The 72,089-nt window shown below is 32.8% G+C and overlaps 2 protein-coding genes across 2 annotated transcripts; one reads left to right on the top strand and one right to left on the bottom strand.

The window, feature by feature from the left end:
* Window positions 1-5,061: 5,061 nt before the first annotated feature.
* On the bottom strand, window positions 5,062-34,207 carry LOC129951494 (uncharacterized). Its single transcript, XM_056063683.1, has 4 exons — window positions 34,007-34,207; window positions 32,109-32,299; window positions 18,235-22,081; window positions 5,062-5,079 (listed from the first exon to the last, which is right to left on the bottom strand). The coding sequence occupies exons 1-4, from the start codon at window positions 34,205-34,207 to the stop codon at window positions 5,062-5,064; spliced, it is 4,257 nt and encodes a 1,418-aa protein (XP_055919658.1).
* A 23,519-nt stretch (window positions 34,208-57,726) lies between these two features.
* Window positions 57,727-58,512, top strand: LOC129951503 (uncharacterized). The gene has a single exon (XM_056063694.1). The coding sequence runs from the start codon at window positions 57,727-57,729 to the stop codon at window positions 58,510-58,512; it is 786 nt and encodes a 261-aa protein (XP_055919669.1).
* The last annotated feature ends 13,577 nt before the right edge of the window (window positions 58,513-72,089 follow it).

Raw genomic sequence — 72,089 nt, forward strand, 5'->3', positions numbered from 1 at the left:
TTGGTTTTAACACTACGGGCACTACGTGCAACACAACCGAAGCTACACTCGATGTTTTGCGCCATGTTAAAAAAAGAAGTTATTTGGCAGACCCTTTATACAAAATGTAATTCAAGTCGCTAGCGGTATTGGTTCGTAAGATATTTCGGGTTATCCAAAATGTTCACTTTTTGAAATTCCTATACTAAAAAAACACCTACTCAATTATTATGAGAGTCCTTTTTGCATTATTATCTACTTCACAAAATTTCCTTGGAGTCGATATGGACGACGAAAAAAGCTTCCAGAAAGTACGGACGAACAAAACACAGTGTGAGCACCAAAAAAAAACTAGCGATTGTTTGAAAGGAAATGTGGTTGCACATTGGTTTTGAAGTACTCAGTAATGCAATGACTAGGAAAGGCAGAGTGTGGTAAGACACTCCACATTCACGCAGTATGGTTAAAGAACGAATCTCTGTATGTGACAGTACGAGCAAAGTTCGTCTCGCGGGTATACTGATGACCATTCCAAGAAGAGCTTCTATTACGATTGAACTGTTTTAGGGGAGTAATGCAGCTGGCTATTTTACTTGGGCATAAACCATTGAAATAATGGTAAAAGAGGGTGAGATAAGAAACTTTTCAATGATATTTAAACAACGTAAATCATCCAGTGATGGTATTATCACCAATCAATTTAAATGTTCTACGTTCAATACTGTCCAAGAGGCTTAAGTCAGTTGCAGGAGCACCTGCCCAAAGATGGGAGTTATACTCAAGCTTTGGAAATAAGTCTTGCAGATAACCAGTCAGATAAGGAGGGTTGAAACATTTCTTGCATTATCTAAGGAAACCCAAACACCTTGCGGAATTTTTGACGATATCGCGATATGATCGTTTCACAAGACGTGGTTAGTGATACATAAATAAATAAATTGATAAGGGCCTAGTGACTTGCAACTCTCAACCATCCCTGTGTTTGTATACTGCTTTCAGAGATGAGGGGGACCTACAGTTTTAAGCCGAATCTGAGCGGATAATTTGAGAAAGCACTAAAACTAAACCCTTAAACTTAAACAAGTAGGTATGTACGACGGTCAGAGTGGAAACCCCATCCCGACTACCCACTATCCAGTGCCGATTGAAGCCACCAAAACTGGTTCTCCTGCTTCACCCTATTAGTTCAATCCTGTTTGGACACAGCCCTACTGAACCGAAGGAGCTCTGCTCCGCCTTGTGCCATAACGTCCCGATTGTACAGGAGTCGCCTCTCTACGGTTCGTCGTCTGACGTGGTAGATTAACGGAACTGCCAATCTATCCTGTACCAGACCGCATCTATCTAAAAAAAGGAATGCCTCTGGGGGAATGAAGCCGCTCAAGCGTGCACTCTCAAAATACTCGTCGTTCGGATAGAACGCGCCGAAAATTAAATTGTTAGTCGAAGACATAGCTCTTGCAATGTGACCTCCAACGAGTTTTATCACGAAATTTTCAATACTGTTGATTCGAGCCCCGTTGTATAGGACCTCGTTGGAATAGTAATGCACATAAAAAGATTCGGCTGTTCGATATAAGCCGGTACAGCGTCCTAAACACTGCCGCTCAAACACCCGAAACTTCTCCATCTTGGAAGGGGCAACGTTGAACCACACAGGACAACCATATACGATCATTGGCCGCTTGAGGGCCATGTAGCAAATTACCTTCACTCTGGAGCCAAGTCGACTGCTAAAATACAGCCGTTTCATCAGAGCGAAGGCTCCTCTGGCCCTGGTCAGAGGAGCATTTATATGTCTGTCGAAAAATTCACTACACTTTTGCTCGATAATGACTGACCGTGAAGATAAACGATGACCATCTTGTGCCAATTCACAGAATTGCCTCCGACTTCTGGACATTTATTTTCAGTTTCCAGTTGTCGCAATATCGCTGAATCTTGTCGAAATCACGCTGCTAAAGAATTCTAATAACCTCAACCTTTCGGGCCGTTCTGTATGCAATTAGATCGTCGGCGTACGCAATTGCTGAAGAGAATCGGCGAATTCACCGCTCCCTGTTGAAGACCATTTTTAATTGAAAATGTTGTGGTAGAAAACATGACAAGGGCTCTGGTTTGTGACAAACATAATGTTCAAGATGTTCAGTCACATTGATGCATCTATAAATAATAGTATGGGGGGTATATCTCTCTTTAACGAAACAAGACAGCATTGGGTTTTCGAAGTATTGAATTCCATGCGGAAAACGAATATGAAAAACTAAGTAATAAGTACTATCTTCAGCGAAACAATGTATTGGATTAGAAGTAGCAGACAGGAGATCTTTAATAAAAATGAGAAAGAGTGTTGGAGATAGAACAGAGCCCTGGGGCACACCATCATTTATTTGTGGTTTTTAGGTATTGAACTATTCAAAAATAATTACAAATCCAATAAAGTAGGGATTAATGAAAACTGAATGCACACATTTTCGATAAGAGAACCTGATTTCGAACCCTATCAAATGCTTCTGAAATATGAAGTGCAATAATCTAACTTTCTCCAAAGCGATGCAAGGATTTGCCCCACTGTTCTGTGAGATGAACCTTAAGATCACCAGTGGATCTATTGCTGTGAAAACCGTATTGTTAGTCATTAAGAAGCTTTCGATCTTCGAGATATTTCATGAGCTGATAATTAAGAAAGAAGGGACGTAAGTAAAATTGGTCGGTAATTAGAAAGGGGGAGGTTTTTTCCAATTATAGGTTTTATTTTTATATTTACAGATAAACATTATCATTTTTTAAGAGAACTTAATAGATTTTTACTTTATTCTTAGGCAGAAGACATACGACTAACAATACAAATAAATACGAACCAAAAAGCCGTCACGGATGCAATGGCAGTAACATATTTTTTTCATGAAATTTTAGATGACCACATCTCACATTTCCTGCTGTATATTCTTGAAAATCTTAGGAAACCAGTTTTTAGAGTCTTGAGTAGATTGTTGCTCAAGACCTTACATACCTTATCGATCACATGGCTTCAAAGAGAAAGAAATTGTCAGGAATTTTATTTTTAAATTGATTGTTCAATTGAGCCTTCAATTACAACAGCCTTATTTTAAGAAAATGAAAGCTCCCATTACACTTAAATTCCAGCCCTAAAATTGCACCAGACAAGGATTTAGTATTCAGAAACATTTTAATAGTCGTTCTTTTGTTTTTTCGACTGCTAAGTGCGACAATTCTGCATATTAACGAAGCCTCCGAAGTGGAAATTTGCACTGGAAGATAATTTTTCGATAAAAACCCAGATTATTTTGTATGCATTTCAAGGTCTGAATTAGTGAAAATACACAGTTGCTTTAATGATTTACCGGCTTGAATTCTTATTTTTACTGGCTTACGCTCTAAGTCTTTATCCAAAATATGACGTAAAGTGCTGTGAAGTACAGATATTCGTTTTTTTAAAACGTTTCGTCAACGCTACGGGGTACAACAGCAATATTTTCAGCTCTACTTGAGTGATGCTCACGATTTCAAATCTTCACATCCCAAAAGCTCAACTTATTTCATAATTTTCAATATTTTTCTCTGAGATGGCCAACAAGTGCTTGAATTTGAAAATTTGAAAAATTGTATTGTATTATAAAAGTGTGTTTCATTTTTAAACATGGTGTAGTCAAATGTCAAAATACGACAACTTCAAAAGTGACTGTGGCATAAGACAGAGGGATAAACTTATTTAATTTTTAGTAGATTCTTATTTTGTAATTAAAAAAAAATGTCTGTTTTATTCTTTTGAAAAAAAATCAGCAAATGTTAAAAAAAGTATTTGTTTTAAAAGATAAAATAAATTTGTCTTTAATTTTTGCAAAGATATTCGAGTCGAAAATCAATCAATTTTCCAACTTTTGTTAGCGTTTTGTTTTAGGTTTTTAATTTTTTGTAAAAACAAATTGTTACCTTTATTTTTTTTTCCAGAACTTTAGCAGATGTCAAACACGTTATTTTTGTATACATAAACTTATTTTGAATCTCGTACGTTCCCAAGCACACGCAGGCATTTCGATAAAAGCCTTTGATTTATTTTCTAGGGAGGCAACAGCCTAGTCACTGATAAAGCTTCAGTACCCATCAATCACCGAAATCAAGCATCAGTGATGCTGGTTCTCTACTCTCTACATTTATGTGCTGAGTAGTGTGTAATGTAATGTATTTTCTTGTAATTTGTTAAGTTAATAAAACCAATCACAATAACATCCTAAATATAATGTGTTAAAAGTTGATGGTCGATCAAATTGTCTCTTTTAAAGAATCAAAAATTCAAAAAACTTTCCTAAAAGCACATCACCAAATTTGTTTACAAATAGCTAATTTTTTGCCATCAGAACTCACTTCCAAATACCTCACAAAATCTACACAAATTCCGTACTCAAAGCGCTAATTACTTACCGTAAACAAATTACCTCTTGTTTTGAAATATGATGTACATGATTTCCACTTTTTTCAAAGCATATGATTCTTTGAACAAACAATTTCTACAAAATAAACTTTGACACACGTTTTCCAACTTTCCAGCTGAATTCCTTCAATTGGAATCGGAAAACGAAGTAAAAAAATCCATTTCATATACTGGCTCACCCTTTCCGCCCACATTGGGTTGGTTATCCACATCAGTTTAAAAAAAAAGGATACCAAAAAACATTTGTCACGTGTTGCCCGGAAGTATGCAATTCGCTCCCAAAAAAAACATCACTTCCTTTAAAAATGTTTCGTTTTGATAGTTTCACTCAATCTAAACAAAAATGAAATCCATACGGAATGCATCACGTATTCGAATCCAATGAACCAACAAGAGCAAGGATTGACTTTTGGGTGGACGTGAGTGGAAATTTAACAATAACAAAAAAAGAAAAACATCAAACTGTGTGTCCTTGACGGAATGTGGAAAAAAATAAGGGCACATAAAAATAAATTTTCCAAAAACAAAACAACTCACATAGAAAAAAATAAAAAAATCTATTTTAAAGAAAAAGGAAACAAAAGAAAACTAATTTAAAAATTGTATACAAAAGTTGATGCCATTGTTAATTAATCCTCGGAAAAATCCTTAAATAGAAATCAAACAAAAAAAAAAGAACAAACAAAATTTGTATCTATAGATTTTTGCAGATACCTTTTCGTCCTTAATTGATGAAAAGTCGGTTGATTTTGATTGATTGATGACATTATTTAATTTAAAAATAAAAAGTAAAGGAAAAGAACCATAACCCAGGTAAACCGGATATTGATTCTTCTTTTGCTATTCCTTCTTCGACTTTTGCACAGACTCCCCCCGCCCCCCTTTCTTCTTTCTTTGAGTATACATTTTATTCCACTTCAAAAGCTGCACAAACAAAATTTCAACCTTACCATCAACACGAGTTGTGTTGATCCTGCGAAAAGGTACGTTCAAAAATATGGGTTCGTGTACCTGTTGGATGCAGGCAGGAGGAGTGAGATTTTAAAAGGAATAACGAAGAAAATGGAGGATTTATGAGGCTTATCCTTTATACCGAACATATTTTTTCTTTTTATTTCACGCGACTTAAAGAATTCGTGTAAAATGGCAACAAATCCTTGAACAGAAAAAAGTAATAAAAAACAGAAACAAAATTTAATCCTAAGAGGAGGGGTAGTGGATTGTGGGTTATATTTTCATTGTTTGGAATGGAAGCACCCACTTGACCACAGAAAGTGAGAATGGCATTAGTTGGAGGACCTTACACTCGCAAACCCGACCCGCATGCACTTTATATCCTATCCTGGAACTCGATAGAGATCCCCATCAGCACCATGAATGAAATCGTGATTTATTAACGCCTAATTAAGAACAAATGTTTGCATGCCTCTATGTATAACATGCAAGGCTCAACAACTCACCCTCTCCCTGACCGTCAGACCTAGAGACCGACAGACCTTCAGGCTTACGATGACGACGACGACGCACAGTGAATCTAACTGCGATAAGGATATTCCAGGACATATGCATGCGGGCGGCCAGCGGCAGCGTTTGACTGTTGGCGTTGTGGTTGGTTAGTTATACATATATAAGTTATATTGAGTTGTTTAAATATTCCAGAGCGTTGATGGTAAAAAGAAGTTCGTTTGTGCAATAAATTTACTGAAATGGAACGAAAGCGAATCGTGATGTTTCGAAGTAGCTTTAAAATTACCTACAACACACATAAAGCTGGTGAACATTTTGGATTAGACAAATGAGTCTGTTGGCAATAATTATACAGCAGCAGGAGCAGCAGCTTCGTGATGTCTGGTGCTAAATGGCAAAAAAGGTTAAACCTCTGTCTTCGTATAGTTCTATACATAATGTTCATGGGATGGACACATAGACAGGACACAAAGTGACATCGGGGTGTGAAAATTAAAGGACGACAATTCGTTTTTGACATTCAAGAGGTGATTCATGATGATTGTTTCAATTGTGTTTTTAATTAGAAAAAGGATAAGAGGGCGTATCATTCTTAATTCTCAAAAAAGGAGAGTTCTTTGTTTTAAAATTTCGAGTTAGAAACTACGATAAAAATCTGATTTTTTTAATTCAAAAATATTTCAACAAACATTTGTTTATACATAAATGGAACACTATACGAAATTTTTAATTAATAATCATAATCATCATTAAGATTAAGATGAAAACCTTATTATTTGTGAAGGCTTTATGAAGTATGTTAGAGCTTTTGAGAATTTTAAATTTAGTAAATAATAAAAATAAAATTTTAAAATTAAAGTTTAAAATATTTAACTTTTTATTTTTTTTTGCTTCTAACATGTTAATAGAGATTGGTATTCAGGAACGGAAGCAGCTCTACGGAATGGTTTTACTTATTCAGAATATTTTGAAACTGATAATTGAGTACAACAAGGTTGCCTTCTAAATTCACTCCTGTTTTCACAATGTTAAAACATCAATAATTTTCCAATGAATTCCGAAGAATTAGCGGAGGCCCCAGACTGCTATAAAGCAGACATCACCGCTATCCCGGAAATACGATTTGCTATGGTGACTGCTACCGAGAAAACCAACAGCGCTTATTTGGATGCAGCTTTGTCATTGGACCCAGACTTATCAAGATAACCATTCGCATCAAGACTTGGTTCGTCAACATAAGACTCATATGAGAAGGATGAGCAATGTAATATCTACCTCTACCTCTACCTCTGACGTGTTGAGTTTCAAGCAGCCACCAACAATTAACCCCTGGTGTGATGAGGAATGTCAGCAGGCAAAAACAGTAGAACAAAATGTGCAGTTGAACCTAAATTCACAAGTTCATAAACCTCGAACCGAAGGATACAAAGACGAAAACGGAACCATCATAGTGCAACAGCAGTCAATTCTGAATATTTGGAAGAACCACTTCTGTATAACGGCGTCGACGAACCGAATTCCGCTGTCAGGCAGGATGATCCAGTCAACATAGATGACGAAAGCCAACAACAGCTAACAAAGCCGCTGGAGCGGATGGCTAGAATGCCGAGCTCTTTAAAGCAACTGCAGATAAGTTAGTTAGGAGCATGCACCAAGTTATTTTTAAGATATGGTCGGGTGGAACCTCAGTGTTGTTTTTCAATCCTGAAAAAAGGAGACCCTCTAAACTGTACCAACTATAGGAATCAGGCTACTTAACATCGCCTACAAAATCTTCTCTTCCGTAATATGTGAACGTCGAAAGCCCATCGTCAACAACCTGATAGGTCCTTATCAGTGTGGTTTTAGACCAGGAAAGTCCACAGTTTTCAAATATTCACATTACGGCAGATCCTGGAAAAAACTCAAGAACACCAAATCGACACCCACCATTTTTTCATCGATTTCAAGGCCGCATATGACAGTATCTTTAGGGACGAGCTGTATAGAGCCATGTCAAGTTTTGGCATCCCCGCCAAACTTGTCCGTTGGTGTAGGATGACCATGGAGAATTCACGCTGTTCCATAAAGGTTGGAAACAACTTAACAGAACCTTTCGATGTAAAAAAGGTTTTAGACAAGGTAATGCACTGTCATGTGATTTTTTTAACATCGTGCTTAAAAGAATAGTGCAGAGCTCACACGTCAACATTAGAGGCACTATCTTTCAAAAGTCTCTACAATTAATCTTAAATAACCGCAAGAACTCAGCGTGATGTCAAGGGAGCTTTTGTCAGTATTGTGGCAAATATGGGTTAAACAATTAATGAGGGCAAAACAAAGTACTTTGGGCCTTCGAGAGGGCCTACAACACCGATGTCTCGGTAAAAACGTCACCATCGACAGTCATTACTTTAAGGCAGTCAAGGACTTTGTCTCCCTAAGCTCCGCTATTAACGCAGAAAACAACACCATTGCTAAGATCAAACGAAAATAACTCTTTTTAACCGCTGTTTCTTTGGGCTAAGAAAGCAATTGAGTGGCAAAGCACTCTCTTGAAGGACCAAAGTGTCCCTATATAAGACCCTCATCATCCTCGTACTGCTTTACGGTACAGAAGGATGGACTATGACAAAAACGGATAAAAGCACCTTGGGTCGTTTCGAGAGAAAAGTTCTTGTTGTGATCTACGGTCCCGTATACATAGAAGCGGAGTGAAGGAGACGATGGAATGACGAGTTGTACGGGCTGTACAGTGACCTAGACTTAGCCAGAAGGGTAAAAGACCAACGAATAAGATGGCTGGGTCACGTAGAGCGTATGGAAACCAATGCTCTAGCCCGAAAAGTCTTCGAATCCACACTTTGAGGACAGTGCCACCTTAAAAGAAGACTGCGTATCAGGTGGCACAATTGGAAAGTCACCTCACCCAACTTGGAGCGTGAAACTGAAGACATGTAGCTAAGAACCGACATGGATGTAGAATTTTGTTGGGTGAGGCCCTAGTTCACACAGGTAAGAAACGATCTTATCGTACTTACAGAATTTCCAGAAAGCCCCCAACTTATAATAAATAAGCTAAGTACTGTGATCAATGAGGCCTTGCAAGAAACTTCAACAAATCGAAAGTAATGGTCTATAGTAGATATACAAGGAGCCAAAACATATACAATTGGGCGTTCAATGGTGTTAATTTGGAGATTGTAGATGAGTATAAATATTTAAGTTTGCTTTTAAAATCTTGAAGCAGGACTTCCTAAATTATAAACTATATACATACAAACTCAAGTTGCAGATCGATGACATCGTGAAGGTGCTACTTCATCAAAATGGTTTTGTATGAATTGAGAAATACGGTGACGCTGGGTAGGTGTCAAAGTGGAAACGTCTAGAAATCGGTAGTGAAAAAATTGTTTCTACCGATAAATGTAATCCAAACTGGGTTACATATTATGGTAACAGAATTTATGTTAATATTTTATGAATACTATTCTATATAAAAGTTAACGACAGAGACATAAATTTAAATGTCGAAGAATGAAGAATTTGAAAATTATTGAATTTTATTATCAAAATGCGTGCTCAGTTAAAAAAGTTAATCGCGCGCTTCTTCCATTTAATTGTGTTCAGCGCAGCGTCGAAGCTCATTTTTGGCTCAATGGGTACGTAAATATGCAGAATTGTTTTGAAGTGAATATCAGCCAAAAGCATTGGAAGAGCAACCAATGCATCCAGAGAAAATAACATTTTGGTGCGGTTTATGGGCTGGTAAAATCATTGGACCGTACTTCTTCAAAGATGAAATCGCAACGTAACTTGACTTGCATGACATGTAGTTTCAACAAGACGGTGCTACCTATATGCCACACAACACACGCAACATTGGACTTATTGAGAGGCGAGTTCAGTGAAAATTTTATTTCACGTTCCGTACCGGTCAATTAGCCGCCTAGATCGTTTTTATCAGGCTATGTTAAAGGAAGATAACATTGAAGCATTTATTCGTGAGATACCGGGAAATGTTGGAAAGAGCATGCCAAAATTGGACAAAGCGGTTGGGCCATTTCCGTCGCAGTCAACGTCAACATTTCCATGAAATAATCTTCCAAAATTAAATTATATGGACCGTACTATCGATTCAAATAAAGATTTCATTTTTTGAATTGTATGTGTTTTTTTAAACTTTCCTAAAGCTTTTAAAAAATCACCCTCTATTATAAGAAATATTGTTGCTAACATTAGATAAAACTTTTAGAAAAAACCCGGCTGATAGTTTCAAAATAAAAAAGAGGCTGGGATGCGACCCACGCTGATAACTTCCCATCCCGTCTGTCGATTTGTCTTGCTTTTGAAAAGCTATTTGAGTCGAAAGTACGAAGTTTTAGTATAGTTTTTTTAAGAGTTTTATTTTTTGTAAAAAAACAGTCAATTCGATTTTTTTCAAACTTGAACTAAATGTTGACAACAAGATTTCTTGAAAGATAAAAGTAAATTAAAACCAATATCTCAAAGTTTTGAAAAGATATTTGAGTCGAAAATCAATTTGTACCAACTTTGAGTAATGTTTTTTTTAGATTTTTATTTTTTGTAAAAAAAACTGTCAATTTGATTTTTTTCAAACTTTAACTTAATGTTAAAAACAAGATTTTTTGAAAGATAAAAGTAAATTAAAGCCAATATCTCAAAGTTTTGAAAAGATATTTGAGTCGAAAATCAATTTTTACCAACTTTTGTACATTTTTTTTTAGGTTTTTATTTTTTGTAAAAAAACTGTCAATTCGATGTTTCTCAACACTTTTCAAAATGTTGAAAACAATATTTCTTATAAGATAAAATAAGCTTTAAGTCTAAATTTCAAGTTTTTTAAAAGATATTTGAATCGATATTCAATTTTTACGAACTTTGAGTAATGTTTTTTTTTAGGTTTTTATTTAAAAAAAAAAAAACTGTCAATTCGATTTTTCTCAAAATCTTAGCAGATGTCAAAAACATTATTGTTCGTCGCACAAAATTGTTTTAGAGATGAAATCATATTTCAGTCGTAAAATTTTGGAGGTGACAAATTTTTTTTCAGTTTTATTGATTTTACAATTACAATATATTATATAAAATTTAATTCAAGTCTCTAGCGTTTTTGGTTCGTAAGATATTTAGGGTTAACCAAAATTTTCACCTTTTTTTCAAACTGCTATGGTAAAAAAACCACCCACGCAATTTTCTTGAGAGCCCTTTCTGCATCTTTCTGCCTTATTGTCTGTATAACAAAATTTATTTGAAGTCGATATCTCTCTTGGTTCTTGAGCTATGGACGACGAAAAAAACGTCGCGAACGTACGGACGTACAAACGTACGTACACACGCACGCACAGACATCTTTCTTAAAATCTTTTATTTCGACTCTAGGGACCTTGAAACGTCGAGAAATGTCAAAATTTTCAATTTGACAAATCGGACCCATTACAATAACTTCCTATGGGAAGTTAAAAATAAAATGAAAAAGGACGGAGTTTTTTATACAACTCTTTTTTTGGATCTTGTCTTTTCGACAGCCGTCATTTGATTGATATAGAATTTAGTTTGTCTCATTTTAGTAAAAAAGACTTATTACAAAAATAATTGGTTAATTCACGTGACTTAAACGAAACAATCAAATTATTGTAAAAAACTTTTATTGAACGTATTATCTCGAGTAGTGTCGTAAACATGTAGCGGAAAAGGTCTTAGGATTTAACCCCATTTGATTACTTTTTGTGGGGACATGTGAAATCGCTTTCAAAACGCAAATGAGCCCGTAGACAATTTCCGGCTTGGAAGAGGATATTCGATTTGTTATTGCTGACGTGTTCGGATTTTTTTCGCTCCAGCACTTGCCAGAAATCATTTTTAAAACATATAATAAATCTAAATTCTTGGTCATAACATTAATTAAAAAATACCATAAGCAAATGTTTAATAGAATTAATGAAACATTAAACTCTTTGAAAAATTACGATTTGTTCCTGCTGCATAAACAAAAAAATAATTTCTAAAAGATTTTGATGCCCTGAATTCAAATCTCGCCATTAAATATTCTTATGTCACGAATTTTCATATGTACATGTCTCAAAAAGACGTTTGTACGTTTTTTTTCTTATAAAAGGTTGTATCAATAGAACTTGACGCGAAAGATTGATTTTAAAGTAAAATTCGAACTTATGCCATCGAAAACCTACGTAAAAGTATAATTTGATTGTCACTACATTCCCTTGTTGAATTGAATTTGTTTCTATAAAGAAATGATTCATAAAATCCTTTAAGGACAAATATAAACTTAATTAGCTTTTATTGTATAACACTAAAACCTAATGGTTAAAAAACCAAATTTTAAAAATATCCTTAACTCTCATTTTAGAGTATGACGAAAACCATAATTTATTCCTCTTATTCTTGCTATCATGGTACAAAAAAAAACCTTAAAACTGTTTGCACTCAAAAATATTCACCCTTCCGCTCTCAAGACCATATGAAAAAATGCTGCGAAAATATTCATATGCATATTAAAGCTTCCAAAATAAACCGTTTTGTGACCATCATTACACAGACCTTTCACGGAAAACAAAACCACCCCAAAAACTTAATGTTTATTTTAACTCAGTCTCATTAAAAAAGGATAATTTTAAAGGTTAACCTACTGCGCTACCACTGATGCTACTGCAGGTACAAATCGATAACATCCTGCTGGTGTCCAACCCATAAAATCTTTTAATGAATGCACCATCGTATCATCACAAAAACAACAGCAACAACGACGCTGACGACGACAACGACCGATTATTTTTTTTCATCACATTTTTTCCCTCAGGACATCGAGGATGGATGCATCAGTAACAAGGAGTTCGTGTGTTGGCGGCGGCAGTGGTGTCATACTTTATGGCCCGGACGATAAAAAATAAATCACCTCGCCTTTGCAGAGACAGGCCAGAGACCAGACCAGACGAGGCCAGGAGCAAGATAGAAACACAGCATCCTTTAACGCTCTTTTTCACGGTAAGCGATTCTGCAACGAATCTTCATTGCCAGGACGTATACTCTTGCATGTCCTTTATGTATATTTTTTTTTATATGGAATCCTATCCGACGAAGAAATAAAAACGTGGATAGAAGAATATACAACGCTTCAATTCAAATTGAGCATCCGACGTTATTCATTTTAATTACCCTAGAAGATTCACAGTGCAGTCACGTATCAGACTTCGGCAAAACAAACTCCAATTAAGCCTCATTTTCATTTTTTGTCTTGTAACCAACGAGCAGCGATAAATAGGGTAGAGGCTTGAACTACTTTAAGTAAAATAAATTGGTTACAAGACATCAAGCGAAACTTAAGTTCGCGTACAAAATCATCAACATTTTGAAACTTGCTACAGTTTTATTTCTTACCAAAAAATCTTACATTCTGTCTGTTATCATCTGAAGGACTATTTATTAACTGTTCATTGTAATGAAAGTTTTGAGATAGCAAAGCTTTCTAAAAATTTATTGACATGCGCACTCTGAAAATGAACTCAAATGAGAATTTGAATTCTGTATCTCAAAAAAAGGCTCTTGTACTTTAAGATGTTGCCCATAATAGAAGCGTATTAGAAGCACTTTAAAATTATAGCATTGGAATATTAGCTCTTCTAAGTTAAACAATATAAAGTCAGAACTTTGTTATCTAAGATATCTGAATCAACAAGTGGCTAGTTCAGTTTAAGACAACAAGAAATCAGAACAAATGTTTTGATTTTTTATTATGGCTACGTCCATTTCATAAAATTTGTTTCGTGTTTCTTAAGTTCTCAAAATTTTACTATTTTTAAAGGTTTTTATTAAAAAAGTTTTTGAATTAATGCTGGAGCGATAAACTATTTCTGAAAAACGGCTTTCGTTGATCCAAAAATGTAATTATAGTTTGTATGTTTTTAGTATAATAAGTTAGAAGCTAAATTTTAGAATTAGATATCTTGATCGATGAGGGTTGTAATTTCAAAATCATTTGTTATAAATTCCTTTTCATATTTACAGTAAAACTCCTTTGTTATGGTTCCAAAAACTTTGAAATACTTAAATTGTTATTTCGGGAAAAAATTGAGAACTTGTATTATAAAGAAGGAAACCAAAATATTTGTGTTTATTTATTTGTTTGACAGTAAGAACAAGTTTTTTGTGAGAGTTTAAAAATTATAAGATATTAAATAATGGCAAAAAGAATTTAGCTTCCCATAAGAAGTTATTGTAATGGGTCAAACTATGGGCCTTGAAAATTGCAACATTTCTCGACGTCCATACATTTGTACGTTCGCTAAGTTTTTTTCATCGTCCATAGCTCAAAGAGATTTCGACTTCAAATACATTTTGTTTTACAGAGAAAAATGCAATTGGGTAGTTGGTTTTTGACCACATTAATTCAAAAAAAGGTGACGATTTTGGTAAACCCTTAATTTCTTACGAATCAATAACGCTAGAAGCTTGAATTAAATTTTATATTATTATATTATAACGTGATACCATGATTATATTTTTGGAAAAAATATCAATAAATGTTTTTTTTTAAATCAAAAAAACTGAAAAAAAATATTAGTCACCAAGAATATTTTACCAAAAATAATGATTTCAGCACCAAAATAAATGCGTGTGACGAAAAATATAGTTTCTGACATAATTCGAATTTTGAGCCTAAAAAACAACATTACTTAAATTTGGTAAAAATTAAATTTCACCTTAAATATCATTTCAAAAATTTAAGATTATGGCTTTAAAGTATTTTTTTCTAAGAAAAATTGTTTTTAATATTCAATCAATTTTTGAGAAACATCGAATTTACAATTTTTGCTAACAAAAAATAAAGACCTAAAAAGTAAAACAATACTAAAACTTGGTCAAAATTTACTCCCAGGAAATGTTGCTTTCAAAATTCGGTAATTTTTTTTATAAAAATCCAACATTCAGCTTCAATTCATAAAAAATTAAAATCTACAGAAAACAGTACGCAAAATTGTAAAAAAAAATGATGTTCGGTAGATTTTGAAATCTAACTATTTCATCATTATGGGGAATATTGTTGGTAATCATTTTTCATAATTCAACTGACTTTTTTCACAAAAGACGAAAGTCTACAAACATTTTAATCAAGACAAATAAACAGATGGGATGAGAAGTTATCAGTGTGGGTCGCATTCTATCATCTTTTTAACTTCCCACAGAAAGTTATTGTAATAGGTCCGATTTGTCAAATTGAAAATGTTGACATTTCTCGACGTTTCAAGATCCCTAGAGTAGAAATAAAAGATTTTTAGAAAGATGTCTGTACGTGCGTGTGTACGTACGTTTGTACGTCCGTACGTCCGTACGTTCGCGACGTTTTTTTCGTCCTCCATAGCTCAAGAACCAGAAGACTTCAAATAAATTTTGTTATACAGATAATAATGCCGAAAGATGCAGAAAGGACTCTCAACAAAATTGCGTGGGTGGTTTTTTTACCAAAGCAGTTTAAAAAAAAGGTGAACATTTTGGTTAACCCTAAATATCTTACGAACGAAAAACGCTAGAGACTTGAATTAAATTTTATATAATACATTGTAGATATCAAACAAATATATTTTTTGAAAAAAATCCATTTAACGGTTTTTTTATAAATCAAAAAAATTTGTCACCTCCAAAATTTTAGGACTAAAATATGATTTTGTCTCCAAAACAATTTTGTGCAACGAAGAATAATGTTTTTAACATCTCATTAAATTTTGAGAAAAATCGAACTGTTGACTTCAAACTAACTTTATCTTATCAGAAATATTGTTTACAACATTCGATAAAATTTAAAAAAAAAAATCGAATTGACAGTTTTTTTACAAAAAATAAAACTCTAAAAAAACAATACTAAAACTTGGTAAAAATTTACTTTCGGCTCAAATAGCTTTTCAAAAATTAAAAATATTGTCTTCAAACTTATTTTATTTCACAGAAAATATTGTTTTCGATAGTCGGTAATTTTTATATAAAAATCCAGCAGTCGGTCTTTTCATAAAAATAAAATCAACAAAAAATAGTACGCAAATTTGGTAAAAATTGATACGAGTACATATAGACAAACTTTGAAGCAAGGCAAATCGACAGACGGGATGGCAAGTTATCAGTGTGGGTCGCATCCCAGCCTCTTTTTTCATAATTAAATCAGAGAGCTCTGATCATACTCCGCTCAGAACTATGAACTAAAAACGAAAAACGTCGTATATTTGTTTGGTCATCTTCCGAGGTTACAGTTTAAACCGAGTTCCAAGGAATAGAAGCGAATTGGTTTTCAGGCAAAATAGTTCATATTTTTTTTAATTCCGGAAGGTTTTTGTTGTGTCCGTAATAAATTTATTTATTCATTTTTTCATCAAGATAATATTTAAAAATCTACAATTAGACTACTAGATAAATATTTACATGTGTACAATTTATTAAATACTCTTAAGTTAAATATAAATACTTAAAATATAATAAACATGAAAGATATATCTAAATAAAATAAAAATAATTATATATAATTAATTTGTTCATACATAATCAAAATATAAAACTAATTGAAATGAAAATACAGTAATAGTTTATTTTTCATAGAAGATCTACTTAATTGAAAATTTAAAATCAATACAATTTAAAATTAGGTTCGTTTCTGTGACAAAGCGGGTTATGGGTTCATTTTTCGCGTAATATACTCTGTGTATATCTTCTCGAATCAAACAACGAAGTGCATTTGATATAATATGATAAAATATCACTTATAAACATCACAGAAAACATTGTGCGTCTGTTTTTAAGCGATTGAATAGCTAAAACTTGGCATTTAGTTTTGTATGATGTATTTTCGATGTTCAATTCTCTTAGATTGAATGTTATAAAAAGGGTTCCAGATTACACAACAGTATTCCAAGATTGGTCTAATATATGAGGTAAAAAGTGCTTTGAGAGTAAAAGGGTCTTTAAAGTCTATGCTATTGCGTTTGATAAAACCGAGCATGGAATTTGCTTTGGATACACTAAATTCAATGTGCTTAACAAAGTTAAGTTTATGATCAAAAACTACACCAAGATCTTTCTTCTCCCTTACTCTTTCCAGAACTTGATTCTCAATTTTGTATTCGAAGATGATTTCAGAAAAGTTGCCGCAAAAAGAAAAAACTTTGACATTTAGCGACATTTAAATATAATTGGTTTTTCGTGCACCCTTGGGATTACTTCGAAATATCGTCTTGTAAGAGATGACAGTCATTGAAAGATTTTATGCAACGAAAAAACTTTGAGCCATTGGCGAAACGAAGTTGACTAGAATTAAGGAAAATACTTGGTAAATGATTTATACAAATTAGGGAAAAAGGGGTCCAAGATGGCTACCTTGGGGCACACCAGATAAAACCAAAATTGGTTCTGAGAGAACTTCGTCAAAGCAAACAAATTGAACCCTTAAGATAAGATTCCAAGCGTTTCAAAAACTTAGAATGAAAACCAAAGCTTTTTAATTGCTTCATTAAAATAGAGGGACTTACTCTATCAAATGTCTTTGAAAAATCGGTATAAATTACATCAATTTGATGTCCTTTTTCGAGATTATCTAAAACTAGCGGCCCGTCCCGGCCTCGCACGGGTAGACATAAATAAGTACAGATATTTAAGTTATACTTATAAGCATGCTAATTAAAACGACAATGAAAAAAATTGTATGCTTATCTTAAAGCCTCCCTGTACACTACGTTGGCTGTAGTATTTGTAGGTGGCAACAAAACGTATTGATTTTCAGGAGATCCTACTCGAGAAAGCGCCACATACAATTGCCCGTGGGAAAAGCACTCTTTCCTTAAGTCTATACCAACTATGGAAAAAGTTTGTCCCTGGGATTTGTTTATTGTAAGGGCAAAGGATATTTTTAAAGGGAACTGTAACCGTTTAAAAGATATGGGCAAATCAGTTGGTATCATCGGGATCCGTGGAACATGTGCGAGCTGACCGGCCGCGGGACCCGTAATGATTGTTGCTACAATTACATTATCTCTTAATTCTTTGATCAAAAGTCTTGTACCATTACACATATTGGGAGGGCTTAAATTTCTTAAAAGCATAACAGGCGTACCTATTTTTAATTTTAGTTCATGGGGTGGCAAGCCAGCAGGATTGAGGAAATTTAAAAATTCCTGTGGGTAGTGCACTGTATCTTCGATGTTGCACACGGTGTCAACAGATTTGTAACATTTAAAATCATTTGGTACTTTTTGAATAATAATTTTGTTTATCTCATTTACTGAGTCGTTTCTGGGTGACAATATCGCTCTCGAACAGAGCCAATGGAAATTTCTTACTGTAAGATTGTTGATGTCGGGATAGATTTTGTCTATAAGAATTTCTAGACTGTGAACAGTTTGGGCCAATCCAATATCCAAAAGTACTTGGGAGCTGTTTGCAATTGGAGTAGTAAATTTTCCGTCTCCTAATTTAAGTATATTTTCTGAGAAATTACCACCGCGGTTATTGCATAAATGTGCTCTCATATTCGTGCGCAAATTGAGAGTTTTAATTGATAGCCACAAAGGTGATGATTTAAGGCACGCTTTAATAACGTCGGCACGTGTACCTTTTGTTACAACTGGTAGAGTTTGGCGAAAGTCTCCAGCGAAAACAAAAGTAACGCCACCCATCATTTTGCATGAGTTTCTTATATCTTTTAATGTGCGGTCCACTGCTTCTACATGAGCTCTATGGCTCATGGTGCACTCATCCCAAATAATCAGCGACGTGTCCTGTAAGAGCTTTCCCAGTGGACCATTTTTACGGATTGAACATACAGACTGTTGATCTAAAGAAACAGTCAACGGTAATTTAAACGTAGAGTGAGCCGTTTTCCCATCATATAATAGGGTTGCAGCAATTCCTGACGATGCCACAGCCAGTGCTTTTCTTCCGGATAATCGTACTTTTGACAATACTAAATTGGCAAGAAAGGTTTTACCCGTGCCACCGGACGCGTCCAAAAAAAAAAGTTGACCACTGTTATTTTCCACACTTTCAATTATAGCATCGTACGCTATTTTTTGATCTGCCACTAACTTGGGTACATTTGAATTGACAAATTCTGACAACTCGTTAACATCATATATACGGCACGGTATGGCATCAACTACATTTTGTGAGCGATTCGGAGAAGGTAATCCAAAGTCTCTTAAACTTTTGTCATTTAATTCTAAAAGTTTGTTTTCGATTTGTATCAAACCTTTGTTATATACATCATAATCGGAACCTTGTTCTTGGGCTATATGACTGATGTCTTCACACAAATCATCTTTAAACGTGTCCCATAATTTGAGAGGTTCCGAGGGAAAACAAAATAATAATATTACCACAAACAACTCTCTCAGCCTTAACGGACATTGAGAAATCGAAGCTTCTCTCAAAGTAGTTTCCCATTGGTTATCATCTTCTAGCAAACCCCTTTCTCGGCAAGCGGCTTGGTAAGTTTCTTTAACAACTCCGTCAACGGTTTTTAAATCTTGGAACGATGTTGGGCCACGTACATGATGAAGCAGTATCCTGAGATAAAAACACTCTGACTGGGAAGGATGAACGCTGTATACTCTTCCCAGTGCCGCATCTTTTTTTATACCGGGATGTCCAACTACTTCTTGGCCACGTTTCCTTCTAGAAAATTTATTGTTAGCCCATGTATAATAATGAGGAACTTCGTGATAGAGTAGTGTTTTAGCAAAACCATCAATGTGGCATAGGTCAAAAAACGCCGTAAGTGTCGTTTTTGGTGCATTTTGCGCTATATTTTGCATATTTTCCGCTGAGAAGTACACTCGTTGTCCATTCTCTAGGTGTACTGCTAGGTGTACTACGGTAGGGTGTCTGTCATGTATAGGAAACTCTAATATCCTCCACACTGCTTCAGATGTACTTATGTACCGGCCGTTCAAATAATTTTCAACTTCATCGTGAGCATTTCTGACACTGAAAGTTGCTTGATCCGATCCTTTGTTAATGTATTTACATATGTATTTTATGGCTTGTACGGAATGACAATATTCAACATTAATATGAGCATTAAAAGATCGACATAGTATTGGGGAATATGGAACGATCCATCTGTTGTCTATATTAACCGTACGCCCTCGGACATTCAATGCAGCAATCTGCCCTCCGTTGTCGATATCGCGTCGTCGATAAACGGGGTACCCATCCTCACCGGTCTGGGTTTCAGTCACGAAACGTCGTGGATATTTTTTTGTACATATCCCATTTTTCATGCACGGAGAAGTCAAATTTTCTTGTCCACATGGTCCATGTACCATATTCTTTGTGACTATCTCAAATAATACTGGGTCTTCGTCTTTATTAGGTAGTTCGGCAACTATTATTTTATCAATTTCATCGGGTTGTACTTTTGAGTTCAACCAAAGCAACATATGACAATGCGGCAATCCTCTTTTTTGCCACTCAACAGTAAGCATATAACATTTAACCGGCCCAAAAATCGCGTCTTTTGTTAATATTTTTATCATTTTCTTCATTTTTAAGTGAAACACTCGAGCTATGATGTCATGCCGGTCGAAAGACCGTTGACCGGGAAAAAGTTCCTGTTTTATTTCTTGCCAATCTGGATTACAGGTGAAAGTTATGAAAAGATCCGGCCTTCCATAATTGCGCACGTATGTCATTGCATCTTGTGTCTTTTCGTGGAGATACCTTGGAGACCCAGTAAATGATGACGGCAAGATGACATGCTGTCCGATATTAGCTGCAATTACCCTTGCATCTTGGTTTAAAGCATCCCTTAAATGAATATAGTCATCCGCTCTAAGCTTTTGTTGGTTTCGGTAAACAAAATTTAACCTTTCGGAAATCATCTTCGCCATCATATATACACAATATTGATTAAACAAATCTTTGTAATAATGGAGTGCATTAAAACAGTTGGCCCTAATCATTAAACGGTATGCATAATATTGCATACATGACACAGTCTTATTTCTTGAGGAATTCTGCTGAGGAATAGTTAAATAATATCCATCGTCTCCTGATGCAAACATCAACGGATATTGTAGCGGATCATATGCTCGATGTAATTTCGACACTCGTTTTAGTTGTCCGTCTCTACCGTGCAGTACTATATCCCTGGGTCCTTTGTCTTCATCGACCAAGAGAACGGCCACTTCATTTATTGAAGGGGCGTTATATCTTCCTCTGTGTTCTGTATGGGGTGTGCGATCAGAGTAAATGATCAATTTCAAACTGTCGGGGGTATTGAGTTCAATACTATGTTTAAAACTTCGTATGTAAACATTGTGGCTATTCAACATGGTCTGCAATTCGTTTATCAAATTTAGTTTTAGCATGGGAGCCGTGTTTGATCGCAATGATAGTTGATCAGCATCGGAAATAAAATATATCTGCAAAAATTGGGGAATTTGTCCTGATGGCGGTAAAAGGCTACCTATGAGATGATAAACTTGTCCTTCCACCTTAAAGGTAGGCATAAAATGACCCTCCTTAATTTCTTTTGCCCCAAAGGAAGTCATTTGAAAAAGGCTATTGTATCTACGTACGTTATTCAAAAAATGCGCGGATAGTATATGATTATTTGTCAAAAGACTTTTAATTGGTTCTGGTGGCTCATCAATGTTAGGGAGAACAACCTTTCCAGATGCACAGCACATACCTTTCGCTTCCTCAGCCCATTTTTTAGCGAAACATATCGGACACATCTTATTCATTGCTCCGATTTGGATGCTGTTTTGATGAGCATATTCAATTTGAGGATCGTAACTAAATGCCGACCTATTACTATGCGCTAAAATTCTATTGCGCGTCCTAGCTCTTAACGACAGTTGTCTATCTCGCTGTGTCAAAAGCCACTGCGAGCGTTCAGTGCTAGATTCCCGTGCACGCGTTCGCGAGTTCCTAGCTCTATTTTCTTCAAGTCGCTGAGAGCGCTCAGCACTTGACTGTCGTTCGTATCTTGCATTTTGTTCTGCAAGACGAATTGAACGTTCGACGCTTAATTCTCTGGCTCGCGATTGGGAAGCGTACACTCTCATAATTTCCAGACGATCTGCATTTTCAGAAGAAGACTCTCCAATACGACGAACTTTTACTAATCTCGCTTGGGAACTATTCTTAGATAGCTGCGACCTTCTTCTTCTAGGCATATTGCTATGAAGGATATTTATTTTAAATAATAATAACAAAGAAATTATTCAAGTTCAAAGAGATATTTCTGAAAAGAACTTTGAGAAATATGAAAAAGTGTGATAAATACTAAAATTAAGTAACTCTGAAAAGAACTTTTGAAGTGAAGCATACAAATGTGTTTAAAAAACTCTAAATCTTCAATGTCGCTTGCGTCCACTGCGTAAGGAGCCGGCAGCGCAAATGAGAGTATATTTAATAATGAGCAGAGACACTCTCCACGTTTTCCTTCTGAGTTCATGTTTTAAATTACCCCTATGTCACACAAACACGAGAAATAGATGGTAGTAAGAATAGTTACAGTGTAAAAGAGAAGGAAGAAAAAGAGTTACAATTCCTATTCCAGCCCTAATTGCATTTTAGTGTTACCAGCTGTTTTAAATAGGTACGCAAGAAGTAAAAAGTACTGTTTCTTATACTACGCTAAACATAACTTTTTTATGTTTTTAGAAGAACAAAATAAAGATGAAGTTGCAATTTTCATATTTCAAAACAATACATTTATTTAAAAAATACATAAGAGGTATTTTAATTTATAAAATAAAAAAATGACACAAAAAATAAAAGAAGAGCAGAGGCTGGTCACATTCAATCAATGAACAGCACGGAAAAAACCATACACACACATGCGATCACATTGGATCGCCTTTATAAAAAATCCATTATGAAAAAAGACCTCATTTATGTATCATACTATCGAAGGTATATGAGCTGGTGTTGGGAAAACCGATTGTGTATCTTTCTAACATTAGCTATGTCAGGTAAGGATTAAAATGGATATATTTGACCTGTTTTCACTTATAATAACTTTTTGTTTTGTTTTATTGTTCATAGCGTATGCGATGAAAGACATTTTATGGCTAATTTTTTTTACACCTTCGGTTGGTTTTAATAGGAATTTGTAAAGATTTCTATAGTAATCTAGTACTAAATATAGCCTATGTTACTCAGTGATAATGTAGCTTTCTAATGAAAAAAGAATTATTAAAATCGGTCCAGTACTTTTTGAGTTTATTCGTAACATACAAAATACAAATCTTTCCTCTTTATAATATTATATTATTATTATTATATTATATTATTATATTATATATATTATATTAGTAGATTAACATGGAGAAAATAGAAAGATTCGCCGTTGTTGATCTTCCTGCAACGAAACGATGTTGGAGCATTTCACTGCTCCAACATGGTTTCGTTGCGCGTTCGTTAACTGCAAATTTCAGTTTTTTATATATCAACTTTTCAAAGACAATTTACAAATCGGACGATAGTTGGATATTTGCTGCTTAGACCCTGATTTGCGAATAGAGTTTAAAATGATTTCTTCCATTCTTAAAGGAATTCGCAGTTCTTGATGAATTCGCAGTTCTTGAGAGAATTCTTAAAAACTTGTAAAAGCGGTTCAGCAAGAGAAATAGCACATTTCTTAAGAACAATAGGTTGAACTTCGTCTGAACCTGTCTTATTGCCGTCATTTAAACTCAAGACAGCATCTTCAATTTCTGAAATATTTGATTCTTAGCAACTGATATCTATGTACCTCACATTCAAGAGACAAACACTCTGTAAGTCATCATTATCGTAATTAGAACCCTACCCAGGGTGTTGTATCACCCTGTGTTTTATTTGATTGATAATATTTGCTTAGTTCATCAAATTAAAACGTGTGCCAATTGGGTTAAATAGACGTTTTAATAAAATGTTTGATTTTTTTTTTTAAATATTAATACAAGTAAAAATAAAATACAAAATTTAAAATGTAAAAAGGCTTTTATTTAATAATATCTTAAAATAATAAACAACCCGGCACCCAGGGTAGGAAAAATCTACTCTCAATATGGGAAATGTTCTAGGAATAAATTTGAAAATGTTGAACCAAGGTAATTCACTTGTTTTTTTTTTTTGATGTAAGAATAAAAGGACTATTTTTTTACGTTAGATTCATATGATAAAATATAATTTTAAAATAAATTTTTGTTAAGAACATCGTATTTTTGTTCCATTTGCATATAAATATTTCTTAGTTCTTCGTAATTTTCGGCTATGTGTAAACGTTTATAAGCCTTGTTTTTTCTATTAATTCCATTGTTACTTTTGTTGGACTATGGACGCATGGAATTTGTTTTAATTAAAACTTGAGAAATTTGCAAATCATTTGCCAATTTCATATTATTAATAAAAAAAAATCATAAGAATGTAATAAATCCAAAGAACAAAAACACTCACGTTACGGAATATACACCACTATTCCTTCGAAATTAGTTTATTTGTTATTAAAAATTAAATTAAATGCTGCTAGAAGTTCGCTTTTCCAATTATAATATATTTCACAAAAGACCGCTCTAATATCTATCTAATAATATAATTTTCAGCTAAAAAGATTCTTGTTAATAAAGGTTAAAATTTTTGAAAATACATCTAAGGTATTTATGCAGAGGGAAAAAAGAAGCGGGCTTAAAATCGATTCCTGAGGAACTTCATTTACTGGAAGAAAAAATTCTGATTTTTTTAAACACGAAGCGCTATGAGGTAAGACGAAATTAATTTTGAAACTGCAAGTGACAACATGTTTCAATGTTGAAGAAGTCCATTAAAATGAATAAAATGATTTACCTTATCGCATGCCTTTGAAAATTCTAGAGGGACAAGAAAAAAGGCGTGATTTGCAGCTTATTCTGGCATGATATCTTCTACAATACTCCACAGTGATGTAATACAATCATGCTTGGCCCAGATTCAGATTGATCTGGAAATATGGAATTATGCATTTAATGTATTTTTCCTAATTCGTTTGCAAGTTTTTAGACAAATAAAGAAGAATTGATATTTGACTAAAATCGTTACATGTTAAGTTCTTTGGAGTTGGTATTATTTTGGCCTGTTTCAATTAAGGTACTCGCAAAAATTAAATGTTATTTTTGTCAACGTTAGAACAGATAGAGACAATTTTTGACATTGTACAAGAAGTTTACATCTAAATTACACACAAATGTACGATTAAGTTCGTAATTAAATTATCAATGTCTTTTAAAAAATTTAACTTCTGTTTACTCATTCCAAATTGTCGTATATTATTTCAAAGTTTACGGCTTCAACATTTGTACAGATCTTATGTGAGTTTCTTAGCGAATCTCATTTCGTGAACAACATCATTTATTTTGAACTTCCCATAGGAATTTATTGTAATCGGTCCGATTTTTCGAATTTAAAGTTTTGACATTTCTCTACGTTTCATGGTCCCTAGAGCCGAAATAAAAGATTTTTAGAAAAATGTCTGTGCGTTCGTGTGTACGTTCTTTCGGGAAGTTTTTTTTGTCGTCCATAGCTTAAGAACCAGTAGAGATATCGACTTCAGAAGGGAAAACAAAATTGAGTGGATTGTTTTTTATCATAGCAATTTTAAAAGGAGTCAAACATGTTGGTTAACTCAGAATACCTCACAAACCAATTAAGTAAGAGACTTGAGTTAAATTTTATATTATATATTGTAACGTGATAACAACTGACGTGTTTTTATAAATCAAAAAACTGAAAAAATATATTTATCACCTAGAATATTTTACGAACAAAATCTGATTTTATCTCCAAAATAGTTTTGTGCAACGGAGAATAACGTTTTAAATATCTCGTAAAATTTGAATGAGACTTTTTCATCGTATGCAGAATATTGTTGGTGATACACACAAAGTTATCATTGTCGTAGGGTCGCTTCCCAGCCTCTTTTTAACTTCCCATAGGAAGTTATTGTAATGGGTCCGATTTGTCAAATTGAAAATTTTGACATTTCTCGACGTTTCAAGGTCCCTAGAGTCGAAATAAAAGATTTTTAGAAAGATGTCTGCGCGTGCGTGTGTACGTACGTTTGAACGTTTTTTTCGTCGTCCATAGCTCAAGAACCAAGAGAGATATCGACTTCAAATAAATTTTGTTATACAGATAATAAGGCAGAAAGATGCAGAAAGGGCTCTCAAGAAAATTGCATGGGTGGTTTTTTTACCATAGCAGTTTGAAAAAAAGATGAACATTTTGGTTAACCTTAAATATCTTACGAACCAAAAACGCTAGAGACTTGAATTAAATTTTATATAATATATTGTAACATGATACCAAACAGGTATATTTTTTGAAAAAAAATCAATATAACGGTTTTTTAAAAATCAATAAAACTGAAAAAAAAAATTTGTCACCTCCAAAATTTTACGACTGAAATATAATTTCATCTCTAAAACAATTTTGTGCAACGAAGAGTAATGTTTTTGACATCTGATAAAATTTTGAGAAAAATCTAATTGACAGTTTTCTTATAAAAAATAAAAATCTAAAAAAAAACATTACTCAAAGTTGGTAAAAATTGAATATCGATTCAAATATCTTTTCAAAAACTTGAAATTTAGGCTTCAAGCTTATCTTATCTTATAAGAAATATTGTTTTTAACATTTTGAAGAATGTTGAGAAAAATCTAATTGACAGTTTTTTTACAAAAAATAAAAACCTAAAAAAAAATTTATAAAAGTTGGTAAAAATTGATTTTCGACTCAAATATCTTTTCAAAACTTTGAGATATTGGCTTTAATTTACTTTTATCTTTCAAAAAATCTTGTGGTCAACATTCAGTTAAAGTTTGAAAAAAATCGAATTGACAGTTTTTTTACAAAAAATAAAAACCTAAAAAAAATGTATAAAAGGTGGTAAAAATTGATTTTCGACTCAAATATCTTTTAAAAAATTTTAAATATTGGCTTCAAAGTAATTTTATCTCATAAGAAATATTGTTTTCAACATTTGGTAAAATTTTTAAAAAATCGAATTGACAGTTTTTTTTACAAAAAATAAAACTCTAAAAAAAACAATACTAAAACTTGGTAAAAATTTACTTTTGACTCAAATAGCTTTTCAAAACTTAAAAATATTGGCTTGAAACTTATTTTATTTCACAGAAAATATTGTTTTCCATATTCAGTAATTTTTATATAAAAATCCAACAGTCCGTTTTTTTCATAAAAAATAAAATCTACAAAAAATAGTACGCAAATTTGGTAAAAATTGATACGAGTACATATAGACAAACTTTTAAGCAAGACAAATCGACAGACGGGATGGGAAGTTATCAGTGTGGGTCGCATCCCATCCCTCTTTTTACTTGCGACATATAGGAACTATATGGCAAGTTTTGCATTCGTGCAAAATTTCGAACTCGAGATTTTAATCAAACATGATATTACGATGGTAGAGAAGTCGAAAAAAGTGGGTCCCGCGATTCCGTCCGGTCGGTTTTGTCTGTCTGTCCACGCTCCTACAGCCTAAACCATTATGTCGATTGAGTTCAAACTTGGAAGTTAAGGTTTTGAGCAGATTCGCGTTAGGCGTTTTTTTTCATTTTTTTTAAGGTCAAAACTAACAGTGGCCCCCATACAATTTTTTTGGTCAAAAACCGAAAATTCGAATTTCCTCAAAAACAAACCGATAGATTTTTTTTAAATTTTCACTTAAATTTTATTTTTTAACTTGGCTTCTTTTTAGAAGAAAACCATATTTTTGTATTGCTCAGGAAAGGTACCGCTCATAGAACCGTTATTTTGTTTTTTAATTTTCTCAGCAACTTATAAACTGATTTTAATAATTTTTTTTCTGAATAAGCTTCTATATTGCCTTAACAATATTTGATTAACAAAAATGCAATTTTTAATTGTTTGGATTTTTTAAAAAATATTGAATTTTTATTTTTCTAAACTCTATATCTCAAAAACGGGTCAACAATTTTTTACGAAATTCAAACGTAAGATGTATATTTACAATCACTAAACAACTGCATTCCAAAAATATTTTTAGAACAAAATTGGAAAATTTTATATATAAAAAATTAATTTAAAAAAAAACCGCTCTAACGATTTTCAAAATAAAAATTTAAAAAATCAACGGTTTTTTATCTATAAAATGGCATTTAAATTTTTAAAGACAAACTTATTTTTCAGATAAAATTTTGAATCTTAAAATATTATTTTTTTAATTATTTTTAGTGTGCATGAGCCCGAAAGAGCCCATTATTTTGACAAAATTGTAATTACATTCCTAGCTTTCATCCAAATTAGTGCATTTGGTACACATTTATATGATATATTTAATCAACAATCTATTTTAAAGAGTCTATCAAGAAGTATTATCTTGGTAACTTTGTATATAACGATTTTAAAATATTATTCTTTACGAATAAGGTTGTTTCACACATGATTTACTGGCCTTTGCCTATATAAAAAAATAAATACTTAGTACCTACAAGTTAAAGAAACTGGCCAGAGAGAGTATATGTATATTTTCTATTAGAATCACTTTTTCAACGCATACACATTGTACCTATTTATAAAGGTATTACGTACAACTTCTACAACTACTGCTTACGTGTCACTTCTTAACTAAAATCTAAAACGCACAAGAGCCTGACTGTAAACAACACATGAACAGCAATTTCTTGTACTTGTTCGTATGCTTGTTTTTTAAAACGTTAGTGAAAAAAATAGACTGAACGTAATAACTCCATGTTTGCGCTGAAAACTTAAGAAGGAATGTAGTATGTACCTTCTAGCCACCAATAACATTCCTTCATTATCATCATAAACATGTCCTTATCTATCTATCTGCATAAAGCTAAGCACGCCAAGTGAACTATTCTATGGTCGTTTTGGACATCTACCTGCTACCTAACTACACAACCAATAGGCGATCGCCTTGCAATTTAAACATTCATGGTCTGCCTCCTTCTTATCTTATTTATTTTCCATCCTGGTTCTTCTAATATGAAATTACAATAAAGCTATCTAAAGGAAAAAAGCTTTTAAGGAACAAGTTGAATCTATATGAATCGCATTGTAGCTTTATAGGAATAGAAACCATTTTTCATATACAAAGATCGTACACAAGTAAAACAAGACTTACGAATGTAAATAAAAACAAATATCGGTAAAAGATCCTAAACAGCTGACTTATTCTACAAAAGTTTGTTTCATCCCCTTATTAGATACAATATTAAGCCATTTTGTTTGTTATATAAAGTGCGTTGATATAAATAAAACAAAAACAAATTTAACTACCTTCATATGGAAGCTCTTTATGTGAAAACATATACGAGGTTAGACTCAAATAAAATGAAGGAAATTGTGTTGACCAAAAATACTCCATTTACCAAGATCGGAATCTTTCGTACGTTTCACTCTCCCAAACCCGTTTGTTTACATTGTTGTATTTGTAATTTTGACAATTAGTCTATGAATAGATGTGAGAACAAACAAAAAAAAAACGATGCCGTGGGCTAGCGGCACTTTGCAAAGCAAAAACAAAATGGGGAGGTTAATATGTTTTTTTCAGGTTTTTCTTTTCACTTTTTTCGATGAAAAAGCCAGTTTTAAGTTTTAATTTTGCAGTCATTTTGTTGATAGCGAACCAATGTACATTTTTGTCTTGAAAAAAACATGTTCAACATCATTTTATTGTAATTAATTCACTAATTTAGAATAATCACTACGAAATTCTTCAAATTTCATAATTAACCTCGAATTATTGTATCAAAGATGCGTTCGAAGAACCATCAAATTAAGGGTGCGAGCGCAATTTATTGAATTCTACTAAATTTACGTAAATGAACGGCTCAAATATTTATTTTGCAATTAAAATCTGTATTAAATTAATTAATCGAAGTATGTAAATAGTTTTCTCCATAATTTAAGTTTGGGACTATTTTTCAATTTCATTTTGATTAATAAATATTAAATTTAAAAAAAAAAAAGAAGTATAAGCGAAAAATACCGTAGCTATGCATAACATTCTTGATTGATGGAAGCGTACGTGTATTTGCTATCAAACAAAACTATATAACACATCAAAGGAACATCAATGTTTAAAAAAAAATAATCAGAACAGTTATAGCGAACCCGTTTAATAAATGCAGAGCGAATAAAATGCAAATTTTGACATTTATCACAAAATTAAAATGTCAAAAACCGTTCTGAATTCATGCACAACTCATTCAAAAGATCATGTATTCGACTTGAATGTTTATTCTTGACGTACAGAAGTTTTTTTTAGTAAATTCCCACAGTTTAACGCATAATATAATTTTCATTGGTTCCTTAAAAATTTTTAATTACCAAAGTTCAAGTTTAATTATTATTATTTGAAGGGTATGTATCGTAAAAATGCTGCTTATAATGAAAAAAATAATAAGAATTAATGAATAAAATTAATTTGAAGTCAATGTCTTCTATTATTCCCGAGACATCGAAAACCAAACATCAATTTTTACCAATTTTCCGTATTTTTTTTTTGTATATTTTAATTTGTATGAAAAATCGGATTTTTATTTTTAAAAAATGTGTGCCGAATGTCGAAAACAATATTTTCTGTGAGAATAAATTAGTTTGAAGCCTATTTTTTAATTTTTATAAAGATATTTGAGTTGAAAATAAATTGTTAACAAGTTTTAATAATGTTCTTTTTAGGTTTTTATTTTTTGTAAAAAATCTACCAATTCGATTTGTCTCAAAATTTTACTGAATATAAAATTAGTTTAAAGCCATAATCTAAATTTTTTGAAGATATTAAAATCGAAGACCAATTTTTACCAACTTTTAATAATTTTTGTTTAGGTTTTTATTTTTTGTAAACAAAACTGTCAATTAAATTTTTCTCAAAATTTTACTGAATGTTGAAAACAATAAAAGTATTTCTTAAAGATAAAATTAGTTTAAAGCCATAAACTCAAATTTTTATAAAGATATTTGAGTCGAAAATCAATTTTTACTAACTTTGAAAAAAACAGAAAATTCGATTTTTCTCAACATTTTAGGAGATGTCAAAAACGTTATTAATCGTTCCACAAAATTATTTTGGAGATACAATCATTTTGTATTTTTCCTACATATATCACGTTCTTCTTCTTTAGTATCACGTTGCAATATATTATATACAATTTAATTCAACTCTTTTGCATTTTTTTTTAGCCAAACTTTAGCCAAAACTGTTATGGAAAAAAAAAACAAACACGCAATTTTGTTCAGAGTCCTTTCTGCATTATTATCTGTATACAAAATTTATTTGAAGTCGATATCTCTTTTTGATTTCGACTCTAGGGACCTTGAAACTTCGAAAAATGTCAAAATTTTCATTTTGACAAATCGGACCGATTACAAAAACTTCCTATGGGAAGTTAATACTAAAAAGACTTTATTTTTTCCAAAATTTGTACTTAACCCAAGTTGTCATTTTCCAACGACTTTCTGCATCAACCTCATTCAATTAGTTTAAGGTAAATATAGACGTTTTTTTTACTTACCTTCCAACTACACTTCAATTTAAAAATTATTATTCATAGTTTAATGTATGAAATGTATAATTAATCAAAAGATACAATTTAATGCATTTCCACACCACCTTAGACTTACAAATTATTTTCTATGTGTAAATACTTTTTTTGGGAAAAGAAGTTTGTGCAAGCATAGAAAATAATATTAAGTCAAGAGGTATGCATTTTGGCGCGTTAACCGATTTTTTTTCTATTGGGTGTTCGGTTTCCCCTGTAGGCCTATTGCACCCAAACTGAAATAAAAAAGTTAGTTAAATCTATTTATTGCACTCATTTAGTTTGTATTGTGTGTAACCCTATTGCCTATTTCTATTCCCTAAAGATGCTTTACACAAAGCAACTTATTTTTAAAACATGGTTCTCTCAAATCTCTATTCCAAAATCTAACTACAAACAAAATTCTAACTCTAACATAGTACCTAAAAAAGAAATTTTCAGGAATGTTCCTGCAACAAACAAAACTAAAATTTGGTTTCAATACCTCTAACATTTTTCGAAGAACATCGTTTTCATGAGCAACGGTGGCGAATAAATTGCAAAACTGTTTTTCTATATCTAAAACATAATCATAAAAATTTGAAGGTGGAGCTAAAAGATTGCAATTATCAAACTGCTTAAATGATGAAAATACTAACCTAATTGAAGATTCTGAACTAGCTAAAGTTGGCAATGGAACTTCACAAGTATGCTTCTCGTAGCATTGTCTGTACAACCAACCGCAGACATAAGCAAAACTATTTTCTTTTAAGAAATTAGTTATACTTATATCATCAGTTAAAGTGGCTGTAATACTACTTAAAGGTTCTTTGTCGGAGGGTAAGCAAACCTGCTTAGACACATTGTCTTTAAAAAAACTATCTAACTCTATAAAATTTAATTGCTCACAGTTCCCGGACTTGACAACCCTCAAATATCTAAGTCCCCAAAGCTGTTGAAAAATGGTCACAAAAGAATACGGAGACACCCGCCTATTGTTTCCACCTGAACTTCTAACGTCGCCAAAAAAATGCTCTAAGCAATCCTGATTAAGGTGTCTCGTTAGTATGTAACTAAAATTACATACCTTTAAATGTTCCCACATGGATAAAAGTGCCTCAATGTTAAGTAGCCAACCTTTTATGAACGAAAATTTGTTTGTTACATTCTTACCGCCGAACTCAATGACCTTAAATGAATGTAACATTTTTTTCGCGTCCTGCAGAAATTTTAACTGGTCTTCAGTACAACTGAACTTTGATTGAAAACGATTTCCAAAAGATTTCATAGACGAATTGAAAATATCAAAAATGTCGTTGAAAAAGTAGACCAATTCTGCAGTGCCTTTCATTGTATTAAAGCTTCCTCCTGAGCTGTATAAAGTACTGAGTGCTGAACCTACGGTATGGCTAAAAACTTGGGTGGCATAACGAACTTTCATTCGTTGAAATGTATTGGGATGAATATGATCAATAGTCAGCTTTGGGGCGCAACGCAAACTTAGTTTTGAATCTAAATTGTACAACTTTTCTATATCCTTCCAAGTGGCAGAAGAAGATTCACCAGAACAGGTGAAGGATATATTATTTTTAAGAAGACAATTTCTTGAGCTTTTTATTAAATGGGGTGCATCGTAAGAACAAAAAATTTTTTGTTTGTCTCCCCCTAGCTCTATCTCAAAATATGGTTTGTCACTACTTATACCAAGTTCTCGGTGGAGGCCCCGAAAGTTTGCTCCTTGGTCAGAAACTACATGAAGTGGGATAAAACCACTTATTTGAAGTGCTTTTATGCACTTAAACAAAAGCTTTTTAAGCATAACGGACGGACAGGCGGAACGGACAAAATAATAAGCTATGGGATGTTTCCATCTCTTAGCTATGCCCTGGGCCATGATAACTAAAACGTTGTAAGCAGGCCATTGTGTTCTTAACTCATCTAACCCATAATCCTCAAATCCTATTATTCTATCTGTTTTCCCACAATACCTTAATTCTGTTTTCAATGACATTTCGTCCATTGAAATTGAACAATACCTAAACATTAAGGGGGCCTGGCTCATTTTAAGCTCTAAGCTTTTAATATTGAAATCAATATTACCAGGTTGGTTTGGCCAATTAGATATAAACGAACTAAGTGTTTTATCTGAAGGCAATCCTAAAGTCTCACGCATTAATCTGTAAGTTACTGGCGAAGTAAATTTTACTGAAAGTGCTAGTAACTTCATTTCGTAAGAATACCTAAAGCCTTTTGGCTGTTTTTTGTTATTATTTCTGAAATTTGTCACGATAACGTAGAGTCCATCAGACAAACTTTCCTTTAATTCCCTTTCAAAACAATCCTTAGCGGATTCTAAGCTAACCTTTAAGTTCTTAACTTGCTCTTCTAGCCTTAAAATGTGAGCATCCTTTTCCCTAACAGTCCGTTCAAGACTATCATTCCGGCTTTCGGAATCTAAAAGATTTTTCTGGGTAGCTCTTAAAGTGCTTCGCAAAAATTCTTTTTGTGGGGTATTATTTCTTAAATGTAATGAAGTTTGTGTAAATGCATCCCTTACCTGAGTAACAAACACATTTTCATCAATTTCTCTTTGGGGCTGTTCCTCTGTACCTGTTGGGAAAAAAAAGTCTTCATTATTTAGTTCTTGAGGAATATTCAATTCTTCAGGATGAAGAATTGATGTATCCCGAATGTCTAAATGTGGAATGTCAGGCATAGCACATCTGGATAACCGATTTTTGGCTGTACTTGTGAACATTATATCGGAAAAATGGTTTTCACACACTCTATGGCTTTTTAACAGGACATTCAGATTAAGCCGCTGTCGCCATAGCTCTCTGCTGCTACGTTAAGAAATAAATAAATAAAATCAAGTTTTTGAAAAAAACAATTATGACTTTCATACGATTTTTTGATGAAATAGGTACTATATAGAAATTTTTAGAAAAACGAATTTAAATTGAAAGTGGTTGTGAGAAACACTTAGAGGAGGATAATTATGACTTAGAACCGTTGGAATTATGGGAAAGGATCAAATAGTTTCGGAACGGCAGGACTTTGTAAGTGGGATTTCATGCATTTCATACGATTTTTTGATGAAATAGGTACTATATAGAAATTTTTAGAAAAACGAATTTAAATTGAAAGTGGTTGTGAGAAACACTTAGAGGAGGATAATTATGACTTAGAACCGTTGGAATTATGGGAAAGGATCAAATAGTTTCGGAACGGCAGGACTTTGTAAGTGGGATTTCATGCATTTCATACGATTTTTTGATGAAATAGGTACTATATAGAAATTTTTAGAAAAACGAATTTAAATTGAAAGTGGTTGTGAGAAACACTTAGAGGAGGATAATTATGACTTAGAACCGTTGGAATTATGTAAAAGGATCAAAAAATTTCGGAACGGTAGGACTTTGTAGTTTGGATAAGCCTAGGGAAAAGTAGAACAAGGTACATTTTCGTTGCGTTTATTTGGAACAAAGATTCAATCGATTTTTTAATTGTTTAAACCATAGCAGCATGGTGTTTCGATTAAGTTTAGTTAATTAAACATATTAATCAATTTATTACCTGTTATCATCAGGAGCACCGAAAGTATGGTTGAAAAATTTACAACCAAGGATGCATACGCGTTTCTTTCGTGATTTGTCCATATTTTGCATATGAAAATGAAAAGCTACGGTACGTCAATTTAACACTATGATTTAAATCCAATTTGTTTTTAAAAAAACAATTTTGATAGCTTTTATAAAAAATCAACAAGTTCGTATTGGAATTGAATTCAAAATTCAATGAAATTATTGAAGTTTCATAATTCACCACGAAAAATAACAGTTAATATTCCGTAGGAAAATTTTCCAAAGTGCTTATTTGGGGTGCCTCCACACTTTGTTTAAATTGGTTTATAGAAAATAAAACAAGCATTTTTAATATTATTGCATTTTAATAATTTCATTCCATTTGAGTGCTATGCACAGACAAAAACATCTTGTTTACTTCTTTAAGCGTTAAAATGATTGCTACTCAAGATATTTTAATACATTTTTTTATAAAATTGAATCAGTGGCAGTAAAATGTTTGAGGAAAACAAACGAATGTTCTATTAAAATGGTGATACAGTCTAGTTATTAAATATTATAAAAAATCAAATATATATTAAAGCATACCTAATGTTTGACAATATGAAAAAAAAATATATATATATTCCATATTTTTATTTTATAAAATATAAAATAACATTGCAGTATAGAAATAGAGTTCCAAAAATTAAAGGAAATTCATAAAATACACAAAAATTGCAATGATTTTTCTTTAGCATTTTTGGTTATTATGCAGAATTATTCAACAGACTTGCTTATGTCTGTTTTGTTGTTCTACAAAGTATTGAGTTACACTTTTGTCCATTTCTAATTATACTTAACCAGTTGCAGCTCATATTGCGTTCGCAAATAATTTAAGTAAACAAAATACAGTACTAATAAATCATTAAATATGTATTTGGTCAGTTTTATTTTAAATAATATACATTTACAACATTTATTTGGATTGAAATTAAAAAGCTATATAAATCTTCCAATTTAAGACCATGTCAGCACTTCAGATTCTGTTGGTTAGGATTGTTTAGTTTTTGAACGAGGCCATAAAACATTCAAAATAAACCATTTAGATGTGCCTGCAGACTATAATGAAGCATTTTGATGGGCCGGAACACTAAATGTGAGAATGTGTTTGGTTTTTGCATCATTTCACGCACACTTTCTCACATTTAATGTGTCCTTAGCTTGTAGGCAAACCGAAATGTCAGTCTGAGATTCCGATCTTGGTAATGGAGTATTTTTGGTGTTGACTTTTTGGGTCGTAAATTAAATATCTCCCTTATTCTGCTGGCTGCTTATGGGAATGGGAATAATATTTTTCTCTCGCTCCCGCTGAATTTCTCCACTTTCGATACTAACGCCAAGCCAACGACTCGGCATCTGGTCGCCCTAAAGCCTAGTACATACTTGTGAACCATCTCGTGAACCCATACAAATTTCAGTTTTTGGTTCACCCGTGAACTTGCTCGTGAAGCTGAGTGGAGAACAAAGTGGAGAGTTTTCGATCACGGGCAATTCACGTGCAAAATGTACGGGAACTGTTGGTGAAGCTAAAGTCAAATGTTCACAACGTGTACTCACAAGTGTGTACCAGTGAGCAATGTCAAAAGTTCACTTTCTCCACTGGCAAACGTTCACTTCACGAGGAAGTATGTACTAGGCTTAAAAGTTTATGCTGCTATGGTTTTCATATACAAAGATCGTGCGGTTTTTTGACAATTCAAATGGCATTTATATCTTTGAAGCCAAACTTATTTTATAGGAATATTTTTAAATCTCATATAAGTACTTTTTTAAACAGACTCTTTGCATACAGGAGCAAGTTCGTGCGACCCAGTCGTGCATTTTATTTGTTTACAAATTGATCATCTATCCCTCTATAATATGCCTGATAACATTCACTTATTAGTAAGCGAATTTCATGCGAAAACCATATCTTTGGATTTGCCTTTATTCTTCTTGTCTTTTAACATTTTAAGAAACTATATATCAAACACATAATTTAAGTTATCCTGAGTACAATTTGTTTGGTCATCTTCCGAGGTTATAGTTTAAACCGAGTTTTAAGGAATACAGCGGAATTGGTTTTCAAGGGCAAAATTGTTCATATTTTTTTTTTAAATACCGAAGGTAGACATTTTTGTGTCCGTAATAAAAAGATGTTCACGTTTTAGTGTCAAAAAAAGAGATAATACCAATTATTTATTTACACGAGAAGGCTCTGTAATTTGACTTTATTATATTACATTTGTTTGTTAATGTTAGCCTCCCCAAGTGACAGTTTCTACGCGAATAATCCCCAAGGTAGCTAAAAAAATCGATACTGTTTTTAATTCCTAACGGCAAAGTCTAGACTTTATAGTATAATGCAATTTTGATTATAAATCTATCACTGTATGATATTTAGCTTAAGGAATTGAAAAATGAATATTAATTTGTTAAAAATTAAATTCGAAAACGTCAAAATACCTACCGGGTAGTCATGAGACCCAAAAAAAATCTTTTCAAAATTTATCATTAAGATGTTTATTCAAGTTGCCAAAATGACTTCTTTATTAGCTAATTTAATATGTATATATACTAGGTATTAAATTTAAAAATAAAATCCAATCTACCAAAATAAAGTGATGATTACACACACGTGGTTTATAATAAAATACAAACATTTCCCTTCTAGCGTTCGTAATTAACGATAAGGTTTGTACTGGTTTCCATCTTCAAGACAAATCATACGGCGAAGCCTTCGGTATGTAAACAACACTGATTCGTAGGTATAAGGATTGTACTCTCTCCGAAAAAAGACAATTCTTCTACTTTAATTTATTTAGCTGATAAAAATCTTGTTTGGAGCAATAAATATTGGCCCACAGGGTGGTTGTATTGAAAGGAGTAAATATTTTCAAGAACCTATTCCTATAGTATTTTGTATTAGCTGCTTAGATGGACCGGAAACTGAACGAAGTTTAGTGAACAGAGCTTGAATTTTGGAAATAAGTCGATTCCCTCTAAGTCGAAATCCCTCTAAGTCGAAATTCCCTCTAACTCGAATAAATTCTTTAGATTCTTGGACTATTTGCAATCCCTTTAAGTATAAACATGAAGCACACACATGCATTTCGCATACTCTGCTTCTTTATCGCGTCGTTTAACTACACCCTTACCCTTAACTTATTCATATTGCATCTACCTTGAACAAAATGCAATGCTTCAGTGTGTAAGTGTATTGGAAATCTTTTTAAAAAATTGTAACGTACAGTACCGTACCAGTTAGACTCCAGCCATTTAGCAAATGCTTGGATTATGCTTGTGTGTGGTTCTATTCTTAACAGTTAACAGTTAATCTTATTCTTAGGTACGAAATTAAAAGAAGCAAATTGATTACTTTATAATTCATGTTCAACAGAGCTGCTGTAATTGTATTTTGAGCAGGCTGGTAGTTTGACGCGTCATTTTACATGGTAGGTAATTAACAGTAAGGATTTTTGGTAACTTTTTTTTTAAACAAATTTGTTATCAGCTTTTAGATACCTACGTACATACGTTAAGTTGCAACAGAAAATTATAACACAAAATTTAACTTTTGAAGGACTGCATTGTTATGAGAGGGCGTTTCTTATTTCTTACAAATGATGACCAACTTTTCAGATAAATTATGGCCAAAAGAAAATTGCATACATTAGACCTTGAACACGAAGATTCGCTTGATTGAAGAAATTGAGAAGGGACATCAATGGAAAAAGAAAATTGCTGAAGATTTTGGCATTCCCAACAATACACTATCATCGATATGGGCTGAAAGAGAAAAATTAAGGATTCGGCATGGTTGTGCTAATATCAAGGGTCAGGTTAAGCGGCACAAAGTTTGTGAGTATGAAAGTGTTGACAAAGCTGTTTTCAAATGGTTCGAAAGTATGCGGGGCAATTCATTACCAGTTAGCGGTCCAATCTTAAAAAAACAAGCGCTGGAATATGCAGACAGCTTAGGTTTTCCTAATTTCAAGGCAAGCGATGGTTGGCTGACCAAAGAAAGTTTTGTCTGGTGAAAGTGCTTCTGTTGATAAGACTAAGGTCGATGAATGGAAACAACAGATCCCAGAGGTTGCCAGAGGATTCAAAGCGGATGACATTTTTAATGTTCATGAAACGGGATTGTTTTTCAAATGTTTGCCAACACGTACCTTGGCTTTTAAAGGAGAAAAATGTTTTGGAGAGAAACACAGTAAAGAAAGAGTGACATGCCTTGTGGGATCCAACATGACTGGATCGGAAAAGCTTAAGGTTTTTTTAATCGGAAAGAGCAAAAATCCTCGCTGTTTTAATAAAATTAAATCTTTGCCGGTTGATTATGCAGCCAACCAACCTTCTTGGCTGACGGAAGATCTTTTTACGAATTGGCTTTTGCAACTGGATGCAATGTTTGGAAGATCAAAGCGCAAGGTGTTGTTTATCATCGATAACTGCCATGGACATGGGTATAATCCAAAATTTAAAAGTTCACTATAAACGCCGTATTTAAACCACCATCTTAAAGGTTTGGGAAACTAAAAAAGAGGACTGTAAAATAACTCTGCTCGATTGTGTACGCGAAGTTTCGAGGGTGTGGATACAGGATGTAACTCCGTTGACGGTATTCCGTCCACAGAAATACCTGAACGCGAATCAATTCTGGAATCAGTAATCATAAATCATGCTGCTGCTGCTTACGATGATGATATTGGAGCTGAAGATGAAGAAGTCGAATTCGAAACAATAAATATTGAAGTGCCAGAAAAGAATGAAGTCGATAATGCAACTGGAATGCAACTGGAAATTGAAATGACAGAAAATGTACCGGATGAGGTTCAACACTTCCTTTTCAAAATTGAGTCATTTTTTAAACGAGTGAACACTCCAGCCACTTTTATGCATCAATCAAAAATTAATTTTTTTTTTACTAATTTTGTTGAAACAATAATTTGACAAGGTATAAAAATGAATAAATGTGCCATAAAAGCTGGAAGCTTCTGTTTATTTATTTTATTTATCTATTTATTTTTTGTTCTCTTTTTTATATTCAATAAATGCTTTTAAGCAAACAAAATATTAATCTCTCTAACTCGAATTTTTTCAAAAACTCCCTCTAACTCGAACTAATTTTGACATCCCGTGAAAATTCGAGTTCGAGGGAGTCAACTGTATATTTCTACACTCCGTAAAAGTCTTTAAAATGTTCTTCCAAAAAACAAGTATAATATACTTAATTAGTAGGTATAACACCTATTTTCACAGTTATATAATATTGGCATCTAAGACAATGTGTTTATTTTGAAATATTTAAAATTCTTAATTGCTTAACTAGATTTCAGTACGGTTCTCAGTAAATCATCATAAGGAATTAACTCAAAATATTAAATAATAATCCTTTTAAATTCTCAGAATAAACCATTCTGACATTGAATTTAAAATCGAATTGAAATTTTATTTTATTAAAATAAATGCATGTAGGTATATAATATTATTGGATATATATTTTATAATATAAATTTAATATAGGCGTTTTCTAAGAAGCAATTTAGACCGAATATGACGCACTGATTGGAGTATTGTTTTCCAAGAATCTGTCATAATCAGGAACTTGATGTTAAATGAGAACTAACATTATACTTATACAGATTTCATAAAAAAATATTTATTTATATTGAAAACTATGACTTAAATTGTCTTTATATTACAGGATTGTTGATTTTGTTTAATTTACATAAAATTGAAATTTTCGTTCGATTTTCCACAACAAATTAAATACTCTAAATTATTGAATTGATATATGTACCTTTGAACGTGAAAACATATTTACCTCACTTTTGTTAACGATTTTCAATCGTAAACAAAATTGATAAATTGTAAGAAAATGTTCGACCTATTTTCAATTCGTAATAATTTTATTTTAAAAGGTTCGCTCTTTAACACCCCTTCGCCCTCATTTAAAGAAATAACAAACTTTACAAAACGCCCCACCTAGCGATAAAAACATAGTTCCTAAATCTCTGCGTAGGCAAATTTCTTAACTTGAAACTTTGCCAAAAGTATTTTTTCATGGGATATTAAATTATGTCACCTATTATCTTAAGCAACAAAAAGGAAAATTCTTCCTTTAAGTCCACTTAAAACGGGATAGAAGGCAACAGAAGGAAATACAAAAACAAAATAAAGAAATCACGATGAGATGTTCAAAGCTCGCAGTTATCTACAAAGTAAGAGAGTGTCCTTTGGCTTTCCTTGTCGTGAAATGTCGCGTCCTTTGGTTTCCTAGGAAGGTAATATTATTTTATTTTTTTAGTTTCTATGTAAACGTAGATATCTGGAATTGTGTCGGATATATCTACACAATTCCAGAACAAATTTCTTCCTTTCTTATGTGAGCTTCCTTTTAACAAAACGATGACTTCAACAAACCCAACAACGATGACGACAAGGACTTTGAGGACTAGGACTAGCACAAAGTCGAAGAAGAAGACGACTACAACGAGAAGAGGAAAAGCAAGACGTGGAACGACGACGATGACGACGGGAACGATAAATAGAAAGATGAACAGTCAGAGCTTTACTACCATCAGCTATGTCCTCTTTTACTATGTTAGAACTTGGAAGTAATATTTTATGGTACAAAACTTTGTCACTAGAACGGGAATAGATTAAAAGGAATTGCAAAGGGTGACCTTTTTTATAACAATTTAAGGATGCATCAAGCACCACACAGATGGAACGTTTTGATATTGTCCTTGAATAATATATATGAATGTATGTATATGTACATATAACTACCAACGTTGTGTACTATTTTGAGAATGTGAAATGGTCGCAGTCACAGCAAAGTTCCTAGTAAACGGAAGTAAAAGGTATTTTTCACTTGAAGAATTTGAATTGAGAGAAAAAAAATATAAGAAGGACTAAGGATTTTTTTCTTTGTGTTTTATTTCCTTTTTATTGAGGATTATATGTGAAGGAATTGCAATTAATTTTGTATTCAACATGATGCAGAAAATGCATGAGTGACATTCATAAATATATATGTATGTATGTAGGTAGAGATTATAAAACATGTTTTTTGATATGTTCTTAAGACATTTTTGAAAATAACATAAACATATTTTATGGACAATGCTGGTATTATGTTTAATGTGCACATAAATCAAAGAACTTGTGAGGAAGTTTGTAAAATTTGCATAAATTCATCATAAATTATTGTTTTTAATATTTCCTTCTGAAAATATGTGGTCACTTGCACAAAAGGAAATGTTTAGAGAGGATATTTACTTAAAAAATTCCGAAAAATTGAATTTTTTTATAGAGAGCTCCATTTATTTGCCCTAACACTGAACAGTTTTATTAAAGTTGCTTAAAATCTTAAATTTTTTTTTTAAAAACAGGTGTCAAAAAATTGTGGCACATACAGAGAGAGAGAGTGTATTTTTACTTGCACCTGTAATATTTCGAAATAGAAATCACTATGGCATAAAAGCCCCCATCCACTGCCTTAAGCATTGGATAGGTTGAGTTATACCTAACTTAAAAATGAGGTTTTAAAATGGCATTAGACAAATATTTTTTGATCAAAAACTGACAATTTGAATTATCTTAAAAGCGGCCTTTGAAAAACGTTTGCATTTTTAACTGAAATTAATAACATGAGTTTCAAAAACGGCCTGGAAATTATCTCTGTTCTATGGCAGGATAGCTTGCCCAAATTGTATTATTAGTAGTATGGAGGTATAAATTGCTTGGCACATAGCTTTTTTTGGGAACGCGTGAAGAACCGATGTTGTGGCTATAATACGGAAACGCTTCCAATATTTTGGAAAAATAACAGATTACTCTTTCCATCAGCGTTTAAACTTATTTTTGTGTAAATAAATTAATAAAATAAATTGGGTTTCGCAACAGTCTGTTTGAGAACTAGGACCTAGCGACTGACAACTCTCAACCAATCCTGTGCGAGTACTGTTGTCAGGGATATAAGGGACCTACAGTTTTAAGCCGAATCCGAACGGCAAATTTGAGAAAACACTTTTCATGACAAGAATTACTCTTGAAGAACTTGTCAATTCCTCAATACAATTATCTACCATTTTATAATAACATAAAATTCAATTAAACTATATTTCTGGTTTGTGTTATTGTTTAAAGTTATCAAGCAACTAAAAAGACACCCCATAATGTTCATATTACTGTCGTTTAAAGTACTTAAAAGCAATACTCAAGTAATTAAATACATGATACTTCTTACCTGTTTTTAACATAATACAAAATACTTGTACATGACCTTTTTTTAGCATATGGTACTGAATATGCTAAAGTAACCATAGCAATTTAAAAAAGAGGCTGGGATGCGCCCGACACTGATAACTTCCCATCCCATCTGTCAATTTTTCTTTCTTAAAAGGTTTGTAGGTTTTCGTGTTTTGTTAAGAAAGTTGTTAGTTCAATTATTCTTAAAACTTAGCAACAATATTTTTTATATGATGAAATGGTTTGTTTTCAAAATCTATTTTTGTTAGGATTTAGACTTTATGTTGAAAACCAATTTTTACCAATTTTGCATTTCTTAAAAGTTTTTATTTCTTAGATAAACAAATACAAATTGGATTATTGAAACTTATTTGAAGACAATATCTTCATTGTTCACGAGATATCGAGAACCGAACATCAATTTTCAACAATTTTGCGTACTGTTTTTTTGATTTTATTTTTTTTTTTTTGAAGCGACTGACTGTTGGATTTTTCCAAAAAAAAAATTTTAAAACAATATTTTCTGGGAGATAAGATTAGTTTGAAGCCCATATTTTTAGTTTTTGAAAAGATATGTTTACCAACTTCGAGTAATGTTTTTTTGGGTTTTTATTAAAAAAATGTCAATTCGATTTTTCTCAAAATTTTGCCTGATATCAAAAACGTTATACACAATTATTCGTACAATTTTCCGGGTGAATTTTTGTTTTCAGTTTTTTTTTTTTGATTTATAAAAAAAAAAAAACGGTTAATTCCATTATTTTCCAAAACAAAACACTAGTTTGTTATCACGTTATAATATATAATATAAAATTTAATTCAAGTCTCTAGCGCCATTGGTTTGTGATATATTTAGGGTTGACCAAAATGTTCACATTTTTTTAAACTACTGTGGTAAAAATCAGCCACGCAATTGTCTTAAGAGTCCTTTCTGCATCTTTCTGCCTTATTATCTGTATAAGAAAATTTAATTGAAGTTGATATCTCTTCTAGTTCTTGAGCTATGGAGGACGAAAAAAACGTGGCGAACGTACGGACGTAGGAACGTACGTACACACGCACGCACAGACATCTTTCTAAAAATCTTTTATTTCGACTCTAAGGACCTTGAAACGTCGAGAAATGTCAAAATTTTCAATTTATTACAATACCTTCCTATGGGAAGTTAACAATACTAAAACTTGGTTAAAATTTACTTTCGACTCAAATAGCTTTTCAAAAATTAGAAATATTGGCTTCAAACTTATTTCATTTCACGAAAATATTGTTTTCGATATGCAGTAAGTTTTATATAAAAATCCAACAGTCCGTTTTTTCATAAAAAATAAAATCTACAAAATTTGGTAGAAATTGGAGACGGGATGGGAAGTTATCAGTGTGGGTCGCATCCCAGCCTCTTTTAACTTCTTTAAAATTTTAAATCGTAAAGTTACTTTTGGTACTTTATCAGTAAGAATTTTTTGCATTGATTGAATTTTGTTGCTAAAAAAGCGTTTATAAACATTCCAGTTGACATTCCAATATTTCGAAAACAGTTTGATAGAAATGTCTAAGAAATTGAAATAAGAAATTTGCTAAGAGAAATATAATAAAGTGTGTTGTTTTAGAAGAACATAACTTTGAAATGGAACAAAAGAAAGACGATATTTTTAAATTGGCGTAATATTTTCTTTATTCGAAATATCATCTTTTGGCAACATAATTTCAATAAGATTTCTAGCATATGACCGCCACAATGTTGTTGGACGTATTCTTATCTAAACACCCAATTTTTTCAACATTTCTGGCCGTGGATCGTCAATAAGTCAGTGAATGTTGTAGAATTTCACATCAAACGTGTTCAATTGATCAATGAAAATGTTGTAATTATGGTGCTATAGGAATCACCATCGACTGTAACGTTTTGACCATCAGTACTCTTAAAGAAGTATACTTGCCAATTATTCTTCCAACCAATAAAGTACGCCAAACTGTCATTTTGTGTATATGTAACGGTGTCTTAACACACAATTGTGGATTACCATCAATCCAAATACGGTAGTTTTGTTTATTGACGAATCAACCAAATGTGAGCTAACTATGGTATTCCATTTAAATTTTCACACCTCGAAAGAATGGTTGGGACATTAGTCTATTTATGTTGAAATTCCAATTCGAAATAGAAATAAATCACTTAAAAGCTAAAAAAATTATCGTCTAATTTCCTGACATTGTTAATTCTTAAAGACTTGATCACAATTGGCCACAAAAATTGTGTGAACCTACAGCCACAAATGCTTGCATTGTAAATAGAGACAATCAGCCCTATCATGGAAATTTTTACGAATCCCGAAAAACTGTATCATTAAATGCGTTCGTAATGCAAAATTGTATGAGATTTTCCTCTACGAACGGATTACGTATGATACAGTTTTTCGGGATTCGTAAAAATTCGATGGAATTCATGATAGGGCTGAATACTTCCAAGATACTGAAAACTCTCTAATTTTTGTATTGATTGTTATGCAATGTATATTAGAGAGGAAGAGTGAAAAGTTCCGTGGCTGAACATCTTAGTTTTTCTCGAGTTGATTTCAGCTACTGTTTTTGCTTCTTTTCAATTACGTTGGAATGGTCCATCTTATTTCTTCGTTTCCGTTTTAATAGTAACCCAATTGGTGACCGTATGCGGCCCTATGTGATTCCACTTTGGACTTTAAACTCTACGGACAACCAACTTCTGTGTAAGCGTTACATTTGTTAGTACCTTCATGAACTCAAAAAATTTTTCTGTTACCAAAGTAAATTGATATTAGATGTCATAAAACAATGCGAGAATTGTAATTCTTTGAAATAAAAAACTTTTCATCCACGTATCATCCGGCTTCTGGAGATAAAAGATTCATCTGATATAAAGATTTTATCAAAGAGCAAGGCTCCTGTTAAACAAAGAAGCTTATTAGTTAATATCATGTTATGACCGCTGCTTAATTGAAATGTACTTCCAAAGCTTGGCCTATCTTTAAATAAGTTCTGCAGAAGCTGTAAAGACAAACAAGAGAAAAAAAAATGTTTCTTAACCTCTATTGCCTGGCTTTACCTCAAAGACGTAGTAAAGTTTCTACATACTAAATAGTAGTTCACGCGAGACTCTCAAAAATTATAAGGCGTCACAGTGGGTTAATTCATGGCCAAGTGTGTCTTTTGAGTGCCACTTCAACCTAACCCATCGATAAGTGTTCCATTTTCATAAATTGTATTTGTAAAGTTATGTACCGAAATGTAGTAGTGTCATATAATTGTTTGCTACTCTTAATTTGTGTGTTTTTGGGCATTCTGTGCTCCCACATATTTTATACCAAGTAAATTTAAAAATTGTTTTTTTTTTTTTAGATTCTTAGTGTTTTTTTACGATCCTTTCGGTACAGTTTGCACAAAATCCATAGAATCGTTGTCAAAAAAAAAAACAAAAAAGGCACAACCACCGGTTGCACTAATAAATAGCAACCGTGACAATCTGGACTTCAACAACTACACAAGTCTGGGACTAGGGGCGGCTATTCCTAAAATGACATCTTTCCGAAGAAAACGAAAACGAGCTTCGAGTCCAATTGCCAAGGACATAGACTAAACCGAGAAGCTTTTGAGCGACCAAGAGGAAATGGTGCAGGGTTTTGATGAGGAAGGAGAACGTCAATACGGTCTCGTACAACCGTGTCGATCGGCTGTGGAGGAGCGTGGAGCGGGTACTGTTACAGGCAGAGAGGCCGCCGTCTAAACAAAACGCAAAGAAAGCTCTTCAAGTTTCTTCTCTACAAGTGACGAGGACGATGAAGATGAGGATGCAGAGGACGAAGAAGATGATGACGATAGTGACATCGATGATATTGGAAGTACTGCCTCCGACCTGAGTTCAGTATCACATTTAGACTTAAAGAAAATAACCACAAAAAAGAAAATCACCTCTACTCAGAGACAGACGAGGAACGACAGCGCAAGCGTAAAGTCGAGATCTATTGAGACTCTGAAGAGAAAATCAAACCGAATAAATCTTGAACTGCTGCTGTCGTCAATAGGATGCCCTTCTTGTCTGATTTAGAGGAAATAAGTTTGAGACATGGCATCCATTTAGTTTGTACTATTTTTCATTTCTATAAATATACCTTCATATTTTTAATGAAATAAACTTTCGTCGATTTTTATTAAAAAAATACTATTTGTTTTTCAATTTTAAATTGAAACCACCTTTTCGTAACACTTCCAAAAGAGTCCTCTTAATTTGGAGAAATATTAGGTCTATTAGGGTGAAGTGCAATTTAAGCGAAACTTAAAAAAGAAATAACTCATTTTGTTATTTTTTTTCCATGGGACTGATAGGTTTAGAGAAAAACCCTTAATAACATATTAATTTAAAAATGATTAGTAAATTTTGTTTTTGATTTTGGACTTTTGAATTGTCTGTATTATTTTTGGAATCATTTTGTTTGAAATATAAATACTGTTTCTTTCTTAGAATTCACTGATCCCACTTATTTAGTTCAGAAGAACAACACTTTTGCAATACTTGTAGAAAGTTTTGTTTGTTTCCACTCCTCAAAAGTTAAAATAACAATAATTTGTTTGAACAGTTCAACTCAAGCTCATAAATCAGGATAACAAATTAACCGATTCCCTCAAAACAATTCAAACTTTTGTCCTAAAAATAAAATCTTAGACTGAAATACATTTTGTTTGCTATTAAAAGAAAAGAGTATGCGAAACTTTTTATTGTTCATATTGATTTTCATAAATTTTACTTTTTAATTCTACTTCGTTAAATCTTTGAAATTGTTTCACCATTTTGACAGCAACATTTATTAAAAGCCCAAACCATTATATGTCAAATATTTGTATTTATAATTAATATGAAATTAATCAAACACGTTATTTCTCCCAAATCACAAACAAATCAATTTTTCACAAATAAGCTGAAGAGGTGAATCTTTCCCCATCACCATTGTATAAAATTTCATCACCAGTTTGTCAAATTTAAACTGCTTAAAATTTTCAATTATCATAACATCACCTTCTCATTTTATTTCATTTTATGTATAAAACAAAAAACCTCTTTCCAAGGTCAATAATAATTAATCAATTTTCGATCAAGAATTTTGTATATTAATTTAAAACTTTCGTCAACCACCATCGGAAGTTCCATTTTGTGTGTTGTTGTTTTTTTTAAGAAACCAAAATTCCTTTTAACATTAAAAACAAAACAAAATAACTTTAGACTCTTAATAAATCTTTTAGTTCTTTTTTGTTTGTTGTTCATATTTTTATTGAATCTTCTTTATACAATTTATTATGTATACAATTTAAATAAAAACAAAAATAAATTGACTTTCCATACGACTTTTCTTGGGCATAATTTAGGAAACAAAAGCTTCCTTCCTGAGTAAACATTATAATATTTTTATTTTTCCGTCGTGAGAATGTTTTTTTAAGAATCTTGGTATTGGGTAACATCCTTTATAAAATGATAAAGTTTTCCATTTTGTGTCGTCGTCTTTGTTTTGGTTTTGGTTAGCTTCTCTTTTCTATTGTCCTTTAATACCTTTACCTGATGGAAAACATTATGGCGGGCTGAAGGTAATATAAGCAATAAGGAAGAGTCTGCTCGTCTTTAATTCATAAACCATTAACGGCCACCATAAGATAGTTAAATTCATTTTATTTTATAGATTTTTTTCGTCGTAGTTCCCATTTTTGTTTTGTGTATTGTGGTAAACAAAAACATTGCTGGATTTAGGATTTAAGAAACACGGTTTTCTAGAAAATTGGAGTTGTTGAAATAAGAGAAGATTACGGTCGGAATCAGGAATTTAGAGAATTTATGGACAGTACTTCACTTTTTCCTATTTTTATAGTATGTGTCAAACTTCGACCTAATATCAGAAAATTGAAAAAAAAAATATTAATTTCGTATAAAGAATAAATATTTGTCCAAATTTCAGAGTCTGTTTATTTATTTATAAAGCTTACACAGCCTATGACTTAACTTAACAATTCAAACAACAAGTTCCAGAGGCGACATGCAGCGATGAAAAACCGCCTTTCTGAGGTCAAACACGAAAAGCATGGCAAAATTACAGATGTCGATCTGTTCGATGTTGACATTCTGAATTTTTCAAAGAGATAGGCTGGTTGACGTGTTTTCAAGATTTTTAAAAACAGTATCAATGTTCGAAGCTTCATGAAGTCATTTAAAGGCATTTTAAATAGAATATCTTGCAAATGTGAAACCCAAAAAGATGAATCGAATGATATTATTAAAGGCTATATGTTTAGTTTATTTTTGCTGCTCGAATTGCAGTTGTAAAAATTTCGAATCCATGAGTGAGAACAGGTATAACTAGGGTCCTTGCTAGCATTAGTCTGGTTTACTTCTCATAGGAAGTTATTGTAATGGGTCCGATTTGTCAAATTGAAAATTTTGACATTTCTCGACGTTTCAAGGTCCCTAGAGTCGGAATAAAAGATTTTTAGAAAGATGTCTGTGCGTGCGTGTGTACGTACGTTTGTACGTCCGTACGTTCGCGACGTTTTTTTCGTCGTCCATAGCTCAAGAACCAGAAGAGATATCGATTTCAAATAAATTTTGTTATACAGAGAATATTGCAGAAAGATGCAGAAAGGGCTCTCAACAAAATTGCGTTTGTGGTTTTTTTACCATAGCAGTTTGAAAAAAAGGTGAACATTTTGGTTAACCCTAAATATCTTACGAACCAAAAACGCTAGAGACTTGAATTAAATTTTATATAATATATTGTAACGTAATAACAAACAGGTATATTTTTTGCAAAAAAAAATCAATATACAGTTTTTTTATAAATCAATAAAACTGAAAAAAAAAATGTGTCACTTCTAAATTTTACGACTGAAATATGAATTTATCTCTAAAACAATTTAGTGCAACGACGAATAATGCTTTTGACATCTGATAAAATTTTGAGAAAAATCTAATAGACAGTTTTTTTTTATAAAAAATAAAAATTTAAAAAAAACATTACTTAAAGTTCGTAAAAATTGAATATCGATTCAAATATCTTTTCAAAAACTTGAAATTTGGGCTTCAATCTTATTTTATCTTATAAGAAATATTGTTTTCAACGTTTTGAAAAATGTTGAGAAAAATCGAATTGACAGTTTTTTTTTCAAAAAATAAAAAACCTAAAAAAAAAAATGTATAAAAGGTGGTAAAAATTGATTTTCGACTCAAATATCTTTTCAAAACTTTGAGATATTAGCTTTAGTTTTTTTTTATCTTTCAAAAAATATTGTTGTCAATATTTATTTAAAGTTTGAAAAAAAAGAACTAACAGTTTTTTTATAAAATAATAAAAACCGAAAAAAAAATTAAGAAAAGTTGGTAAAAAATGATTTTCGATTCAAATATCTTTTAAAAATTTTGTGATAATAACTTGTAATTAATTTTTTCTTATAAAAAATATTGTTTTCAACATTTAGTAAAATTTTTTAAAAATTCGAATTTACAGTTTTTTTACAAAATATAAGACTCTAAAAAAAAAACAATACTAAAACTTGGTAAAAATTTACTTAAGACTCAAATAGCTTTTCATTAATTAAAAATATTGGCTTCAAAATTATTTTATTTCACAGAAAATATTGTTTTCGATATTCCGTAATTTTTATATAAAATTCCAACAGTCCGTTTTTTCATAAAAAATAAAATCTATAAAAAATATTACACAAATTTGGTAAAAATTGATACGAGTACATATAGACAAACTTTTAAGCAAGACAAATCGACAGACGGAATGGGAAGTTATCAGTGTGGGTCGCATCCCAGCCTCTTTTTTTAAATGGAGTGATTTGACGGTCCACAGCGTGCAAAGCTACCATAAGTTTTGCCTATCAATCGGTTGATGTGATCATTCCAGGTCAATGTTTTATTGAAGATTACACCTAGATTTTTACTGGAATTTACGAACTCTAATGGATTATTGTTTAAAATTATGAGAGGTATGTTAGATCTAATTCTTTTCTTGATATAATCAGGCATTTGCATTTGCTTGCATTGAAAATCAACCCATTGCAATAAGCCCAGTAAAATATATTTTCTAGTTCTTGATTCAAGGTGAAAACGCAGTCTTTAATTAAACCCAAAGGACAGCTTTTGTAAATTTGAATGTCATCGGCATACAAAGGTTTGGATACTTCATTTATAATGAAACCGATTTCATTCACACATAATGAAAATAGAAGAAAAATTAAGCAAAAGCCTTGCTTCTTTAATACTCATAGAATCTGAAGATATGTTGAATTTTGTGACCTAGTTTATTCAAAAGTATCGAGTGATTCACCATGTCTAGTAGGACTAAAAAAGTTACTCTGTCAAAATCGAGTTCAGTCCTTATGTCTTCGATTATTTAAGTAAGTGCAGTAATACAGCCATGTTTTGAGCAAAAGCCGGAGCAACATCGACTAAAAGGTTGTTGCGACTGATGAAGCTGCTAAATTGGGTTTACATTATTCTTTCACATACTTTAGATAGAAAAGGAAGTATTGAAATCGGTCTTAATTCATTACAAAGTGAGTTTTTGGCGATAGGAATTATTTTGGATTTTTTCCATTGATGCGGGAAAATGCCAGTGGTAAGGATTAAATTTATTACTTATGTATGTAAAGTAAGGTAGAAGCAATAGAAGAATAGCTTTAATGAAAATTTGCTTCAAATCATCAGCACCAGTGGCATTGGACTTTATACTTATGCAACTTTCAACTATGTCTAAGGCGGTCACACAATCGAAACTGAACAAAGTGTCTGTAGAAGTTGATGGTAGAATTGTAATTTTGCGCGTCTTACCTCTTGAACTACTTTATTTCGTAGTAATTTGTACAACTCACTGAGGTCGTTAACACGGAAACGTTTAAAGCGTCGGTATTCTAGATCACGCCGATTTATAAGGTCTTTAATCCTACTAGTAAACCATTGTTTATTTTCGGGAATCCTAGTTTTTGTTTTAGCGTACAAGATGACTGACAAAAATGGGTTGGTTGAGTAATGTTGACTGAGTGCATGTTTTCAATAAACCTTTTGTCAGTTAAATGGCTACAGTTAATGTCACCGCATACGATAATGTTTGAAGAGATAACAATATATATAATCTTCAATAGCTCTTTAGATTTGTTCCAACTCTATATACCTATTAGGTCTATAAATGGTTCCCAAGAGGAGATTCCCTTCACTGCCTTTAACCTCCAAAAACAAATACTCGCAAGAAGAGCCGGGTGACGAATAGTATAGCTTCTTAAAGGTAATGTTTTCCGTGACATATATAGCAACACCTCCTCTGCGGTTGCATCTAACAGACCGGGAAATCCTCTATCCGCTAAGAGAGTATGTTGCATCTTTCACAAATTCAGAGAACCACGTTTCGGAAACACAGATCTCGTCGATGTATGTGATTCTTCAAAAAGTAATCTAAATTAATCAATCTTTTTCATCAAACTCTTAGTATTGATATGAGCAAATTTGAAACAGTCGACAACTGCGAACTTTTAACATAGTTCGCAACATAACATCACTGGAGTATCCTATGGAGCCCACCAAAAGTCATTCAAAAAGTAGGACATTTCGTTCTGGTTCAAACTGGAAAAAGGATAGTTTTTATTTGGAAAAAAATCCAGAAAAGCTGGAAATTGTATCAAACAGGAATAGTAGGAAATCTCAAGGTATTACTTACTTACTTAAAGTAGTGGAATGGACATGGGCATCCACAAATATGCCTCTCCAGCCACCTAGGTCCTTAGCTGGTTGTGTCCAGTTTCACACTAAAAGATGGTTGAGATCCTTTCCCACCTGCGTGCGCCAACTGAGTCGGGGTCTTCCTCTACTAGACATCGATACTGGACTCGCAGACCTTCTGGACTTTGATGCCCATTAGCTCTACATGATCCAACCATCTAAGCCATTAGACTTTTATTCATTAAACCAGGTCAGTGTCACTCTACAGCCCGTACAGTTCGTCGTTGTATCCTCTCCTTCACTCTCTATCTATGCAGACGGGACTAATAATTACCCGAAGAATTTTCCCCTGAAAGCATCCTAAGGCGCTTTTCTCATTCTTTCACAGAGCCCAGGCTTCAGAGTCGTAAATGTATACCAGAATGATTAGTGTCCTTTAGATGATGATTTTAGATACTCGTGAAAGGACTTTACTACTCAATTGTCCAAAGAAGCAGCGGCTTTAAATAGTTGTTCTTTAGTTGATTTCAGCTCTAGTGATCTTGTCTGAATTAAAAGCGGTACCTAGATAGACAAATTCCTTGGCTACTCCAAAGTTATGGTGACATTTTGTCCAAAAGAAGTAGTCCTTGAATGTCCTTTTCTGATGACAGTGTATACTTGGGCAAATTACTTATCCGCTTCTGTAGCAATGCTCATAAACGCTCCACTGACAGCACGCTTTGTTCTTCCAATTACGTCAATATCATTTGAGTATCCAAGTTATTGGATGGACCTTTGGAAGATTGTGCCTCTAGTGTTGACAGTTGAGTTTTGCACAATTCTTTTCAGAAGGATGTAGAAGAAGTAGCATGATAGTTTTTCGCCTAAGGTTAGAATAAAGTGGCTGTCCAAGATGGAAATGGACACATGTAGGCCAGTTTAACGGCCCATTGTGATACCACATGAATCTTGAGTTTCAGTCCCTTACAGCCCGTAACCAATTGCTGAAAAACTTCTTTATATATCAAAGGCATCGGTGAGATCTTTTTTGATAACAGAGCAAGGTGCATTCCCACATATGGATAAGTTTGACAAAGATGTAAAAACTAGGTATTGGTCTGCAAAGCTCTTCCCTATAGATGATGTCATAAAGAAATGGAGGTTTGAAGTTCTTGAATTTTTTTTCCAAAAACTGCGTAATGTGAATACTTGGTCTTATTTTGAGATTCGTTTTCGATCGAAAGTTATTCGAATTCGAGAAGATTTTATTTTGAAATTCTATCGATTCGAAAGTTTGCTGATTCAATCAAAAGTTCATTAAATAAAATAAGTAAACTTTGACTTTCGAATGCTTCGAATCAAATGTCATTTTTGTGTCGTTGAGATATTTTCTGGTGAAAGAAAGATGTAAGTTTTAACAATTTTTATACGATAATTAAACGAAATTGGTTTCATTGATGAGTTTTTTGTTATTTCATAAAGAACACAGTAACATTCAAATTGAACCAATAGGGAGCAAAAAGAAGTCCTGATAAGGTTAATGGAGGAGAATCCGGAGGTAGTAAAGGGTTTTTCTGTAAACCGTATAGATGCTGACCGGTTTTGGAGAGATGCTGCCATATCCATGGACCCCCATCTAAAGACTGTGCTACATGGAAAAAAGTTTGTATATAAAACTAGCTGCCCGGTACGTGCTTCGCTACGTATAAGGCATAGTAATAAAAAAAATCATTATTAAGTTCACTTATTCAAACAAAAAAATATTTTAAATTGCTAGCTATTTAAAACTCCATTATATTTACATTATTATATTTATCAGTAAACAGTAAAAACTAAAAATTCAAAAATAATTTGGTACTCTTACACTGTGTTAGTGTAAAACAGTTGGATAAACAATATTTTTTGTTTCGTATTTATTGTGGGAAGAGCTGAAGTAGATGCATCTTGAAGTGTTGAATCCCTTTGTGCATCATCCTCCAACAGATGCAAGAGTTGACATGCTTCACAATATGTTTGACATAAAAGACCATTGACTGTTCTCAATTCTTGAAATGATTTTGGGCCATTGACGTTAGCTAATAACAATCGCAAATAAAAACACTGCATTTTTTGGATGTACTGTATATTATATATTCTCCCAATAGCATCTGTTTGGAAAATGTCTGGATGAACATCGACTGCCGTTCCTTGTTTACGTCTTTGAAATTTTTTTTGAAGACACTTTCCGTGTGTAATACTGGTTCACATCAGAATATAACAAATTTATTGCAAATGCATCAGTTTCGCATAATTTTAAAAAAGCGGTCAACGTAGTCGCTGGTGGGTGTTCTGCTCTTTCCAATACATTTGCTTCATTAAAATAAATACGTTGGCCATTCTCAAGATGCACAGCCAAGTGAACAACTACCGGATGTCTTTCGTGCATTGGAAACAACATAATCCTCCAGACAGCTTCATTACTACTTAAATAGCGCCCCATTTGATACTGAGTAATTTCATCATTTCTATTATCACCAGTAACATTGAAAACAGCCATATGCTTCCTTTATTTAAATACTTGCAAATATATGTATTTAATGGATTTGACTGAATTACAATATTCCACATTTATATGAGCATTGAATATTTTCGATAATAATGGACAATACGGAACCACCCAACGATTATCAACTTCAACGTCCTGATTACGCATTCTAATGGTTGTCGTTTTGCCATTATCATTAGGTGATCTACGTCGATACAAAGGATATCCGTCATTGCCAGTTATTGTGTTTGAAGTCAATTGCCTTGGGTATCGTTTCGAACACTTTCCATCAATCATACATGGCGAATTCATATTTAGTTCACCGCACGGACCATGTATCATGCTTTTAACGACAACGTGAAATAACTCAGGATCGACAGTTTGATCAGGAATTTCAGCTGATATAACGTTATCGATTTGATCCGGAGTTATTTTATGTACCAGCCAATCTATATATATAAAAATCAATGCCACTTTTCGTTGTAATCTTATAACTCAACAATGCCTTTACCGATTTGGTTAATTTTGGTCTTGAATTATTCGTGGAAGTCCAGAGAAGGTTTGTACGTAAAGAAAATTAAAAAAAAATCTTGAGAAAGTGTAAAACCAACGCCTTTCTATACCCCCATATACAAACAATTTGTACTAATATTTAAAAGCCAATTTGAACCTTTGGAAAAACAATCGAAGAAAGTAATGTTAGTATTGTCAAACAAATTTAATGTGATCATATGTCATTTCATTTTATAAGCGATAACTATTGCTTTGTTGGGTTTATACAGTTTCCAAAATATTGTCAAATTATTGAGTGAAGTTACAATGCCACGAGCAAGACGACTAAACATAGGCCGGCGAACGCGTAATGAGAATCAAGTGGCATTATTAAGACGGTCTCAGACTACAGATGAACGCACACAAGCTAATGCATCGCTGCGTGAACGTACTGCACAGAATAGATCTGTTGACCCTGTACCTGTACTTAATCTTGCACGGCGATAACGAATACGTCGTACTGTTTTGGATGAAATGCTGCGCGCTGCTTTTATTTACAATAGTCAGATTGATTATAGTATGTATACGGATACATGATGGACGCAATATGTCCACATTGTGATGCGCCTAACTTTCAAGGTGAAACGCCAGGCATGTTTTGTGCTAATGGTAAAGTAAGATTGCCACCATTGGGACATCTCAAACGTCGAAGCAGTTTTTGAGTAATATTCAGCAATACAATTCGGCATTTCAAATGACTTCTTTTGGTGCTACTAAAATTATTAGAGATAATTCTATGCCGACTTTTAAGGTAGGTACCTCAACAGGATTGCTTCATGCTTACATATATCAATCTGAATCATAAAGTCTTAAAAATTTTGATTCAACATCTACCTAAAATTGCTTACATGTTTTACAGATTCAGGGCCAGATTTATCATCAAGCTGGTTCGTTATTGCCATACCCCGACGCTGATCATCAATTTTTGCAAATTTATTTTATTGGTGATGAATTGTTTCAAATACAAGACGAGAAATTATTCGTGAGCTACAAAGATTTTTCCATCAGCATAACGCATTAGTTCAATTGTTCAAAATTGCTCTTGATCGTATGCCATCTGATTGTCACAAAATTGTAATAAGGGCTGATATAACACCTTTTGGAGAACATGCAAGGCGATTCAATGCACCGACAATTGATGAGGTTGCAATTGTTATCCTTGATGATCATTTTCGATCCCATGATATTGTACTTATTCGCAGAAATGATCAATTGCAACGTGTTTCGGAACTGCATCGTAGTAACGATGCATTACAATACCCAATATTGCATTGGAAAGGTGACGATGGCTACCATATCAATATACCAATGATTGATCAACGAACAGGGTAATAATTGATCTATTTTCAGTGTGTTAACATTTCATTTGTATAATTTTCTAATGTCAGGTTTTGCACTTATTTTCAGGTCTACATGTACAGAAAAAAGTTAGTGCCATGAACTTTTATTCGTATCGATTGATGGTTCGTCCACAAGAACAAAATTATATCTTGAGATGTGATAAACTATATCATCAGTACATCGTTGATTTGTATGCCAAAATAGAAACTGAACATCTTAATTTTATTCTTTTCAACCAAGCAAAATTAAGATCCGAGGAATATATTCATTTGAGAGATGCGATAATGAATGATGCTAATGTTAACGCCATTGGACGTTTAACTATATTGCTATCGTCCTATATTGGTAGCCCACGGCATATGAACGAATATGCACAAGACGCAATGTCTTATGTACGAAAATACGGTCGACCGGATCTGTTCATTACATTTACATGTAATCCAAAGTGGGATGATATGAAAAACAATTTATTTGAAGGACAGTCTACAACTGATCGTCATGACATCACAGCACGTGCTTTTCGGCAAAAATTGAAAGCACTTATGGATTTAATTGTAAAATTATGTGTATTTGGAGAGGTTCGTTGCCATATGTACTCCATCGAATGGCAAAAAAGAGGATTGCCACACGCACATATATTAAATTGGCTGGTACATAAAATAACTCCGGATCAAATCGATAACGTTATATCAGCTGAAATTCCTGATCAAACTGTCGATCCTGAGTTATTTCACGTTGTCGTTAAAAGCATGATACATGGTCCGTGCGGTGAACTAAATATGAATTCGCCATGTATGATTGATGGAAAGTGTTCGAAACGATACCCAAGGCAATTGACTTCAAACACAATAACTGGCAATGACGGATATCCTTTGTATCGACGTAGATCACCTAATGATAATGGCAAAACGACAACCATTAGAATGCGTAATCAGGACGTTGAAGTTGATAATCGTTGGGTGGTTCCGTATTGTCCATTATTATCGAAAATATTCAATGCTCATATAAATGTGGAATATTGTAATTCAGTCAAATCCATTAAATACATATATTTGCAAGTATTTAAATAAAGGAAGCATATGGCTGTTTTCAATGTTACTGGTGATAATAGAAATGATGAAATTACTCAGTATCAAATGGGGCGCTATTTAAGTAGTAATGAAGCTGTCTGGAGGATTATGTTGTTTCCAATGCACGAAAGACATCCGGTAGTTGTTCACTTGGCTGTGCATCTTGAGAATGGCCAACGTATTTATTTTAATGAAGCAAATGTATTGGAAAGAGCAGAACACCCACCAGCGACTACGTTGACCGCTTTTTTAAAATTATGCGAAACTGATGCATTTGCAATAAATTTGTTATATTCTGATGTGAACCAGTATTACACACGGAAAGTGTCTTCAAAAAAAATTTCAAAGACGTAAACAAGGAACGGCAGTCGATGTTCATCCAGACATTTTCCAAACAGATGCTATTGGGAGAATATATAATATACAGTACATCCAAAAAATGCAGTGTTTTTATTTGCGATTGTTATTAGCTAACGTCAATGGCCCAAAATCATTTCAAGAATTGAGAACAGTCAATGGTCTTTTATGTCAAACATATTGTGAAGCATGTCAACTCTTGCATCTGTTGGAGGATGATGCACAAAGGGATTCAACACTTCAAGATGCATCTACTTCAGCTCTTCCCACAATAAATACGAAACAAAAAATATTGTTTATCCAACTGTTTTACACTAACACAGTGTAAGAGTACCAAATTATTTTTGAATTTTTAGTTTTTACTGTTTACTGATAAATATAATAATGTAAATATAATGGAGTTTTAAATAGCTAGCAATTTAAAATATTTTTTTGTTTGAATAAGTGAACTTAATAATGATTTTTTTTATTACTATGCCTTATACGTAGCGAAGCACGTACCGGGCAGCTAGTTTAATATATGTGCGTGTGGCAATCCTCTTTTTTGCCATTCGATGGAGTACATATGGCAACGAACCTCTCCAAATACACATAATTTTACAATTAAATCCATAAGTGCTTTCAATTTTTGCCGAAAAGCACGTGCTGTGATGTCATGACGATCAGTTGTAGACTGTCCTTCAAATAAATTGTTTTTCATATCATCCCACTTTGGATTACATGTAAATGTAATGAACAGATCCGGTCGACCGTATTTTCGTACATAAGACATTGCGTCTTGTGCATATTCGTTCATATGCCGTGGGCTACCAATATAGGACGATAGCAATATAGTTAAACGTCCAATGGCGTTAACATTAGCATCATTCATTATCGCATCTCTCAAATGAATATATTCCTCGGATCTTAATTTTGCTTGGTTGAAAAGAATAAAATTAAGATGTTCAGTTTCTATTTTGGCATACAAATCAACGATGTACTGATGATATAGTTTATCACATCTCAAGATATAATTTTGTTCTTGTGGACGAACCATCAATCGATACGAATAAAAGTTCATGGCACTAACTTTTTTCTGTACATGTAGACCTGAAAATAAGTGCAAAACCTGACATTAGAAAATTATACAAATGAAATGTTAACACACTGAAAATAGATCAATTATTACCCTGTTCGTTGATCAATCATTGGTATATTGATATGGTAGCCATCGTCACCTTTCCAATGCAATATTGGGTATTGTAATGCATCGTTACTACGATGCAGTTCCGAAACACGTTGCAATTGATCATTTCTGCGAATAAGTACAATATCATGGGATCGAAAATGATCATCAAGGATAACAATTGCAACCTCATCAATTGTCGGTGCATTGAATCGCCTTGCATGTTCTCCAAAAGGTGTTATATCAGCCCTTATTACAATTTTGTGACAATCAGATGGCATACGATCAAGAGCAATTTTGAACAATTGAACTAATGCGTTATGCTGATGGAAAAATCTTTGTAGCTCACGAATAATTTCTCGTCTTGTATTTGAAACAATTCATCACCAATAAAATAAATTTGCAAAAATTGATGATCAGCGTCGGGGTATGGCAATAACGAACCAGCTTGATGATAAATCTGGCCCTGAATCTGTAAAACATGTAAGCAATTTTAGGTAGATGTTGAATCAAAATTTTTAAGACTTTATGATTCAGATTGATATATGTAAGCATGAAGCAATCCTGTTGAGGTACCTACCTTAAAAGTCGGCATAGAATTATCTCTAATAATTTTAGTAGCACCAAAAGAAGTCATTTGAAATGCCGAATTGTATTGCTGAATATTACTCAAAAACTGCTTCGACGTTTGAGATGTCCCAATGGTGGCAATCTTACTTTACCATTAGCACAAAACATGCCTGGCGTTTCACCTTGAAAGTTAGGCGCATCACAATGTGGACATATTGCGTCCATCATGTATCCGTATACATACTATAATCAATCTGACTATTGTAAATAAAAGCAGCGCGCAGCATTTCATCCAAAACAGTACGACGTATTCGTTATCGCCGTGCAAGATTAAGTACAGGTACAGGGTCAACAGATCTATTCTGTGCAGTACGTTCACGCAGCGATGCATTAGCTTGTGTGCGTTCATCTGTAGTCTGAGACCGTCTTAATAATGCCACTTGATTCTCATTACGCGTTCGCCGGCCTATGTTTAGTCGTCTTGCTCGTGGCATTGTAACTTCACTCAATAATTTGACAATATTTTGGAAACTGTATAAACCCAACAAAGCAATAGTTATCGCTTATAAAATGAAATGACATATGATCACATTAAATTTGTTTGACAATACTAACATTACTTTCTTCGATTGTTTTTCCAAAGGTTCAAATTGGCTTTTAAATATTAGTACAAATTGTTTGTATATGGGGGTATAGAAAGGCGTTGGTTTTACACTTTCTCAAGATTTTTTTTTAATTTTCTTTACGTACAAACCTTCTCTGGACTTCCACGAATAATTCAAGACCAAAATTAACCAAATCGGTAAAGGCATTGTTGAGTTATAAGATTACAACGAAAAGTGGCATTGATTTTTATATATATAGATAAGTGAAGTAAAAGATGAAAATGTTCGTGTTCAAGGTCTGGGCTGATTTCAAAAATAAAACCAAAAAGTTGGTTGAAAACGAAACAAATAGGAAGCAGTCGGGTCTCAAAGATAATAATTTAATGCCATTATCAGAACTTGAAGAAGCTATCATTAGAATTACCTTGCTACCTTGCCAGTCTGTGAGCTTCATCAACACCAAACAATAACATATCAAATGAGCTCTATTAATGAGGATGAAGAACATTTCGTAGAGAAACAGCAATCTGAACGAACAAAGAGGACACTCCGGTTCAACTGCTTTAAAAGCAAAAAGAGGTCTTTGAAAAGTTTTTTGCTGATTTGTGTTCTAAGCTAGACGACATGATATACGAATTCGAGCCACCTTCCCCAAAAATCGCAGGGAGGTTGATAGCATTGTGATGGAAGGAATAGACAATGATGTCCCTCTTGGAAATTCAGGAGTAAGCTCGTCCAACGCGTACTTGAAAGCGCTTTTATTTAATCTAAAATTCCTAATAAATCTTCAAAGAAACAAAAACATAAATTCATATATACATAAGTACGGGATCTGAAGATAACTATTTACATATCTGTACTAACTTGGAACTGTCAAACTCGAATGTATTTGATGCATCCCTTATCCTTGTTCTATTTATTTGCTCCTCGCCATTTTCACTGCTCATAAATAAAACAATCGCCATTTTGCTGCTAAAATATTACTTTTGTTGAATTGAAACAAACAAATTCAAATTGGTCTTATTTTCTTTTTTGAAACTTGTTACTTTCTTTTAATCTCAATGAAACCAGTTCGATTATGCTTATTATGTTTGGATCGTTATAGAAGAATTCTCCAACATAGGTTATTCTTGCGTTTTTAAGCTAAAGTAGGGCATGCACAGAGGAGGTGAAAAACGTGGTATGCTTTCCTATTAGACAAGACAGTGCGTGACTATAACACCGATTAAAGACCTTATAAGCGATGAAATTTTGTATTTCCTCGAAAAAAGGACTAATTTGGTTTTCTTTGGTTAAACACCCAGTCCACACTGATCAGCCCAAAGTATTAGTTTGTCGAAGGCATTTTATAAGAGTTCTTTTAGGGTGTTAAAATGCCTTCCTTAGACAGCTATAACAATGTGATCCGCATAGGCAATCACATGCATGCATACTTAGTAGAACTTCATTTACCACCAAGTTATATCGGAGAAGGGTTAGAACACCACCTTGCATTGTCCCTCTACTAAAGAATCTTTTAGCAGAAGAGTTACCTTCATGTTTTTTAACAATATTTTTTTTTATATAATTGTTTTTTTTTTTTCACCAATATCCAAAAGTATTTTTTTCCAAAAACGGAATTATGTATCTGTTTTTTTTTTTTTGTCAAACAATATTTGTCTGGCCGTTTCCGTAAATGAAAAAAGCGCTAGAAAATGTTTACCACTGACTTTTCCCAACAGATAAGTGATTTTTTGAACTTCTGCAGCAAAATGTACACCTTTTCTATTGAAAATCTAAACAATTTCAATGAGTTTTTGAAACTAAGTTTTTCAGTGATGTTGTAGTTTTAACACATTGAATTATAAACAGAATACTGCTCCAAATGTGACGGATGCCCAAACTGCGGGCTATTCTAAATAAAAACTCTTGTTAAGACTTATTTCTTAAGATCTTTTGAAAAAAATTGTCAATAAAAAGACCACAACTCCCTCAAAATTGTTAGATTTTTATATAAGTTCAGAGTTTCTTTTTAGGAATAAACATTCTTATACGGCTCTGAACTTAAAATGTAATAACAATATTTATAACATTGTTATATTTGCCCCAATTCCTGAGTTTTGTGAAAAAGGAAATCCGTCCCTGTGCAAAAAAATGCTAAAATATTAAATTGCAAATAAAAGTGAACATTAGTGACACAACATAAAGTTGTTCGCTAGAGCATGCTTAGACTTTTGCATTTTGTCCTCATAAAACAATTCTTTCCTTTCATTTTCATCTTTCCTACCTGCACCTTACCTAAGCTCTTAAATAGGTATAAAAAAAGCTTACTTCGAGAGCTCTGTAAGCATAAGTACAGTATAGATAAGTACTTCCAGTTACATATATTGAAGTTGCACGTGAACGTCTTATTATATTTACCATACGTAACGTAGGTAAGGTATGTGCGTAAGAATAGAGGTACATATATTTTAAGGAGACTCATCAAAATTTAAATATCCAATAACGTCTTGATTATTACAGTGTAATGAATACGATTTATCAACACGTCCTTATTATACGTAGAATGGAAATTGCTTATTTATGCATTACATGAGCTAATAGCTTCTGCATGAGCACCCTTCTATAATAATACCTTCTATTGTTGGTTACCATATCAGTATAACTAAATATACGTAGGTACCTATTTACGATGTGCTTTTCAAAGGCATACTAAATATTATTAACCTTGAAACGGCTTGGCTTGGCTTTGCTTGGCGCAGCTTGGTGAGGTGGAAAATTATATTGATTGATGCAAAAATGGGCGTTATGACGGAGTTATTATAAAACACCTTACTTATGCCCTTCTTACTGACTTCCAGAGTTAAACGATGGGGGAACAACAAATTTCGTTAACTGTTATCTGAGTTTATAAGACTTCAAAGTAATACTTCTTATAGTCGATTTCTTGAAGCTAACCCTATTAGTAGTAGCTGTTATCGAGGAATCTTAAGAACTGACGATAAATTGGTTTGTTCCTTTTCAAAAACTTTGAACAGAGAATTGCGTCCATAAGATGATATAATTTATCTTAAGTAAAGGAACACGAGGCAAGAACTTTCCACATAACAAGCTGTGACTTTTGAGCTCTATAGAAACCATTATCTTTGTTGTTTGATAGATGGCTTAATTAAAATCAATTAAGATCATGGCGAAATTCAGTAAAACGATTACCTTTTGTTTTAGAAAGCTTGAGCTTCTCATAAATTCTAAGCAGGTTTTCATCTGCTTCAGCTTAAATGCTTTGTTGGTAAAATATATAAATTAATAGATTGTCTGCACTTAAGTATAGGGATTGTATCAAACAATAAATATTACTAAAATGTAGAGGGAATTAGTTCCTTTGCATCTTTTAGTTTGGTTAATACACCTTAATGGGAAATTGGAAGAGGTTAAAGAGGAGTCAACAGCTTTCTTTCAAGCCTCCAACATTAAGACCTAGATTTCTTGAAATAAAATAATTTCATCACTTTATTGGCTTAAAATTCCTTAAAGTGCATTGATAAGCTGAATCCAAATCAGGTTCGGAATTTTCACTTGGTACCATTTTTAATTGTAATCGGTTCGATTTGTCGAATTGAAAATGTTGACATTTCTCGACGTTTGAAGGACATTAGAGTCTAAATAAAAGTTTTGTAAAGATTTGTCTCTGCGCGCTTGTCTATGTTCGCTGTTTCGGAAAGCTTTTTTCGTTGTCTATATCTAAAGAACCAGTACAGACTTGAATTAAATTTTAAATTGTGTAATGAGACGTGATACCAAACAAATAGAATTTTAAAAGAAAATTCAATTAAGGTTGTTTTTATAGATCAAAAACAAACTGGAAAAAAATTGACACGTCGAATATTTTACGGAAAAAAAACATTTTATTTCCAAAAAACATCGAATTGACATAAATTTTCGAAAAATAAAACTCATTTTGGCTTCAAACTAATTTCATCTTTTAAAAAAATATTGTTCTCGACATTAAATAATTTTTGTATAAGAATTCAACAATAAATTTTTCATACAAATTAAAATCTACAAAAAAAAGTACGCAAAATTAGTTAAAATTTGTATTCTGTTCTCAATATATCTTGAATTAATTTCAAAATTATTTTATTCTGTGCTTATTTTTCTTAGCAAACAATTCGTATTTAAATATAAACTTTCAAGAAATGCTACTTAATTGATAAGAATTTGGTTTCGACTGAAAACCTCTCAAAATAAATTTTGAAATCATATAATGAAATAGATATGCAAAAACAACACCAACAAAAGTGATTAGAAATGATTTACGTCTTCAAATTATTTATCTTACACAAAATTTCGTTACGATTATTTTATTAAAGTTGTAAGCAAGACAAATCGACTGGATAGATAGTTATCAGTGAGGGTCGGATCCCTTTTTTTATTTTATTTCGATTTTTTATTTGAATATGTAATTTAAGAAAAATAGCTTTGTTTCTATCTCAATAGCATTTTTCTATTCTATTTAGAAGTATGTTTTTAGAAGTATAAAAATGGCATACTTCGAAAATGTTGGTCGTGAACCAAATCTAACTTCACGTCAGGTTTTGCAAATATTACTTTTTAAATTTCCAAAAAAACACGAACAAACGGCTTGTTTCAGGGTATCAAAACTTATAAAGTAGATTTTTAACTTCCCATAGGAAGTTATTGTAATGAGTCCGATTTGTCAAATTGAAAATTTTGACATTTCTCGACGTTTCAAGGTCACTAGAGTCGATATAAAAGATTTTTAGAAAGATGTCTGTGCGTGCGTGTGTTGTACAGATAATAAGGCAGAAAGATGCAGAAAGGGCTCTCAAGAAAATTGAGTGGGTGGTTTTTTTAGTTAACCCTAAATATCTTACGAACCAAAAACGCTAGAGACTTGAATTAAATTTTATATAATATATTGTATAACGTGATACTAAACAAATATATTCAAAAAAAAATCAATATAAGGTTTTTTTTTATAAATTTGAAATATGATTTCATCTCTAAAACAATACTGTACAACGAAGAATAATGTTTTTGACATCTGATAAAATTTTGAGAAAAATCCAATAGACAGTTTTTTTTTATAAAAAATATAAATTTTAAAAAAACATTACTAGAAGTTCATAAAAATTGAATATCGATTCAAATATCTTTTCAAAAACTTGAAATTAAGGCTTCAAACTTATTTTATCTTATACAAAATATTGTTTTCAACATTTGGTAAAATTTTTAAAAAAATCGAATTTACAGTTTTCTTACAAAAAATAAAACTTTAAAAAAAGAACAATACTAAAACTTGGTAAACTTTTACTTTCGACTCAAATAGCTTTTCAAAAAATGAAAATATTGGCTTTAAGTTTATTTTATTTCACAGAAAATATTGTTTTCGATATTCAGTAATTTTTATATAAAAATCCAACAGTCCGCTTTTTCATAAAAAATAAAATCTACAAAAAATAGTACGCAAATTTGGTAAAAATTGATACAAGTACATATAGACAAACTTTTAAGCAAGACAAATCGACAGACAGGATGGAAAGATTTCAGTTTGGTTCGCATCTCAGCCTCTTTTTTTATTAAAGTTATAAGCAAGGCAAATCCACAGACTGGATGGGAGGGACGCATCCCATTGTTTTTTGTACTTATTTCGATTTTTTATTTGAATATGTATGTTAAATGAAATAGCTTCATTTCTGTCTCAATATCATTTAGAAGTATGTGGTCAGATGTATAAAAATGGCATACTACAAAAAAGTTGGTCGTAAATCAAACATAACTTGAAGTCAGGTTTTGAAAATATTACTTGTACGGCTTCTTTAAGGGTATCCAAACTTATAAGGTATACTTTTTAAAATAAAATCCGTGATGGTTGTCCAAATCTTTAATTTCTTTCTTCAATATTGCGATATATTTCTATTTGAAATTAAACACAACTACTTAGCTTTCTTGGTATTCCTTCTTCCTGTTATCCTTCTTTTCTTTTCCTACCTCGAATCCTGTTTAAATTATTTGAGTTTCCTTTAACTTAGCTAATAAACTCCTATCTACTTCTTTATTTATATTTTCCTTCTGTCAAAATTCCTCGATCTTTTTTTTCACAAATCAACTTCACGCTTTCAAGGTTCTCCTAAGGGTCCTAACATTTGAACGCCAACATATGGCGTTGGATCTCTGAAGATGAAATCGTTGGCAAAGCTTTAGAACTTGACATTTGTTATAGCCCTGGTCCAGATGGTGTACCTTCTTATATTTTGAAAAAATGCACATCCTTTTCATCCTATCCTCTTCATATTATTGTTAATAAATCGCTGAAATCTTCAATTTTTCCTGAAATTTGGAAATCTTCGTTCATAACACCTATATATAAAAAGGGTAGTAAAAATGAAATACAAAATTATCGTCCCGTTGCAAAACTGTCCGTCATCCCTAAGTTATTTGAGTCCATTATTTGTAAAATCATATCGTTAAATTGTAAGTTTATAATTTGTGACAGTCAAAATGGTTTTGTTGAAAATAAGTCAACAGCTACTAACCTCTTTCATTTTAGTTCATTTTGTTTAGATTCGTTTGAAAAACGGAAACAAGTGGACTGTGTCTTCACAGACTTCAGTAAGGCCTTTGATAAATTGTGCCATAAAACGTTAACTTCCAAACTTAAATCCAATCGTACTTATATAATAGATCATGCAGTGTAGTTTTTAGGAATGAGCAGTCATCATATTTTTATACGTACTCTGTACGTTAATGACTTACCTTCTATTATAAAACACTCATATAAAATTTTCAAACGCATTGACTCACTTGACGACTGTTTACTCTTACAAGATGATGTAAATAGTTTTCACGAATGGTGTTTTATAAATAAGCTTTTACTTAACATAGAGGAATGTTAATCAATGTGTTTTACACGCAAACAAAATATTTTAACTTTCAATTATCAATAAGACTCTTCTTATTTGACTAAACTCTCTTCTTTCTCTGACCTAGGTATTATTCTTGACTAAAAATTAACTTTTACAAATCATTATGACTATATTATTAAAAAAGCAAATAAGACACTCGGATTTATAAAACGGTTTTCACTTGATTTTCGCGACCCTTATATTCTTAAACTTCTTTATATATCTTTTGTAAGACCAATATTAGTAGTACCCGTGGCATGGTGGTTAGTGCGTTGGACTGTCATACCAGAGGTCTTGTTTTCGATCACTGCATATGCCTTCTAAAACGTCCTTTCACGGGTATTGCCTCTTGCGAGGAATTGACAAATTCTCCAAGTGTAACTCTTGTCATGAAAAAGTGCTTTCTCAAATTAGCCGTTTGGATTCGGCATATAAACTGTAGGTCCCCTCCATTCCTGACAACATAACCCTTACAAAGGAATGGTTGAGAGTTGTAACTCAATAGGCCCTAGTTCTCAACGGACTGTTGCGCCACCCTATTTATTTTTATTTAAGACCAATATTGGAATATGGCTGCATTATATGGACTTCCTTTTATTCAGTCCATATAACAGTATAGAAGGAGTACAAAGAAGATTCATGCGCTTCTGCCTCCGTTTCTTCCCATGGTCCAAAAGGCTCGAACTTCCACCCTTTATTCATAGGCTTACGCTCATAAATCTTCCATCGCTTTCTAAACACAGAGAGTACATTCAGCTATGCTTTATTATTAAATTAATTAATGGGTCAGTCATATCACCATCAATTTTGGAACAATTATACTTTATTTATAGCCGTTCAAGTATTAGAAAACAAGTTCCTTTACTTCCTACATCAAGCAGATCAAGATTTCTACTTCTACTATTTATAGGGGGAAAGTATGATTCCACGTTAGCTTTAACCGCTTCCAAATCTCTGTTTCTAAAGCCACTAAATCTGACACATAATTCAGTCTAGCCAAACCAAATTGTGTCTGGTAGAAAGGTGTCAAGTTCTGCTAAATCATTGACAACTTCCTTCGATATTGGTTCGGAAAGCCAACAAAACAAATTCTGCATCTTTGCCACATACACCCTAATGGACTCATTTTGGCCTTGTGCGCCTTATCTCTTCTAGCAAACAATCATCGTAATTGGGTGGCAAAAACTCCAATTTCAATTCCCTGACAATTTCTGGCCACTTATTTACGTAAAGCCTAACTGCCCTAAACCATATCATTGCTTTTCCTTCAAATAACTCTATTGCGGACCTAAAAAGTTGCGCTTCCGTGACCCCACGGGATATGCACATTTCCTCAACCTTTTGTAGAAATGAGTTCAAGGATGCACCACAGCGTTCACCAGTGAGCTTCAAGTCCCATTTACAAAATCTGATCACTCTTGTTTGGATTAAGAAAAACCTGCTCTACAATTCTGTTTTCTATTCTACCATCAATCCTACCATCTGCAATTCCTAAGTCCGTCGATGTATTCATAGACTTGTTTTGAGATTCAGCTGAACGCTCTTTCCCAACCACCAAGTTCTTACTATTTTGTTGCTTTTGTTTCCTTATATTTTCCTTAATGCATTGTTCAAAATGAAAGTATCAAATTTCAGATTTTGCTCAAAACCGTAATAGGGAGTCAAATAAAAACATAAATAGTAAGAATTTCCAAAAATTGTGCAAGATATTAAAATGATTTAAATTTCACTTAGAATCGAAAGATTTGTACTTGCAAAATGAATTACCGAATTTATTGTTAATTATTTGAGCATAAACTGAGCGTTAAAAATACCGTTTTTGATTGTTTTTAGGATTTTTAAAAGTGCATAGCTTAAAAACCTGATGCGATAGAAACATTTAAATGCTAGATTCGAATTAAGAACGTCTTAATTCCTTAAAAAGTATAGATTTGTTGTGCTCCCCAAGCAGTGTAAATAATTCTTTGGTTCATGTAACATGTTTTTGCACTTAATTTTACAAAACAGAATTTTTAATTTGAGAAGAACTAGAAAAAGTTCCTTACAGTTTTCATATTGTCTTTAAACCCTCTTTTATGGGTTTTTGATAAGTCGTACGTGTTTCGTAAAAAGTTTGCTGATTTAAATCGATTTAGAACGATTCTGCTCTAAGTTGCTACCTAAGTCAAAGCTATTCAATGTCGGGATAAGCGTTAGATAAATTTAGTCGTATTTTTGGTAGAACTTTGATTTATAAAAAAAAGAAAAACATTGTCAGCGAGTTAATTGATTTTATTGATAAAATAGAATGTTATTGAAGTCGATATCCAATTTGGCTTTAGAGATATGGACGATAACACCCAGAAATTTCTCATAAAACCATTGATTAAGATTCTAAAAACCTTGAAACGCCGATAAATGTTAAAATTTTTAATTAAAACCAACCAATCTATTAAACTCAGTACCCGTGGCATGATGGTTAGTGCGTTGGACTGTCATGCAAGGGGTCTTGGGTTCAATCCCTGCCTGTGCCACCTTAATTTAAAAAAAAAAAAAAAATTAATTTTCGCGGGTACTGCCTCTTGCGAGGAATTGACAAATCCTTCAAGAGTAATTCTTGTCATGAAAAAGTGCTTTCTCAAACTAGCCGTTCGGATCCGGCCTTAAATTGTAGGTCCCTTCCATTCCTGACAACAGTACTCGCACACAGGAATGGTTGAGAGTTGTAAGTCACTAGGCCCTGGTTCACAACGGACTGTTGCGCCACCCAATTTGATTTGATTTTGAATCTATTAAACTCAGGACTAACAAGAAAATTGTTCTTGTTTGAATTTCTTTTTCTAAAATCTTAAAAGTCAGAATTTTGAAAACTACCAAAAAAGAATGGAAAACCAATCTCATACTTTAAACTGTCCCTTTGTATACCTCGTATATTACTAATCGAAACACAAAATACTCGTAATTCCAAGTACAGGAAATTTTACGCAATCATTTTTTAAATTTAAAAAACTCCTCAAAACAATGTGTATTTTGTATCCATTTCTTTTTCCTTATCAAATCAAAATTTTTAAAGCGTGATAATTAAATATATACATATTTCTTGCCAAAATCCATTCAAACTTATTTTTCCACAGTTCATAAAGTACGTGAAAAGAAATTCATAGCATACAAAAACTGTTTTTAGAAAGAACATCTTACATATATCTTTTCATATATTATGTTCCTATAGGGAACTTTTTTGTTAAAATTTGAAATACTTCCGCTTGTGGTACGATTTGTCTAAGATGTGCATAAATCTGGCATTCAGCCAAAAGTCCTTTTGCCTATAAGCTCTTAAATTATATCTTTGCCATCCTGGTTTTGATTCAGCTTTTTCCCGCATAAAAAATTATACAGGGTGATTCATGTAAAGTAAATCGTTATCGTTAGCCATTGTAATAGAAATGTTTTCTCAAAACTTCACATGAAGGAATAACAAAACCTTATTTTTTATATTAAACTTTAAAAAACATTTAACAATAATGAAATAAAATATCTTTAATTTATTAACTTACTTAAGGTGGCTTTTCAGTCCAATGTGAACTAGGCCCTCGACCAACAAACGTCTTCATCTAGCTCGGTCCTTTGCTGGATGTCGCCAGTTGCGCACTCCAAATTGAGTGACGCCACTTTTAACTTATCCTCGCCACCTGATGGCAGTCTACCTCTGATGCGCTGTACTGTGGGCGTAGATTGGAAGACTTTCCGCTCTATGTGTCCAGCCATCTCGGTCGTAAGACTTCTAGTATTCTGGCTGAGTCGCTGTACAGCCAATCCTACCATATTATACTGCACTGACCTTCCATGCTTACGCGACTGTCGTCGATCACGTAAAGAACTTTTCTCTCGAAACGACCCAAGGTGCTTTCATCCTCACATCATCCGTAAAGCAGCATGTGGATAATGAGGGCCTTATACGGCGACTCTTTGGTCCCTTGATAGAGGGCTTTGCTACTC

The sequence above is a fragment of the Eupeodes corollae genome, chromosome 1 (assembly GCF_945859685.1).
Source record: "Eupeodes corollae chromosome 1, idEupCoro1.1, whole genome shotgun sequence".
NCBI lineage: Eukaryota > Metazoa > Arthropoda > Insecta > Diptera > Syrphidae > Eupeodes > Eupeodes corollae.

Coding starts and splice junctions, on each gene's coding strand:
- LOC129951494 (XM_056063683.1), bottom strand. CDS start 34,207: ATGTTCACAAGTACAGCCAAAAATCGGTTATCCAGATGTGCTATGCCT. Junction 32,300..34,006: donor AAAATGTGTTTGTTACTCAG/GTAAGGGATGCA, acceptor GTGTCTAAGCAG/GTTTGCTTACCCTCCGACAA. Junction 22,082..32,108: donor AGTTCAGAATCTTCAATTAG/GTTAGTATTTTC, acceptor TATCCTTCATAG/CAATATGCCTAGAAGAAGAA.
- LOC129951503 (XM_056063694.1), top strand. CDS start 57,727: ATGAATGATGCTAATGTTAACGCCATTGGACGTTTAACTATATTGCTA.